This window comes from Zalophus californianus, chromosome 4 (genome assembly GCF_009762305.2).
Source record: "Zalophus californianus isolate mZalCal1 chromosome 4, mZalCal1.pri.v2, whole genome shotgun sequence".
In the NCBI taxonomy this organism is placed as follows: domain Eukaryota; kingdom Metazoa; phylum Chordata; class Mammalia; order Carnivora; family Otariidae; genus Zalophus; species Zalophus californianus.
Window position 1 is genome coordinate 185,300,871 of NC_045598.1, and position 72,089 is coordinate 185,372,959.

Here is a 72,089-nt window from a genome sequence, read left to right on the forward strand (position 1 = left end):
GCTAATGAAAGAAATCTTTAAAGAATTCAACATTACAGATGGTACACAGAGGAAAAAATGTATATTTGGGTATACCTCCCTTTCTCTCTTTTTCTCTCAATGCAAAATTGTACAATAAACACATCTTCATTTATAGAACTGTCTCAAGTTGTTATGGCAACTGGAATTTGGGGTCAAACAGAGAATGAATTGTTACCATTGTTCCCTGAGCCTGGAGAAATACAGTTTTAACATCTGATACGAGCTTTGAACATCACTGAAAGAGGGAAAGTGTACTTTAGTGCCCTGGATTCCATGTCTACATACTTTCTTCTCTGACAAACTTTACTGCACTTTAAAACTTCAGACTCTTCTCAATCAAGCTTGCGCCGCAGAAAGATCCAACAGCAAGTGACTTATACTTAATTTGCTTGCATTGAAGTCACGTCTGCTATTTCAAGGGAATGTCCATTTACTTACCACTTATGTAGGGAATCTTTAATGATCTTGGAGATATTTCAAATAGTTCCTACATCTATAAAATGGGTCTGATAAAACATGACCCCATAGAAAGACTAGAATAATAAAAGTACACAATGCAAGAGCAAGTTTTCAGAGAATGACGAACAACTATAAAGATGCATTCCATGTATGATTTTTAATCTCTTATGTATTCATTCTGAAAATACAGATGATGTAATTAATATGTGCCAAGGCTACACTGGAATACAAAAATAATTAAGATTCAGTGTTTGTTCTCAAGAGCTCAGGGTCCAGCTTTAAAAAAGAAGTTAGTCCATTTATCAAAGTATGTACAGAGTACATACTTTTGGCCATTCACAGAGAAGTTTGGTCATTCACAGAGAAGAGTGTCTCACCCTCTGCTAAAGAAGTTATTTGTTTCCTCTTTTGAATCTGCTCATGTTGTCTTGGTCTCAGCTCTGGTTCTAGTGGGGTGGTGGCTGTGGCACACATCTCCACGCTGGGTTAGCTCATTTCTCACAAAGAGCTTCCCTTTCCAAGCCTACTACGTGTCCAACTTTCTGCCGTGGAGTGTCTCTGATACCATAGCTTGGGAAGTAGGGTGAATCCTGCTCGGAAATAGGTGCACACACAGCCAGAGTTCAGGGGAGTTGACACACCCTGGGAAACCCCCAAACAAAAGGAGTCAGGACCAGATAGATAAATTGTTGGACAAAGCAACTCCTTCCTGTTCTCTGAGATCTACTCTCAGATGTAAACTATGCCTATAGATATATTTACTCAGGCTCTGCTTACAGGAAGAATCAGAGTTACTGCAATCCATCCTAGTAGTCAACTCAGAAAGCCTATCTCCAAGGGAGATCCTGCAACTAGGTCAATCACCAGTGAGATGACAGTCAAGATTGTATTGTTTAACTAAGTGGAGTGGTGATAACCTCACTTGCACATTTTCGCATCACAATTACAAAGACGCTCATTTGTGGCAGAACTAGGATGGGCTCCAGGTGGAAGGGAGAAGAATTGGTTATGTGGTAGCTCCATTATTTGAACTATATACGTCAATGATAACCATTAGGTTTTGAGATTGTCCAGCTTGGGTGTGCTGTTTTGGAAGCCTTGCAAAGAGGAAATGACAGGTTGAAGTCAAACAAGTGTCATCTTTGTACACTCTGTGAAACTGCATGGTCTATTAAGTACCACTTAAAGATCATTTTTGTATAAAGAGATTCTTATCTCCTGCAGTCACAGGAAAAAATGTGGTTAAAATAAAACCTAACTTCCAATTAATAATGGTGGAATGAATTTTGAAAACCTTACCTAAACATCAGCCTAGGAATTACCTCTTGCAGAAGTGGGATCTGTCCTGCAAGATGGAGTACATACAGCAAGCCAATTGCTGGCGTAGAGCACTATTTCCCTCACAGGTGGAATGGATGGATGGGGTCCCAAAGGGCCAGAATAGCATGAGTCTGCCCCCTCTGCACTTTTCAGTGACCAGTTGAAGTCTACTATTCTTTGCCATAACCTTAGGCTCTGTTGGTTTAGAAATCTTTGTTCTGGTGGGTGAATTTCCATGACAGGACACAAGGGTTCCACTACATTTGGGGCTACACACAAATATCAGGTCATTTGGGGTTCCTTGGGCCTGTGAAACAACTGATAAAAGATTACACTGAGGTGGGTAATTGAAAACAATTGCAGGAGTGAGCTACACCGTGATGCCTCAGACGGATCTGTCTGCAGTCAAGAGGGGTTCTTTGTTGACAAATGGTGAATGAGCAATTGCTGCAATTATGACCAGCAAGAGCAAGGCAACCAAGATGTTAGATCCATCAGGAATGGCTCAGCCATCAGGCACGTAACCTAGAGAAGCTGAAAGGTGAAGGAAATATAAAGTGGGTTATAGCAGCAAGATAATGAATTTTAGTTATAGCCTTCATCAGTGGAAACGGTAGCTTGTTTCATTAACCTGCCTGTATTAAGTCATTTTTACAGATTTGCTGCTGTCACCACCTGGACGACTCAGTGAAATAGTAGACTAAAAGTAGGGCACACATGAGCAGAGCAAAGGGTGGACTCTATGAGATACCTCCTGTGCATCACCCCACAGCCTCACGGTTGTTCCACCTGGGGCCACAACAAATGGTTCTGTACAGACTTTGAACCACACTGCATGGGCCCTGTTCAGCTTCCGGCCCATGCTTCAAATCTCTTGCTCAGTTCCTGGGTCTCCTCTGCCATCACAGCATTGGACATCAGTGCCGTAGGCTCGGCATTTGAGCACCCGTAGCCAAAACATATGGAGACGTGAACGGCTCCAGAAGCAATCCTTGTAGTTGGTCTCAGGAGACAATAAATGCCTCTCCCTGTCATTTCCTGGACAGACCATTTGGGGAAAAATTCCATATGTTATTCGGAAGTTGTTGCTCAAACCAAGTTTCTCAGATAATAGCAGTAACCATCTCATTAACACATTCTTAAATTGTTGTTGTTGTTTTTTTTTACATTAGTCAGTGGACTACTGCTCTCTGGGATTACTTCCCAAATAAACTACCTGCCCAAAAGTCTTTGTCATAGGCTCTGCCTCATGGGACATGAAGATCAAAAGTGTCACAAAATAGTGATAATCAGTCCTGGGAAATGGAGAAAAGAATGTCCAAGTTCTTGAGCAAAATGAGGGTTGGACAAGGCAGTTGGGACATTATAAGCAGACATAAGAATAAAGGAGCTTATCTATTCACTGTTCAAACAAATTAAGTCATCAGTAATGGAGAAATTCAAATCACACACTGTGCAGAGCCAAGTCCTCACATATGTTTAAAGGTGAATCACTAGAGTTCATTTTCAATGCATGCATTAGATCAGTTTTTCATTATCCCAGAAGGCATTGTTCACAAGATATGGCTCAGCAGAATTTAGGTTGGTGTCACCAAATTGAATTTGTATAAGGGCCAGGTCGCTAATAACAAATAGTTGTTATGTCTAGGTGGAGATTCTAAAACACTGAAGGTCACATGTCATTCTGAAGTGGGCAGGGGTTGTGCAGCTGAAGCTGATGGTTGCCCCGGGAGAAAGGAGGCAGATATTTCAGATCTGTAAAGTTCTTTTCTGATATCATTTTTAAATTGCTCTAATTTGAGGTAGAAATTCAAGTTTATTTACAGGTGGGTCTTTGATTATCTCTCTTTTTAACGAAGTAATTATGACAAAAAGAAAAAAAGACAACGAACAGCATTCCTGTGTGCAATCTCTGGCCCTACATTTATGTCTTCTTGCTTAGCATTGTTGTCTTTACATTTTACATATCCCCCTATCACCCGCAGCTGAGTTCCCTGAGCTTCAACCTTTTGGGCTGTGCAATCTGCAGCAAACATGGACGTAGGAGACCTGAAGCCAAGTCCCAATGATCCCTGTCTTTTTGGGAGTCTAAGACATTGAATGTCTCTGAGGCTCAGTTTACTCTTTTACATCATACTCCAACAATAACTTTTTTTTAGTTTTGTTGAACATTAGACAAAATAATAAGCCTTCAAGTCATTCACTTAACATAAAGGTAGAAATAAATCAGCGGCATTACTTTAATAATTCCATGGGTCTAGATAGAGGCTAAAATGGCAAGATACCTTTCAGTCCTGAGTTCAGATCCTAATATAAGGTAAATCTATGTGGAAAATACAAATATTAAAATAATATAAAATTAAAGTAATATTTCCTAAGCCTCATTTCATAGCGTGGATTCAATAACTTACATAAATTCCCTGGCACAGCTCTTTGTACAGTAATGGTAGTTATTATTATTCATATAATTTCAAATCAGTATCCCATGATTGATGAATTTGCCCACCAATTTTATTTAGTTATTTCATAAACCTTTATTGAGGCCCATCATGTGAATATGTATTCATCATGAATTTAGACAAGTGATCACAGTTAAGCTTCCTTCTGTCCTCTGCATGTCACACCTCTCCAGTCCCTAGTTCTGAGGCGAAATACTGCTTACAATGCTGTCTTAGGAGGGAGTGTTCGTATAAGTGCAAAATCATGATAAAAATTTTCATATTTTGTAAATTTGCATCAGCTACCACAAGTACATCAGGAGAGATGAACTGAGAAGCTCTGCACTGTCCATTTTCTGCCTTTGAGTTATGGCCATATCCAAGAGGTTCAGGAAGGTAATATTTCACCTTAGGGTTTGGAATCAGGGGTTGTTGGTGAGATGTTGCAGTAGCAAGGGCAGATAATTCAGTAGTGCTTGCAGTCTTATTAAATTGCTATCAGTTTAGAAGAATAAGCTTAATTAGCAGAGTAAATTAACTGCAGAACCTTAACCTGTTGGCCTGGAGCATTTTGTTAGCTTCAAAATTAGTTAGAGTCCTCTTTACATGTACAGAGCTATAAATTGAGAGACACTAGCTAGGCTTTCATGAAATCCCACCTACTTTAAGTTTTTGTTTGTTTTTTATGCAACTCCCTTTAAACATGGGGGCACTTCTAATAAATATATTCATGGACTAATTTAATTTGGTTCAAAATAAGTATAAGGTTCTACATTACCAGGCTCTAAAATTAAGACAATGTTGAGTTACTTAATTGTTTAGTTGATGATAAAAGGCAATGAATAACATCTTCTTGGGAATTGTTCCAAATTTCAACTTCACTCATTTAGTAGAATAATGTGTTGGCATTTTTAAATATAAGAAAATAAAATAACATTTACTGTTCTTAAATCTGTGAATATGCCTTTGATGATCAAAATAAACATGATATGATTGCTGTCTCTCAAAGATCCGAGCAGACATTTTCCCTCCTCCTACCTGAAACAATCTATTTGTGTCTTCAGTCATGCTTTTTTTGGTCTGGAGTTCCCATCTCTGGTATTCATTTCATCATTGCACAGTAACAGCCAGCAAATCTTTTAGCCTCCACCAAGTTCTAGGCATCAGGCTCAGTGCTAGAAAATCAAAAGTGAATAAGGTTTTCTTGTCATAGAATAGCCTCATTGATGAAACAAATATATATTAAAGAATTTTGTATTAATGTCTTCACTTCAAACATACATATGTAAATGAGAATTTAGAGTGACAAAACATTGCTTGGAGACAGGGTGAAACTTTCACGAGAACTTTGGTGTTGCATATTGGAAAAAATCCTTGAATTCATTATGTGAATGGAAGAGTTACGAGAGCTCAGACAAAAGGAATCACGTAAACCCACTGAGAACTTAAATACTCCCATCGTTTGAAGACACTGGAGCTTTAGAAATTTCCATATGCTTTCCGGGAACCAACAGTAGCTGAAACAGTGGAAACTATGTGCTTTGCTGATGAGCTCGATTCTGAATGCAATGGGAGCCACTGAAAATATTAAACATTGGAATTACATGATTAGATTTGCGGTTTGGCAATAGTGGTCTCCCATCAGTATGGGACATGGACTTCAGAACGGTGAAAACTGAGGCAAGGAGAAGAGCTATAGGGTATCCCAAAGATCCAGAGAAACAATGAGCATTCTGAGATAGAACCATTGTAACCGGGGTGGATACGAGACAGGGAGGAATTATATTAGATAGAAAAAAGTTAATAGGACCTACTGACTTGTTATTAATTGGGGTTAAATAGGAGAAGTGTAATGCAACATCCCTATTTCTGGTAGAGTTAATCAAAATAAATAAGGAAGTAGCATAAGTTGGGGGACTGTAAAATGATTTGGGTTTGGAACATACTTAAACAGAAGAGTCTGTGCGGCAACCAACCTGGTTGGGCAGAAGTCTAGGAAACGGTATAGAAATATCTAAGAACAGTTTAGGATGCAGTTCTAGCAATGCGGCATGCCCTGGTGAGGCATCCCCTCATATGGGCAATGGAAGAGGTGGGCATGATGAGCTCTCTGTGGAAGGAGGGTACTTCCTGGGAAGCCAGGAAAGGTAGGTGAAAGTAGAGGATGTAGTGAGAATAGTGAAAGTAGCCACAGTGGGAAATATAGGAGAAGAATTAGAACCCCTGTACTACCTCCCAGATCTTTTCTATGAGAAGCAATCTCTCTCTTTGGCATCTAACAATAATTACATGCCAATAAAACTGACACTATTTTAAATTTTAACCTTGAATTACAGTTGCTTATTGCATGTCTTATCAACTTTATCAGTTTGTAATGCACAAGGCAGGGATGATGAGGACAAGACCCATGACTATTTTCCCTTCTGTTTTTTCAGTGTTTCAAACATTTTTTTCTAACAATTGTCACTGTTCACTGAATATATTGCAAAGTCACAATTAAGCAGATTATTAGCATATGACACAAAAGGAAATAAATCCCCAAAAAGCAGAAGATGGGCAAAGTGGAACATGGAGATGGCAAATGAATTTTAAGATTAATGCTGTAGTGGATGAGGCAATATTGTAGCACCGAAATCTGTTAAGAGAGTAGAATTTAGGTGTTCTCACCAAAATAAAACAAGACAAACCATAAGTATGTTAGGTGATGGATATGTTAATTCAATTGACTCATGGGGAAAATCCTTTCACAGTGAGCAGGTGTATCAAGTCATCATATACATCTTAAATATCTTACTATTTTACATATGTATATGTATATATACGTATATGTAAAGCTGGAAAACAACGAACACCCTCCAAAAAAAAAAAGAACAAAGAAGAGTATCGCTGGGACAGGGATCTCAAAGCTGTGAGTAGATTTCCACAAGCAGGGCAGAATGGAGGGCATTTTGGGGACTGGCCCCTGAGACGGTGTGAGTACAGGGGTACTGAGGGGAGTAGAGGGCCACTAAGTCATGGCACCACCCCTGGGAAGTTGCATATCTAAGAACAAGGAAACAAGTGCGAGTAGAAAAGGAAGCCTGTGCTATTGAGGATTCTACTATAAGGCATAGTCTCTATGTACCAGAGCATCAGGAGGGAAAGATGGAAAAATACTTGACAGTCTCCTAGGAGTAATTGTGTGCATGTGCATGTGTGTTTATGTGAGATAGTATGATGTCAAACTGGATTATACAAAGGGCTTTTGCATCCACTATAATTTTTGATCTGTACATCGGAAGTCTTTTGGTCCTCATTTGAGGGACAAATGCAGTGATGTCCAGAGAGGAAATCACTTGTCCAAAATCACACATCTAATACATTTATGACGCAGGATGTAAATTCTAGATACTGAGACCCTAATCCAGCCCTCCAAAGAGTGTCTTCTTCCACAAGGGTTTAGTCACCAGCACACTGGCTCTGAAGCATCTCCCTACAAGTAACCTGCTCCAAGCCTCTTTGCATGACTGTCGTCTAATAATTAGCAGGGAAGAGTGTCACAGAAAAGACATCTGGTGAATGCAGGGAGTTCGCGGATGAGAACCGCCTGCCAGATGACTGCAGCCGCTCCAGCTCTTGAGCCTCTCTGTAGTTGCGCTGTACTTGCAAGGAGAAAGCTGTTGTAATTGAGGCTGCATGCTTAATAAAGGCATAACTTAGCTCAGAGCAGCACTGAGGGCTGTGTAGAATCTCTTTTGAAAAGACCTCCTGTATGTCACACCTGTCTGCTCCATAGCTTGCCTTGTTGGGAAGGCAATTTTGCAGAAACCTATTACTTTCTTTATTGTCAGTCTAGGTGCTGTCAAAACCTAGCAATATATCCACATCCTAAATGTTTCCCCATTGTCCTAAAGACCATCGAAGTTTAAAGCAAGAGGGCACTTTCCATTCAGCACCTCTAATTCTCTAATTTACTGATGGAGAAACTGAGATCAAGACCTATTTTCTGAACTATGCAAATCACACATGTTGTTAATGAAGAAGCCATAGTGGTATTCATAAAATATTTGTGTTTAAAACAACTTCGAGGGTGATCTAGAGAAATTCCCTTCTGATTATAACATTTCCTCTTAAAATTAAAAGGCTCTGAAAGATGACCATAAATACGATCTTAATTCAGTTTAAGACATTTTATTGAATATATACCTTGCGTAAAACACTTTTTCTCATGACTGGAGATTCATAAGTGAAATGCTGTAACCTCTGAGGAAAGCCCTACCAAAACCTAGCGCTGACACAAAGAGGCAGAGTTAGACAAACATGATTTCTACAAAACGCCATAGGCCTACAGAATCTGACAAATCAAAACACATTAATATTGAAACTTATACTTGGCTAATACACATTTTTTGATAAAAATAGATAATACCTAAGACAATGAAAATTTCTATCCCACTATGATGCAACATCTGGGCATCAAAACATAAATGTACTTAAAGAGAGTGAGATATATATCCCCAGTACTATGTTTCAATCTATTTTTTTATTTGAACCACTTACACAAAAATCATCTGATGAGCATTTTTGTGAGTCAACAATTGGTATAAGAAAATGATGCATTTTAATATAAAAATTTTCAATGGATGAACACCCAGTGCTCTATTTGAGTACAGAAAAAGGAACAATAAGCTCTTTTTATCCATATTTTATTCTGCTTACTGGGCTATCTGTCTCTAGGGACCCCAAAACATGTAATTAGAGGGAAATGTTGGTTGAATGATTTCCTGTGTAAGGAAAAGTACAAAGATCTGCACCTCTTAAGAAAACAAAACAAAACAAGGCACTGTCTGTTGAAAAGTATAATGATGAATTTAGTATTCAGCATAAGAAAGGTAGTTTTGAAACTTTTAGTCAGGTTCAGAAGGAGATTTTTGTCAATAGGAATAGAAATTCTGATTTGGGTATAGGAGAGTTTTATCAGTTTATTTTTCTATTAATTTCTTCAGAGTCCTTTCTCAAGTACAATAAAGGAAAAATATTTGCAATGGTCTAGGAATTTTTAACTTTCCAAACCTCTTTGTAATGCATTTCATGGTTAAATAGCTTTTGTCATATGGTAACTAAAACTGAATTTTCTAAAAAGACACATGTAAGCTTTTATTTTCTACTTTCTTCTTTTGGAAATGTAAGTACACATTAATGTATTATGAGTTGAGTATGAAAAATCTCATAAATACTAATATTACCTTCTTCCCATCCATTTTTTGATATTCCTCATCTGACTAGCTTTCTAAGATATGGATTTGGGGAGATGTTTTTGTGTTGTTGTTGATGGCATAGAGGTAATGCTTTATGTTGTTCTCTGTTTTTCTTCCTTTTTATCTCACTCTGTGTAGCTTAATTAAATTTTCCTTAGGGGAATTTTTGTTTTTTATATGCAGACTCCAAATGTTTCTTTTTTCTCTCATACTCACATTTATTTCATTTCTGAAACAAAACAACCTGGCCTTTTGTTCAGGATTTTCTAGAATATTTAAAGAAACAGAAACATGTCCTATTTTTCTCAACCTGAGAGCTATTTGAGACTAACCCTAAACCAAATAAAAATTTTTATCAATTTCTATTTATTCTCTAATATTCCTAAATAAACAAGATTTTTTTCCTCCTTAAGATCAAGATTCCTGGATAAATTTAAGCCTTTTTACTAATTTGGTATCATCATTGAGAATTTTGTTTGAACATTAAAACAGTACTTTTTGTTCTTTCTTGGCTATTTTTTTTTCCATCACAAGCATGTTATTTCAACTACACAAAGGGTCAATTAGAATTCAGATTTGAAATTGTTAATTACAGTCAGATAGCATTTTAGTTGTATGTGGTGAGAGGAATAAGCTCTCTAGATCTAGGGAAAAAATAGCTTGTAGACTAGTTGAATATTTATATTAATTTGCAAGCAGGCACCTTTCTCTCTCAGACCCTGCAAACTATTACATTCAGTCATAGACTGACTGTTCTTTCAGCAAACTATGTGAATATACGCAGAAGGTAAATGCTCTGATAGATGGTATGGGATTCAAGGATGTATGGCATGCAGGTTGTAATCTAAACTGTATCTCTGCCTATATGCATGGTTTGTTTGATGGCTTGCAGGAAATCGATAGTTAAAAGTAGATTAAATTCAGTGGAATCCAGCAGGTTTCAGATATATATACATAGAGATAGATATGGATGTATAACTTATATGTATTGTCTATAATTTATTCATATATTATACATAAATCAGATGCTGACATACGTTATTTCATTTAATCCTTTTAGTCCTCCAGAAGAGTTAAGTATTCCTCCTCTCTTATAAAACTCAGGAAACTAATCAAACAATTGAAGAGATATCTCAAGGGTCACACAATTAGTAAATCGTGCAATGGATCTAAATTCCAAATTCCAGATCCCCACGTTCCAAAGGCAGAGTTTTGTCTGTGCTACATTTCTGATTAAGACCACAAAATCAGTGTGCACAGACTCCATGGGTGTCCACAACATGGAATATAAGCGCTTCTGAGAACTGTGCTGAACATTCCTGAGGTTGAACCTCTTTGATGGCCTGAAGGAGTTAACAAAGCTTCCAGAGCTGACTCACTTGGAAAGGTGAAGAAGTGTGAACATCAGGAATGCCAGCTTTTATATATGGCCACTACTTGGGCACACATGTTCAGTGGGAATGATTCACAAAGCAAGAAACAGAAAGGGAAAAATAGAAGTTCACTGAGGCATTTATTTCTTTTGAGTTCTTACTTTGTTTTACTGCCACATGACATGTAATTCTTCTTCTGTATTTATTATGGACTTTCCGATATGGCCAAATTTATCTCATTTGTTTCCTTTATCATCATAACAATTTCCTGCTCTTTGTTTGCAAGTCTCTCTTTTCTTCACTCTCCTTTTTCTCTTCTTAAAAACTTCTTGATGTATTTTCATCAATCCAAAAGATTGGAGAGAAAAAACATGTGATTCTTTTTTTTTTTTTTTTTAAGATTTTATTTATTCATTTGAGACACAGAGATACAGAGGGAGAGAGAGAGAAAAAGCATGAGCAGGGAGAGAGGCAGAGGGAGTGGGAGAAGCAGGCTCCCCGCTGAGCCAGGAGCCTGATGTGGGGCTCAATCCCAGGCCCCGGGATCATGACCTGAGCCAAAGGCAGACGCTTAACCATCTGAGCCACCCAGGCGCCCAAAACATGTGATTCTTAAATGAGAAAGGAATCGGCCACCAACCACAGCTGTAGATTTTGCCTTTGCTGTGTTGAAAACCAACCAAGGCATTGGTTTGTATCAAAATGATTGACTTAAGAGTTGGTTTGGCAGGATGCTACTCTTACAAATGATCTAAAAACATAAATACAGTGTCCCTCATGGAAATCATATATTTTGTTTGTTTTAAGAGATGATAATACTGTGTAGTTCTATAGATATGATGACACTGGACCTAAATATGAATATTTGTGACACAAATATAATTAATAGGAAATTCATTAATAATAGAGTGATTGTCATTCAGGATGCTATTTCTAGTACAGACATGCTTTTACCAACCTCCTTCCAAGCAACATACAATATATATTGTTTTCTATAAGGAAAGGAAAGTAACTGCCGTATAGAGACACATCTGGGAATTCCCACCCAGTGCCTTTTTTATGACAAGCAACTGAGATTTAGAGGAAGAACATCATCCTAAGAGAAGAGAGATCCCAGATATATGAGCCTTAGCCAAGTTACATTTAGGTAACATGGTTAAATACCTTTATTGTAGGCTTTTTCTGTCCTGTGTCCTATAGATTTGTCACTAACAAGAAAGAGTGTAAACTAATAATAATATTATTAATAATAATAAGGTAAATATTTGCAAGAAATTTAAAAAATTAATATATAAAATGTATATGCCTAATGATAGAATATTAACATTACAATAAAAATGAGCAAAAGACAAAGACAACTAAAAAAAGAGAAAAAAATAAAAATAATTCCAGAGTAGAATTTAAAACAATGACATATTTTCAGCTACAAAACTAGCAAAACTTTTTAAATATTGTTTTTTAAGTAAATTATTGCACATTCACTTATTCTATAATTATTTGTGGTATGCCATGGGCCAGATACATCCTCAGATTAGAATATTATAGGTCAATAAAAATGATATTTTAAAGGATTCTTAGTAATATGCCCATATACTCACAGAAGAATAGTTAATAAAATAATAATATTTAACATTTATTCAAATTGTCTATGTGTAATTACTTGTATAAACCAACAGCGTATTTTTTAATCTTCAAAACTATGGCTCAGATATATTAAGTAGCTGCTTAAAGTTAACACAGGCAGAAAGTGAAGAAGCAAGAATGTTAAGATCTGCCTGACTTCCAAGTCCACATTCCTTTCTTTTGGAAAGATTTATTTATTTTGGAGAGAGAGTGAGAGAGAGCACAAGCAGGAGGGGCAGAGGGGGAGGGAGGGGGGAATCTCAAGCAGACTCCCCGCTGAATGCAGAGCCTGACCCGGGGCTTGATCTCATGACCCTGAGGTCATGACCTGAGCTGAAACCAAGAGTTGGATGCTTAACTGACTGAGCCACCCAGGCTCCCCAAAGTCCAAATTCTTTTTTTTTAATTTAATTTAATTTTTTAAAAATTTTTTATTGTTATGTTAATCACCATATATTACCTCATTAGTTTTTGATGTAGTGTTCCATGATTCATTGTTTGCGCATAACACCCAGTGCTCCATGCAGAACATGCCCTCTTTAATACCCATCACCAGGCTAACCCATCCTCCCACCCTCCTCCCCTCTAGAGCCCTCAGTTTGTTTCTCAGAGTCCATCGTCTCTTATGGTTCATCTCCCCCTCTGATTTGCCCCCCTTCATTCCTCCCCTCCTGCTATCTTCTTCTTCTTCTTTTTTTTTTAACATATAATGTATTATTTGCTTCAGAGGTACAGATACGTGATTCATCAGTCTTGTACAATTCACAGCGCTCACCGTAGCACATACCCTCCCCAATGTCTATCACCCAGCCACCCCATCCCTCCTACCCCCCACCACTCCAGCAACCCTCAGTTTGTTTCCTGATAAGAATTCCTCATATCAGTGAGGTCATATGATACATGTCTTTCCCTGATTGACTTATTTCGCTCAGCATAACACCCTCTAGTTCCATCCACATCGTTGCAAATGGCAAGATCTCATTCCTTTTGATGGCTGCATAATATTCCATTGTGTATATATACCACCTCTTCTTTATCCATTCATCTGTCGATGGACATCTTGGCTCTTTCCACAGTTTGGCTACTGTGGACATTGCTGCTATAAACATCGGGGTGCATGTACCCCCCAGAGTCCACATTCTTAAATGACGATGGACTTCTTTCTGTATTAAGTGTATAAATAGTCAAGATGTGACTCTATATTCTTAGGTTGAGAGATCACACACATATACATATATATGTACACATACACACACTTCCACATGCTTAAGGGTTTGCATTATTGGTAATGTTTACCCTCCACATTCTGCTTTTCCATAATAAATCTGCATTGATTTTATAAAAGAGTGAGAAATTGAATGATTTTGTGTGAGCCAGAGAGAAAAATGCTGCAAGTTAGACAAGAGACCTCCAATTTCCCTGCCTCTTTCATGGAGATCAGACTGGATCTGATACGACAGAAGAGAAAGCATAGGCAGCTATGATCCCCTCAGGACTTGCAGAGGGTGCTATAGCACCTGGCCTAGTTGGGATACCGGAATGACAAGCAGATTCTGCAGTAGACAACAGGAGAGCAAGGATAGGGGTTTGTAACTTCAGCGTCTGGCAGGTGGCAATGCCACAGTACATGTTAGCAATGCAATGAGTGACCTTCCCTTTCTGCCCATTACCCCCATCCCGCTTTATGAACTGCCTTATTAACTGGGGGTGTTTGGGGCTGTGGTGAAATTCTTGACATTCTGCAGTGGGATATGGAGAGGATAGATAAGGAGACAGGGTTGGAAACTAACATTCGTTAACCGAGTCCTATTTGCAGGAACTGTGCTGGTACACTTCAGGGGCATCATTTCATTGAAGGCATTACCTATCACATTTTACAGATTAAAAAAGATAGGTTCTGAAGGATTATATATGGCCCAAGATGCCTGCCACAATTTGTACTGGGATTGTGCATTCTCAGATCATTTTCCTTAGAATTCATGTGGACCTCCCCTGGATTTTTCTGCCTTTGTGCCTCCCTTCCTTATGCCAAAGAAATAATAATCCCTAACTTCAGTAGTAGCTCTGATGTGTCCTGGTAGAAACAGGATAAATAGAGGCTAAACCCAAAATTGATGGTTTTGTACTTCCTACATAATGCCTGCATATAATAAAAATCACAAACTCTATTCCTCCCAAAGCTACTTTTCTTTGTATTTAAAATGATTTTCCACAATGCTAAAGATCTAGACTCTTGCCACTCAACGTGTCCTCTGAGAGCCAATACTGTAGCCATCAGCTGCAAATTTGCAAGAAATGCCAATGAGTCCGCATTTTATCCAGATTCCCTGTGATTTTTAGTCACATAAAAGTTTAAAGTAGATTTTCTTTTTCTTTTTAATTGATGTATTTCAATTTACACAGAGAGTTGGCCCTCATGTGTGACATTGTAACGTGGGCTTAGAATAATACTGGTAAGTGTAGCTAACATTTATTGGCTACTCACCACCTATGCCAGATTCCAAGATAACAACTTTACATGCTTTGTATCATATAATCTATGAAAAAGTCCTATTATCTCCATGTTAGAAATGAGCAGGATATGTCTTTAGAAAGATGCACCAACTATAAGTGGCAGAGCTGAATTTGACCTCTAACTATCTCATTCCAGAGAGCAAACTTCTAACTAGTATATTTAATTGCATGTCCTAAAGGTTTTTACAATGTGGGTGTAGAGAAAGACAAGTATGCCTAAAGCTATATTTGAAGGTTATCAAAAGAGCTAACTTAGAATCATGCATGACTGTGGTAGAAATCCAAAATGAGATATAAGATGTTCCTGGAGGTCGAGGGTGAATTTCATGGAGGAGGAAATTTTTGACTTGGATGGTGCAGGCGAGGGCACCTCAGACCCATGTGTCCCAAGCAAAGGAATGCAGGTAGATTTCTGTAAAGTGTACTTTTTAAACTCCTAAATTGTATGCTCTAGAAGGTACAAGTAAAGTCTGTTGTGGATGCACCTAAAAGAAGCAATAAGAAATGAACAAGAAAATGAAAGAAATATCTGGGTTTCCAGGAGCCTAGAATTTCTGTCTGGAGCACAGCCTAACTTGCTCCAAAACTAAACAAACACGGAAGGTTGCTACTCAACACTGTTTAGGGAAGCATTCTGAAGTCTGGGACATTTTATATCCTTTGGGTAAATGAGTGTGAAAAGCGGATTATGCTGGGCCTTAAGTGGAAATGCAGGCTTGCGGGGCGTGCATTTGTTTAACAAAGACTGGATGGGTCATGGCTTTCCCAGCTGATGACAATTTTAGCTCATTAATCCATTCATGAAGCTGGATTCCTCACCCTGTGCTTGATTGCTGATCACAGACATTACATGATAGGCACTGCTGAATACGGAGGTGGACACGCTCCATGCCCACTGAGATCAAAACACACTTTTAGAATAAAAGCCTAGTACATCTCAGAGGTCCCATCCCATATTGAAAAAGTGCCAGTGCGCTTGGCTTTAATCCCGTGCTGTCAGCTGCAGTCCCAAAGCACGACTGCTCATAGAAGCCTCTTGATCAAAAAGCCTCCAGTGGCTCAGCACTGAGTACAGAATAAAACCAGTGTCCAAAAATCTCAGGGACTCAGACATCCATCAGCAAGTCCTGTTCACTCTGCCTCTAAAATATCCTAGATTCTAACCACCTCAGGAGCCACCCAAATGGTCCAAGGCCACTGTACCACACCACCTTTCTTTCTGACACGCACATGCACACACACCTCTCTCTGGTTTTATTATGGGATATTTAAACAGATACCAAAGTAGATGAAATTTTTAAAAATCCAGATCTACTCATTGCCCACCTTCAACAATTATCAGTTAATGGCCAATGCTATTTTGTCCATACCCACACCCACTTTTCTCCTTCAAGCTTTATTTTGAATCAAATCTCAGATGTTGTATTATTCCATCCATAAAAATTTCATTATGTCTCTCTAAAAGACAAGGAATTTTCTTGTAAAACATAATTACCATGTCATTTTGACACCTCAGAAACAACAACAATCATTTTTAATATTGTCACATATTCAGTGTTTGCATTTTTCATAAATATTTGTATAGATAAATACCAATCTATAGATAGATAGACCTATAGATATATATGCAATATGATAGTTTATTTAAATGAGTATCCAAATTGGAGTTGCTTGAAATGTCGAAGTGCCTTTTAATCTGTAGGGTTGCCCTCTATTCCCCTCTTCTTGTTTCAGAGATGGTATCATTATTATGTTTTGATTTGGAGACCCTGACTCCTGTCACAGCCTCCAAAATGGGCTTCCTGCTTCTATGTCTGTCCCACTACACCCTATTCTCTACCCAGAAACCTGAATTTCATAGTATTAATCTGATCGGCCCTCTCCAGACCTCACAAAAGTTTCCCATTACAATAAGAGTAATCTTGAAATCCCCTACTGTGGCAAGAAGAGTCGTATAGAAACAAATGGTACCTAGGGTTCCTTCATGACATAAAATTTATTCTTCTTTTCCAGGATGGTTGTGGGACATTGAGAAAGTTTGGGTCAAAGCATGTAATGGTCAAAGTAATACTCAAGGAACTTGCCATTTCCTCTGCACAGAAGACTTTCCCCTTCATTGTCACATGATTGGCTCCTTCTTAAAATTCAGGTCTGTCTTATCCTTGGCTTTTCCTAGAAAACAAAGCCTGAGACATGGGCTTGCATGTAAGTAGATTAGCCTGGGATATATTATCAAGGAATAAGGTGAGCTGATGGTAAAAGTGAAATGGGGAGAGAAGAGACATCAAGATGGCAGAGGAGTAGGAGACCTTAGTTTTTTGTCTGGTCCCAGGAATTCAGCTACCTAGCCATCAAATCATTCTGAACACCTGCAAACTCAACTGGACACCTAAGAAAAGAATAGCTGCAACTCTACGTATAGACCACTTTCTGCTATGTAGGAGGTACAGAGAAGTGAATCCAAGGCGATATATGGGGACATAAACCGTGGAGGGGGGCCTCCTAAAGCCAGCTATTGGAAAGTGATATAGCAGTGGAACTCAAAATCGGAACTTTTAGAGGTCTGCTCTGGTGATGGACGTGCCTGCCTAAAGGCACTCAGGTGGTGAAGCGGGACAGAATCCTAGGTGGGATAGTGTGGTCTCAGAATCCCTGGGGTCACAGGAAGTTTGGGGGTACCTGAATGGGGCAGAGTTCCCAGGCATCAGAGCTGGGAAGCCGGCTGCAATCAGTGAGCCCGGGAGTGGTTGCCCTAAACCATGAACCATGGCATGGTTGTGCAACTGCTCTCTAAGCAGGGACCCAGCAAGCAGCAGAACCTCATGAGAACCCCATTCCTTCCCCAGGAAGAGCGGCATGGGTGTGCACCACAGGAATTTGCAGGGTTTGGAGACTTGAAACAGGGTTGTGTGCCTGAGATAGAAATGCTCGGTCACAAGCTGGGTGAGCATGGAGTGCAGACAGAAAGCAGGGAGACAGAAGTGATTGACTGCTTTTCCCTGAGGGCTCACTGAAGAGTGGGACCCCAAGCTTTCAGGTGCAGGGCTGGAGATTGAGAGGCTGCCATTTTCATTCTCATCCTCTAAAGCAGCATGGAAAGCCTCAGGGAACGAAAGCCACATAAGCAATCTGGAGCTGTTTACTTAGCTTGGCCCCCTGGCAAAGGCAGTGCAATTCCACCAGGAGCAAAGACACCTGAGAATCAGCTCAGCTGGCCTCTCCCCCAGGAGATCAGCAAGACTGTCCACTAAGAGCAAGTTTACCAATCACACAGAACTACAAAACTCCAGCACTAGGGGAACATAGTATATAGAATTCATGTGTTTTTATTCTTTTTCCCCCCCAATTCTTTAATCTTTCAATTTTAATGTTTTTTTCCCCTTTCCTTTTTCAAGCAATTTCTTATTTTATCAACTTTTTAAAAATTTTTTATTTTTTTATTTTTTTAAAGATTTTATTTATTTTTTTTACAGGGAGAGACACATTGAGAGAGGGAACACAAACAGGGGGAGTGGGAGAGGGAGAAGCAGGCTTCCCACTGAGCAGAGAGCCTGATGTGGGGCTCAATCCCAGGACTCTGGGATCATGACCTGAGCCGAAGGCAGATGCTTAACAACTGAGCCACCCAGTCGCCCCTTAAAATCTTTTTTCATTTTCATTTTTATAGTTACATTCTATCCTTTCAATGTATTTAATTTTATTTTTGTATATCTGCAAGTTTTTCTTTCTTTACAATTTTGGAATATAGTTTCTTATAACAAACAGACCAAAATACACTCAAGATCTAGTGTATTGATATGCTCTGTTCACCTGTCTGTTTATATTCCTTCTTTTTTTTTTCTTTTGTCTTTTCATTTTCAGTTTTACAGTTAAAGTTTATCCTTTCATTGTATTTAATTTTATTTTTGTACACATATAAGTTTTTCTTTCTTTAAAATTTTGGGATCTAGTTTTCTAACAAACAGACCAAAATACACACCAGATCCAGTGTATTGCTCTGTTCTGTTCACCTGTTTATATTTCTTCTTTTTTTTTTAATTTCTTTTTCTTTCTTTCTTTTCTTTTAGTTTTGGGTCTCTTCTGATTTGTTTACTGTATATTTCTCTGGGGCCTTTGTTGCCATTTTAGTATTTTGTTTTCTCAATCATCTATTTTCTGGACAGAATGACAAGATGGATAAACTCACCTCAAAAAAGAGAACAAGAGGCAGTATTGACTGCCAGGGACTTAATCAGCGTGGATATAAGTAAGATGTCAGAACTAGAGTTCAGAATAACAATTATAAACATACTAGCTGGGCTTGAAGAAAGCATAGACGACAATAGAGAATCCTTTTCTGGAGAAATAAAAGAACTAAAATCTAATCAAGTTAAAATCGAAAAGGCTATTAATGAGATGCAATAAAAAATGGAGGCTCTAACTGCTAAGATAAATGAGGCAGAGGACAGATTTAGTGATATAGAAGACAAAATGATGGAGAATAAAGAAGCTGAGAAAAAGAGAGATAAACAACTACTGGATCCGAGGGGAGAATTCGAGAGATAAGTGATACCATAAAGCAAAAACAATATTAGAATAATTGGGATCCCAGAAGAAGAGGAAAGAGAGAGAGAGGGCAGAAGCTATATGGGAGCAAATTATAGCAGAGAACTTCCCTAATCTGGGGAAGGAAAAGGGAATTCAAGTCCAGGAGGCACAGAGAACCGCCCCCCTCAAAATCAATAAAAACAGGTTAACACCTCAACATATAATAGTGAAGCTCGCAAATCTCAGAGACAAAGTGAAAATCCTGAAAGCAGCTCAGGACAAGAGGTCCCTGACCTACAAGGGTAGAAATTAGACTGGCAGTAGACCTATCCAGAGAGACCTGGCTGACCAGAAAGGACTGGTATGATATATTCAGGGTGCTAAATGAGAAAAATATGCAGCCAAGCATACTTTATCCAGCTAGGATGTCATTAAAAATAGAAGGAGAGGTTAAAAAGCTTCCAGGACAAACAGAAACTAAAATAATTTGTGATCACTAAACCAGCCCTGCAAGAAATATTAAAGGGGATCCTTTAAGCAAAGAGAGCCCAAAAATAACATAGACCAGAAAGGAACAGAGACAATATACAGAAACAGTGACTTTACAGGTAATACAATGGCACTAAATTCATATCTTTTGATAGTTACTCTGAATAAAAATGGGCTAAATGCCCCTCAATGAAAAGACACAGGGTATCAGATTGGATAAAAAATCAGGACCCATTGATATGCTGTCTGCAAATGACTCATTCTAGACCCAAAAACACCTCCAGATTGAAAGTGGGGGGGGGGCAGAGAACCATTTATCATGTTAATGGACATCAGAAGAAAGCTGAGGTAGCAATCTTTATATCAGACAAAAGATTTTAAACCAAAGACTATAATAAGAGATGAGGAAGAACACGATACCATAATTAAAGGGTCTATCCAAAAAGAAGATCTAACAATTGCAAATATTTATGCCCCTAACATGGGAGCAGCCAATTATATAAACCAATTGATAACAAAATTAAAGAAACTCATTGATAATAATACAATAATAGTAGGAGACTTTACCACTCCACTCACTGCAATGGACAGATCATCTAAGCAGAAGATCAACAAGGAACGAAGGGCTTTGAATGACACACTGGACCAGATAGACTTCACAGATATAATCAGAACATTCCATCCTAAAGCAACAGAATACATACACATTCTTCTCGAGTGCACATGGAACATTCTCCAGAATGGATCATAAATGGGTCACAGATCAGGTCTGTTTACGCTATCTAGAGCAATCTATACATTCAATGCAATCCCTATCAAAATACCATCAACTTTTTTCACAGAGCTGGAACAAATAATCCTAAAATTTGTATGGAACCAGAAAAGACCCTGAATAGCCAAAGACATGGTGAAAAAGAAAACCACAGCTGGTGACATCACAAATCTGGACTTCAAGTTATATTACATTGGTGAGGATGTGGAGAAAGGGGAACCCTCTTACACTGTTGGTGGGAATTCAAGCTGGTGCAGCCACTCTAGAAAACAGTATGGAGATTCCTCAAGAAGTTGAAAATAGAGTTACCCTACAGCCTAGCAATTGCATTACTGGGTATTTACCCCAAAGATACAAATGTAGTGATCTGAAGGGGCACCTGTACCCCAGTGTTTGTAGCAGCAATGTCCACAATAGCCAAACTATGGAAAGAGCCCAGATGTCCATCAACAGATGAAAGGATAAAGAAGATGAAGATGTAGTAGTATACACACACACACACACACACACACACACACACACACACACACACACATAATGGAATACTACTCAGCTATCAAAAAAAAAAAAGAAATCTTGCCATTTGCAACAATGTGGATGGAACTAGAGGGTATTATGCTAAATGAAATAAGTCAATCAGAGGACAATTATCATATGCTCTAACTCATATGTGGAATTTAAGAAACAAAATAGAGGATCATAGGGAAAGAGAGGAAAAAGTAAAAGAAGATGAAATCAGAGAGGGAGACAAACCATAAGAGACTCTTAATCATAGGAAACAAACTGAGGGTTGCTGTAGGGGAGGGGTGTGTGGATGGGGTAACTGGGGGATGGGCATTAAGGAGGGCACATGATGTAATGATCACTGGGTATTATATAAGACTGATGAATCACCGACCTCTACTTCTGAAACTAATAATACATTATATATTAATTAATTGAATTTAAATTAAAAAAATCCCTGTATCAAGAAGGGTCCTGTCAGGAAATATATAGCAAAGCAATGAACAAGGTGTAGAGAAACTACAAGAGATAGTGCTGTACCCCAAGGTTCAGGAGACTTAACATTTTTAAGGGGCAAGGTTGGGAGCTGTCAAGAACTTGTCAAGATCAGGCTTACTGAGAGGAGCCTACATTTCCACGGAGTGGGAGGGGGCTGGGCGAATAAATACCCAGAGTTCCTCCCCTCTCTCCCTTTCATCCCTGCTCTGTTGCCGACTTGATGAACTCAGTGGGAGGTGCAGGGTCAGGCAGCTGAGCAGAGTGGCCAGCCTCCTGGGTCACAGCAGGTGCAGGAGAGTAAGTGTGCTTCTGGAGGGCAAGAGAGAACAACCCTCATAATCCTTAATCAGGAGTTAAGAAATGGTAACATCTTGTCATTTTTGCTTCTCATTTAAAAACGAATAAATAGAACTCTACAGATAGATTTAGAAGGGGCACCTGTACCCCAGTGTTTGTAGCAGCAATGTCCACAATAGCCAAACTATGGAAAGAGCCCAGATGTCCATCAACAGATGAAAGGATAAAGAAGATGAAGATGTAGTAGTATACACACACACACACACACACACACATAATGGAATACTACTCAGCTATCAAAAAAAAAGAAATCTTGCCATTTGCAACAATGTGGATGGAACTAGAGGGTATTATGCTAAATGAAATAAGTCAATCAGAGGACAATTATCATATGCTCTAACTCATATGTGGAATTTAAGAAACAAAATAGAGGATCATAGGGAAAGAGAGGAAAAAGTTGGAAAGGGGAAAGAGTTTTCCAACTCTTTTTCCAAAAGTTGGAAAAGAGGAAAATCAAAAATTTGGTTTATGCCCTTTGTGTCCATGTTTTGTTTTTGTTTTGCTTTTATTACATATATAAATAAACACCAGATAGCATTATTTTGGCATTTAAAAAAAAGAATGAAATGGCAAAGAAGAAAAAACATAATTAAGCTGATTTCTGCTCTGGACAATTGGGGCACTTTCTGTGTTTTTTTTTTTTTTTCCTCTCTGTCTTTTGAAAAGTCACGTAGAATGAATCTTATAATTGCCCAACCAAAAGGTGGAAGGATCAAGTCCTCATCTTCTGGATACCATCTGTCATTGGTCAAGGGTTCCCCATTTTATGTTATTCTTCTTGTCCTTGCTGGCTCAGACATCTGTAAGGATCTAATGGTTCCCCACAGGCACGCTATAGTGTGACTTCAGGGGAGCCCTGAGTAGAACATGGCCAGACAAGGACAAGGTGTAGCTGAGGCAAGGAGCCATCCACTTAGAGCTCTTCAGAGCTGATGGCTGAAGCTCTAGCTAGAGCAAGAAGTAGACAGAGATGATGTGAGGTGAAGCTCAAAAGAGGTCCACACAAGAGCCCCAGGTGACCTTCTCAGACCGTCCTTCCTCAACAATCCAACCTAAAGTAGAGTCAACCATTTCAGCACTCTCTCTAAACATCTCCTGTATGTTTTTTTTTTAAAGATTTTATTTATGTTTTGACAGAAAGAGACAGTGAGAGAGGGAACACAAGCAGGGGGAGTGGGAGAGGGAGAAGCAGACTTCCCACTGAGCAGGGAGCCCGATGTGGGGCTCGATCCCAGGACCCTGGGATCATGACCTGAGCCGAAGGCAGACATTTAACGACTGAGCCACCCAGGCGCCCTCCTGTATGTTTTTATATCACTTAGTCCTCTCTGGAATTCTCTTATTTTCTTGTTCATTTACTTATTTACCATCTACCTCCCTCCAGAACATACTTCCATCTTGTCCTCTTCACAAACCCTGGCATCTGGAAAACATCTGCTATACAATGGGCCCTCAACAAATAGTTGATGAGCCCAGATAGAAAATGAAGCTGGAAAGTAGTTGGGAGCAGCTTGTAAAAGTCACACTAAGCTGCTTGAGATTTGATGTTTGTCATAGATAGCATTCTGTAAACATTTTTGTTCTCATTCTGTAGCTGTAGAAAGTGGAGCTCAGAGTATGCGGTTATAGGCACAGTTACACAGTCATACAATAAGTGTTTATTCCATCACTGAATCACAGGTACCATGCCTACAAGTCCAAAAACTCCCTCCAGCCCCCATGAACTATTGCTCATGCTGCCTCTCAGGATTACTCACTCAACTGTGAGAAGACTGGCTTCAGTGATGCTCAGCTGATTAAATCACAACTGTGCCTCTGAGCATCAGTATTTTTCTCCTCAAAACTAAGGGCTTGAGTGATGGCCCTGCTATGTGTCATGCTACCCTGGGATTTTGAGAACTTTTGATTTGTGACATTTTGGTCTGGCTTCCCATGTCACCACAGGATGGTATTTGAGCCCTGTCTCCTCTTTACTCCAATTGTATGTGTTACAGACCTCTGTAGGTGTTGTTGAAGGAATACATAAGTGAAATACAAAGTAGTTGATTAGTAAAAAAAAAAAAAATGCTATAACAGATTTATGCACATAATTTGTTCTCATAAAATTAATAATACATAAAATACATGAGAGCATCACTATATCTCAGTGTTTTCCATATTATAAGCAATTCACTATCCTGGTGTCTTCTTCGTTTTCTTTTGGGGTTTTTCTTTCCTTTTTTTTTTTTAATGAGCGTGATATACACGTAGGAAAGGGCACAAGTATTATGGTCAACTCAGTGCATCTACATACATATGTTCATACATATATTATGAGGTTTGAATACTGCTTATGTAACACCTAAATCAAGATACAGAATGCTTGCTGCATCCCCCGAAGGCTCCTTTGTTCATCTTCCCATTAATATCTCACTACACTAAGATAATTATTATCTTGACTTTGATCATCTCAGTTTTGCTTTTCCATGCACTTCATGTACATGAAATCATAAAATATGTACTCCTTGATATCTGGCTTCTTTTTGCTCAATATTAAGTCTGTGAGATTTATCTATATTGATACATATAGCAGTTTATTCTTTTTTTTAATTTCTGGATACTTTAACCTATGAATAACTTACTATTTATTCATTGGTGATGAATTTTTGTTCCCTATTTTTGGCTAAAATAGATAAAGCTGCTATAGATATTCTTATTTGTGTCTCTGGTGAACATGGGCATTCACTGCTGGTGGGAATATAAGTAAGAGGGCAATTGCTGAGACAGAGGGTAGCTGCATGCTTAGATTTAGTAGTTATTACTAATTTCCCAAAGTGTGTGTAACAAATTACACTCCCTTCAGCACTGTTTGAGAGTTCCAGGAGTTCCAAGTCTTTGAGGGCAAGAGGATTTCCATTATATTTATTTGTATCATCCATCGTATATTCCATATGCTTTACTTAGCAAGTGTTCACTAAATATTTGTTGAAGAGCTCATCCAGTTCCTTTCCCATTGTGAGGAAAATATTTGACCAAATGGGAGACTAGTTTTTGCCCATCAAAAGGCATAGCAGGAGCACCACCAAGATGGTAGCTTTGGGAATTGCAGTGGCTAAAGGGTGACAATTTTTTCACTTTGTTTTAAGAATGCTTCCATCCTACTAAACTACCATTATTTCCATGATGAATCATTTCATGAATAATTAGACTGATCAAAACCAGAATTAGATAAATGACTTGCTCTGCAACTGGACTCCTTAATAAATGCATAGTGCCTTGGAGGCAGGCACTGTTTGAAGACGAGACAATGCCTCGTGATTCATAGACCATATTCCACATCTGAGGAGACAATAGCATCAGAGAACACAGGACCATAAGTCTCTCTGCAGAGATCAGAAATACAGTCCAAACTTTCCTTTGATCACAGGCTGAGCTAGAATGAAGAAAGACTTAAATAAAAAATAATAAAAGTTAATGAGGTTTCAACACTGCCCCTGTAATAGGGTGAACTTTGTGAAGATTTTAAAAACTCTAAGCCTCCACTTCCCTCATATGTAAATTAAGGATGATAATATTTACTTTGTTTTGTTTTTGAGAAGTGGCAGTGATAACAGCAATACAACACACGAACAATAAATGTCATCTATTCGATGCCTTAAAAATGTGTGAACATAATGCCAAGCACTTTGCATCTTTATCGCAGTTTATCTTTTTGAAAGGATACAGTGCAGGAGCACCTGGGTGACTCAGTAGTTTAAGCCTCCAACTCTTGTTTTCCACTCAGGTCATTATCTCAGGGTCATGGGATCAAGCCCCACACTGGGCTCCAGGCTTAAGGGGAAGTTTACTTGAGATTCTCTTCCTCTCCCTCTGCCCCTCTCCCTGATCACACGTTCTCTCTCTAAAAATAAATACATAAAATCTTTTTTTTTCTTTAAAGAAAGGATATAACGCAGCATGGTATGGTTGGGATAAATACTTGATTCCAAAAAGAGGAAGACCGTGTGGTCATGTCCCTCCCACTATATGGTCTTGGACACCTATCTTAATTGTTCTTATCTATTCTTTTGAATCTATCATATGGTATAGTTAGACTAAAATACTAACTGCTATAAAATTGTGTTACCTATGTGCCTAATATTTAGAACATATTAAATAAAACCAACGCACAAACAAACAAAAATAAGTAACTATTAAGTGCCGATTAGCTTAGTAAAAAGCCCCTGCCTTCAAGGGAAAAATAATTATAGAAAAGTAAGATAAGTGTTCCTAGAGAAAGTGGCCCTAAAATTGGGTCTTGAAGAAGGTTAGGCATATTTTTAGGCAGAGATGACCCTTTGTGCAAATGTTTGGAGATAAGGAGAATCACACTTTATTCTGGGAAATAAGAGAACCTCTTTTGTTAAGGAAGCAAAAGATATGGGGAATAGAATGGAAATGTCAAGAATTGAGGCTAGAATATAAGCTGGATATTATGTTGGAATATGTGAGGCCAAATGTATACTGAGGCCCAAATAGGACCACAAAGAAAAAAGAAGAAAAGAAAGAAAGAAAGAAAGGAGAAAGAAAGAAAGAAAGAAAGAAAGAGAGAGAGAGAGAGAGAGAGAGAGAGAGAGAGAAAGAAAGAAAGAAAGAAAGAAAGAAAGAAAGAAAGAAAGAAAGAAAGAAAGAAAGAAAAGAAAAGAAAGAAAGAAGAAAGAAAGAAGAAAGAAACAAAGAAACAAAGAAACAAAGAAAGAAACAAAGAAAGAAACAAAGAAAGAAAGAAAAAGAAATTAGGACTAGAATCCACCTCTCCTGGGAGGCTTATTTTCTATGGAACGCCTATCAACAACTTGCCTGGTTGCAGAAGATAAAATATGGATTGGTCTTGATCGTTATTCATCAAAGGGTTTGGGGGTGGGCTCCACCTGATTTGTGTGGGGACCGGGTTGGTGCAATGTTTAGACAGTATGGCTTTAATTCTCTGCGCACAGTTAGCATGGGAGATTGCTCTCTCTGACATTATTATGAGCCATGAAGTTCTCAGATTTTACTGCTCCAAGTGAATCAAGCCATTTTCCAAAATGAATTATGGATCATAAACCCTTGGGGTAGCTATATTGTTGCATTTTTGTGAAATCCATATTCTGGGTGGACATTTATTGAGCACATAACTATTATGAAGTGTTAGCTGCAGAGCAAACGCAGCTCGTGGTTGACTCAGCAGGAGAGAAGATTAACAGATTAACACACTCATGTCTGAGTTCTGGATTCCAGTCTTCTCTGAAATCTGTCTAAATAGGGCTTGGAACTTTAATCACTACTCCTGTAATATCTGGGCTGAAAAACTCAGCAGATGCTGAATAGGATGCTTTTGAAGATAGAAGTTATGAGCTAAAGAGAATGACTTCAGTCTAACCAACCTCTCCCCCCACGGACCATCTTCTACAAACTGGATGTTTGTGGACTCTCAGAAACGTATGTTGAACTCTAATCCCAATGTGGAAGAGTTTGGAGACAAGGCCTTCTTTGGGGGAGGTCATGAGGTCATGAGTCATGAATGCCCTTATAGAAGAGACCTCAGAGTTTGTCCCTTCTACCATGTGAGCACATAGGAAGAAGATGACCATCTATGACCAGGAAGCAGGCTCTCACCAGACACTGAATCACTGAATCTGCCAGCACCTTGATCTTGGATTTGCCAGCCTCCAAAACTGTGAGACCTGAATGTTTGTTGTTGAAGCTTCTCAGTTTATGGTATTTTTGTTATAGTGGCTTGAACAGACACCATCTTCTTTCCTTACCTCCTGCAAAGTGATAAGAGAGAGGGAAAGAGAGAGAAGAGAGACAGATTTGAAGATGCCACTCTGTGGATTTTGAAATGGGGGAAGGGACCAGGAGCCAAGAAATGTGAGGAACACCTAAAATCTAGGAAAAGCGAGAAAATGAATTCTCCCCTGGAGACTCCAGAAGAAGCTCAGCCCTCCCAGCCCAATATATACTTCTGACATCCAGAGTTGTAAGGCAAATTAATTTGTGTTAAGTCACCAAATTTGTGGTAATTTGTTATAGCAGCAAAGTTCTCACATATATCAATAAAGGATGTGCATATTTTCAGTATGTGAAAAAGAAAAGAAAAAAATGCAGTCAGCAGTCTCTGGGGTCCTTTATGGGGGTTCTGAATGTGCTGTAGTTGGCAGCACCAGCTTCTGGCTTTTTGCATCATGTTCTAAAATGCGTAATACATGATCACCTTACAAAGAATCAATCAGTTGGCAAATACAAGAAGTAAAAAAATCAAAATTACATTACCCCCCCCCATTCCCTATATTCCTCAGGAGTAAATACAGAATTACATTCTGTATTCTGTGTTCACCATTCATCTCATTTATCCTAACATGCCCCATTCTGGCACTTTTTGGGAAATATAATTTAAAAACAAACAAACAAAACCCAACCCAGAAAAAACCTCCACAAAAGTAGAAGAGAAAGAAAACCGTTTTATTGTTGAAAAGCATTAAACCAGAAAGTGATGCACAACACAGACAATCCAGCAGGAGGTTGTAAAGGTGGAAAGAAATCTCATCTTTTTCTATAGCCAGACAGATACAACCCGTCCTGTACATGTTCTCAAGAAACATCATAACTAGTCCTCAAGTAAGAGGACTTGATAGTACCATCTGTCACATATGGTTTATCCTAACTTCACTTGGTGTTTGGGGTGATAATCTGTGTTAGCTAATTGGTTTTATCCAAAGGAAAAATACACTTCTCCTATCTTTATGACAAGAGGTGATTTTCCAACTTGGAGCTAGGCTCCGGGGAAGTTGGAAGTTAGGCTCCTGTCCTCATAGGAGCAGGAAATGAGGCTTATTATCTTTCTTTGATGATTACATTTCAAAGAGGTAGTCCCCAAGTCCTTGAGGAAGACATGCCTGGGTTGTAAAGCCAGCAAGAGGCTTACTTAGTTTTTGAAAAGATTTACATACATTTCAAAGAGACAGAGAAAGAACCTGTGATTACACATTTTCTACAGTAAATCCTCTAGGAAAAGGTGTGTGTGTTGGCAGGGGTTCAGGGGGGTTGTGGAAATCTCTTCCTATATTTTCAACAGGGAGAATTAAGCCTTTTTTTTTTTTAATTTGTATTGGCCTTTCCCAGCTTTTCTCTTGATTCAGCTCTCAGTTGTCAGAGGGCAGGTCTTTGCTTCAGTTTCCTTATCTATAAATCAAATATATTAATTAAAGACTGAATATGTATAAATCACTTAGAGTAAGTGCCTGGCACCTAATATGAACAATATAAGTGGTGTTAATAATTCCTTCTCAGGGGCGCCTGAGTGGCTTAGTTGGTTAAGCATCTGCCTTCTGATCAGGTCATGAATCCAAAGTCATGGGATCAAGCCCTGTGTCTGGCTCCCTGCTTAGCAGGGAGTCTGCATCTCTCTCTCCCTCCGTCCATCCCCACCACTCATGCTATCTTTCTCTCTCTCAAGTAAATAAAATCTTAAAAAAAAAATTCCTTCTCATACTGCTTTGGATTTAGCTCTTCGTTATCTTTATTTTCCATTCTAACTGATTTAGTGATCGCTATTTTACATTTAGCCCACTCGGCATATTTTGAGTTTTTCTGGTGACAAAAACAAACAGCCAGGCTCTTTGAAGCCTTCTTCTGGACTGGGCCTTGACCTTGGGCCTTGTCCTCAGGCTGGCTTAGCCTAGTTTTAGCAGGAATCTGCTAAGTCAGTTTAGTGAGAATCCCTCACCCCCAGTATCTGATCAATATCTGATCAAATTCCTCATCTCACACCATTTCACAGGTGGTCTGATTACCCTGGCCTGCCTTCAGCAAGGATTCTCTTAGGTCAAGTCAGTTCAGAAGGAATCCCGCTACCTGTGATGTCTCCTCTTGCAATTTTCCATGCACCCCCTCCTCCAGCCTGCTCTTTGGCTATAAATCCTCATTTGTTCTTGGTGTATTCAGAATTGAGCCCACTTCTATACTGCATTATCTTTTCCTCTGTTGCAACTCTTCCTCCACAAAATCTGTTTTTACTCCTTTAACTACTGTCCAGTCCTGGTTTTCTTTGACACTAGCCACATTCAGCTGTCCAGGTAGAGGTCCAGGGGAGGCAAAGTTGAACTGGACCAGGATCAAAAATCATCCTACATGACTCCAATTAAGGGAAAGGCGCAGGGTGCAGAAAGTTTGTTAGGAAGGGTGATTATAATGGATCGTGGAATCCAAGATCTGAATACAGGGTAAAGTGAGGTCACTATGAGACCAAGGGCAGTGGACATGTGGTAGGATCAATAGAACAAAGGTTTTTTCTAGGTCAAATAATTGTTTTCCTCAGACTAGAAGCATGGAAGAACTAGAACAGGAGAGCCTTGGGATAAGGGAAGTGAGGCACTTACTAGTAATACAAGGTCTAGGGAGCAACCACGGGCATGAGTAGCTCAATGTGCAGAACGAGACCATTGCAAGAGTTTGAAAACTTGGAAATCAAAGTGTTGGAATAATTATCAACGTGCATACTGAAATCACTGAATTACTAGTAAGAGTGATCTTGGAGAAGGGACATCAGGGCAGGGGCTAACATCTCCAAGGAATTGAAAATGTGCCTCTGGTATTGATAGAGGTGTAATATTTGCAATGCAGAAATAAATGACTGGGACAAAGAGGGGTAATGAGTGAAATGATTTATAATTTGAGTCTTTTGGAGGGGAGAGAAGATGTTCCATAATGGCGGTAGTAGGGAAGAAATGTCCTATTCCTCCATCATCCTCGGGGCTGCAGAAGTGACCTGTGGGGTGATCCAGGTCTTCAGGATGAACAGAAAGGAAGTGGCATGGTGTTTGCTGGTTATGTTTGGTGTAGTCCCAAGGATGCATGGGCAAGGTGTGGGACATTGGGCAGGGGTAAGAGATGGGTTTAACTGCGGGGGGGCAGTGTATGTCTACATGTAGATGAAATGATTGATTGAATGAATGAAGCAACGAGAAAGCACAAACCTGTTCCAGCTCCTCTAAGAAAGAGTTCTGACTTTTTACAGATGTGATTTGCTGGTATGACAGGTAATAGAGCTGGAGGCCATTTATTCTATCTTCTTTCCAGCCCAGCATCTTGACTTGGAATTTAACTATTTCACCAGGGGCAAGAAAAAAGCTTTCTCCTAGTTAATTACCAGGCATTGACACCGAAGCAGAATCCTCCTTTCACTGCTGAGTGCAATCATAGCTCCCAGTATCATCATAATGATAGCCCCCTCCCTGGCCTTCTGCCTTTAAGCCTGGATTTAGAATCTCAATTGTTATGGATAAAATTTAACGCTGCACAAAATATCACAGAAGAAAAATGACACCATAAAACGCACCTTTTGGTGGTGAGTCATTTTAGTACTGGGCAGTATTTCCTTGGAGACAGGTCATTAACAGCCTGCTGTACCCAGGCTGTTGTTCTGCTGATATTGCCCTGTAGGCAGATGTGGGCATGTTGTGCAAAGGAGATCTTTGAGATGTGCCCAGAGGGAGTTGTCTTGAAGCTACACTCTTAACAAACATTATTGTGTGAGCACCAGGCCCTGTGCTGAGCACTGGGGCAGATTCCAAAGTTCAATGAGAAGCAGTTCCTTCTCTTACAGTCTAGCTGTGCAGACAGACTGCTCTAAGCATTGTAATGGTGGCAACAGTAATAATAATATAAATAACAAGTCATTATTCATTGAGTGCCTGTTATATGCTAGGCACTGTGCCAGGGGTTTCACATTCCATATGGCAACATAGCATCCTAGCTCGGCAAGATTGGTTTGTCATAGATTTCGTGGCCCTCCAGAACTCAGACACTTATTTTTGGAAGGGGTCACAAATGGCTCCTCACATCCCTTTACTGAAGATGGAAAGTAATCTATCCTTGGAGAGCAAGTGTGGCTTGTAAGACGTAGAAGAAAGGATCTGAGAATTCTGGAGAGGGTGAGTAGAGAAGAAAGAAGACTTGCTGCAATATAACATTGCAGAAGAGTGAAGATAAATCACCTGTGAGTTCACAGAGCCCATTTGAGGTGCTAGAAGGACACCCCCTGGCTGCATTTAGAAGGGTGTACTAGAAGAGGGGGAAGCTAGAGGAATGGTTTAAAAGAGGATGATATGCTAACAGCAATTAACTTCTTGAATTGGCACCACGTAAGGAAAACAACTTTGCTTTCTTCATGGGCTGGGCCAGAGGCACTGCTCTAAAACCTCTTTAAGGGTATGCAGATTATCATGGCTATTACTTTAAGATTATTAATTGTTTGGTATTCTCCAGCAGTCTTGTTAAAAATATCTGGTATTTGTGGAGCATGCACCATATGCCAGATACTATACAAAGCATGTCCTTGGATGGTCATATTTACTTCTCACAATTACCTCCTGCAGTAGATACTACTATTCTATCTTTTTAAAGATGAAGGGACAGAAGCTGAGAGAAGGAGGTTTAGTAGCTTGCTTCAAGTCACTTTTCCTTCTACCCTGAACTGGAAGGACCCTTATAAAGGGTGTCACAATGACCCTGCATCACTGTGACTTCTGTTTCTGTCCTCACATCTCTGAATCTGACATTCTTGCCTCCCCCGGAGAAATCTCAGTAATTATAATGGTCCCACCTGGGTAATCCAGGATAATCTCCCTTCCTCAAGATCCTTAACTTAGTCCTATCTGCAAAATTCTTTTGCCAGGGAAGATAACATATTCACAGTTTCCAGGGGTTAGGTAAGATGTGTGCATCTTTAGGGGACCATTATTCTGCCAATCACAGTGTTAAAATTGTAAATAGCACTTGAAGATTTTGTTTGTTTGTTTGTTTGTTTGTTTGTTTTTTGTTAGCCAGATCAGTATGATTCACTCATTCACTCAACAATATGAAGTCAGTGCCTACTGTGTGTCAGGCATTGTTCTTGCTGTTTGGGTCTTCCTTCTGAAGGAGTGGCCATCAGAATCTCTGCCTATATCCTTCCCTCCAGTTAGATTTTCTCCCTGGAGATCTTCAGGAGTTATTTAAAGACAGTGGGACCCAGGAGTTTATGAGAGCTGACATCTTGATGGTTTCTCTAAGAAAGAAGAGCCATAAAGTTCTGCTCATGATTTCTTTGTTCTGTCTTGATTCCTACCCTTCTGAAGGGTAATTCAGTACTACTTTTGATTCTAGTTGCTACATAACTTCTTCCCTAGCAAAAGCTTTGCTTTTTTTTTTTTACTTAGCCAGAGTTGGTTGGTATCAATTGTGTCCAAAATAGCATGGCACATCTTCAGACTCTGACTTGTTTATCAATTACAGGAGTCCACTACCCTTTTTATGAGAAGTATTTTAGATTTCAACATCAAATTCTCTTTCATCACCATTTTATTCTCTTGTAGTGACTTAACATTCATAACTTGTGGTGTTTTAATATAAATTATTCAAATTAACTAAAATAATCATATTCTTAATAACGATAGTTATGTTTTCTTAAGAGTAGACTTGAATATGTCAGATTCTTTTTTAATAGCTGTTGCTTAAATGTTTAATGATTATAATGCATACTTAAAATAATTAAAGGGTAATTTTCTTGAATGTCGTAACTTAAGAAAATAGCATAAGGAAATGAAAGTAAGCATCCGTTATCTATTGGTGCATTAAAACTACCATGAAACTTAGCAGCTTGAAACCACACACAAATGGCCTCTCACAGTGTCTGTGGGTCAAGAATTTAGGCATGGACATCTGCTTCAGGATCTTTAAGGGCTGCAATAAAAGTGTTGGTCAGGGATGGTGTCTCATCTGAATACTTGACTGGGAAGGGTCCACTTCTTGCATATTTGGCTGTTCATAGGATTCTGGTTTTTTTTTTTTTTTTCTTTCCAAGTTGTTGGATTGAGGCCACAGTTTCTTGCTGACCATTGAATGCAGGCCCTCTCAGTTCCTTTCATGTGGGCACAGGTCACCACATGGCACCTTGCTTCATCTCTTGGAACCTTATCACAAAAGTTATGACCTCTCAGTGTTTGATTGATTAGAAGCAGATTACTGATGGAAAGGGGATTATAAAGCCATAGGCACTGGAGGCAGAGATCATTAGGAGCTGTCTATACATAACTAGCTTTGGCAGAGAACTGATTAGTACCTTCTGCTTTTCAGTGCTAAGAGTTTCCTTAATACTCTTCCCTGGTTGTGTGCACTCTCCCTTTCAAGCCATGGACTGGATGTGAGTTACTCTTATGTCTCTGAAAATTACCCAACCTCAGGAGAATAATGTACTGCGTGGACTGACCCTCTTTAGCTATACAAACAAAGGGATTTGACTTGACTTTGTTTCCTAACACAGTTACATCCTCAGATTTCTAAACTATCTCACACCTCAGAGATGAAGAAAAGAGACAGTTTATAGAGGAGATAAGAGGAGAGGAGCCAAATTATAATAGTTGCAAAGGAGCCAGCCGGCAGCAGGCTGTATAGTTGGTCTTCACCAATCAGTGGACTGTGTTTAGAAACACTAGTTGGCATAATCTTTTTAGATCTCAGGTTGGTTAACATGTCATTTTTTTGAGTCCAAGGTTACTAAAGTTAATCACAATACAGTCAATACGGTCTTAAGGGTGGAATGTTTTATAACAATAGAAGTTTGTGTTTAGAGATCTGTGATCATGGGATCTGAGGAAATGCTGACTGAATAGCAGGATGTACACTAGCATTTGCATTCTGGTCTTTGCCCACAGTATTCCCTACCTGAATTACTACAATGGCCTCACTGGTCTCACTGTTGGCTTGCCTACCATCTTTTCTCAACATAGCATCCAGGAGGATCCTGTTACAAACCCAAATACCTCTTTTCCTTCAGAGTAGAAACCTAAGTGTCACAAAGCCTATATTATCTGGCCTCCATTGTCTTTCACTTCATATCCTCTTATGTACTTTTACTGACTTTCTATCATCCACACTGATCTATTTGGTCCCACTTGAATTCCCTAGATGATGTGTCTTGGGCATTTGCATTGGCTGCTCCTAATGCCTGGGTTACCGTTCCTCAAAATATATTAACTTCACCATCACCTTCAAATCTTTGTCCAGGTATTTCTCTCTTAGTGGTGCCTGCCCAGACTACCCTACTTAAAATTGCAGCCTGAGTTTTTCCTTTTGTGTGTATGTTTCCATGTCACTTACCACATTGTAACATATTATGTAATTTACATATACAAAATGTTAGAAGTGCCTACATAGTAGCCATTTAATAAAAACCTATTGAATTATATTTGTAAAATATTTTAGGAAAAAAAAAGAGTAGAAGGAACCCTACCAAAGTATAATTACTGGACACCACTTAGTGAATAATTTATTTTTTAAATGTTGTTTTTAAACTCATTTATGTTTTCTCAAACCTTCACATTAGCAGTGTTACTTTCACAAAACGATATAACATATTACAAAACAGCAAATCAAATAAATTAGTTTAAGTTTCCATTTTATGTATATTAGAAACTGAGGTTGGAAATGTCCATCTTAAAAGACGAAGAAAGAATGAGTTTTACGTTCATTAACACTTCCAATTTTAGTTTATCAGCATGAGTTATAGATAATATAATCTAGAGAAAACAACAACACTTAGATGGGGCCATTGTAGAATCAAGTCTCTCATATTTAAATACATACTTGAGGTTAAGACAGACTAAAGTGAAGAGAAAAACAAAAACCTTCCATCTAAAATCTATAAGATCGAAAATTATCTAAAATCAATTATTTTTTATTATATAAATCAAATTTAAAAAATAAAAAAATTCAGATACTCGACTTATGAAAGTGATGCTAAAGAACCATTTTTAAAATTTTAAGACAATTCTCCTATACAGGTATATTCAACATTCATTAAGCACCTGTCATTGGCAAGTTATTGTCCTAAAAGCTGATTGCTTAGGGTTATCTCATATGACCCTCAAAACAACCATCTAATATAGATATTTTAACTGATTTTTCCAGATAAGGAAATACAATATTATTTCTCATTTTTTTCCTATCTAAACCCTTCAGCACACCATCTACAGTGGCAGCATTAGCTGTAGGTGGTGGGGAGCTGAACTTACCTGAATTAGAAATATATAGATATATTTTCTAAAGCATTTGAATCAGAACAAAACTTATCCATTTGTTCGTTATTTCATTCATCAATCTATTGCAGAAAAGGTGCAAATTGAGCAAATATATTCCAGGTCCTGCCTCAAGTATGAAGGATACAGAGATGAATAAGCATTGCTTGAGTGGCCAGGAAGATCTAGTCTAATGATGAAATATATTGAGTAAAGAACTAAAAACCACTGTATTAAGTACTACTTGGAAAGTATGGGGTAGGCAAGGCCATCCTTATCTCTGAGGATTGGAGGAAGATGGGGGGAAAAAAATCACAGAGGAATTAAAATTTGAATTGACCCTAAAAAATGGGCAAGAGCAGAAGACAAGAAAGTGATTCTAAACTGAATGCCTGTTTAGGTGTTGTCCAGCATCAAGGCAGTTGCAGGTGTTTTCCGAGCTACTGCCAATACCACACTCTGAACCTCCTGGATCCAGAGAAGTTGCAAAGTATTAGAATGGAATTTAGATGAAAACACATAATGGAGTTTTTAAATTTTATGCAGAGCAGGCCTAAAATAAACGATTATTAATATTAATAAGATTTCTTTTGTTATTAATTTTGCTGTTTAAGATCAAGGCTTTTCCATTAAACATAATTAAGACTTGAGAAGAATTTATTAAGTAAAATCCCTTGACTTTACATAATTCAATTGATGAACATAATAAACCATATCATTAGTACTACTGTCTTATCTTTATCCTGCATTTGTTTGGGAGAGGCATGTTAATAATGCACCACTATACTTTATCACAGAATTACTCATCTTGTCTGGGTGCACGCTTTCTTCATCCTCTCATTTCTTGTCCAAGTTCAGTTGTCAGAGTTTACTATGGTTGCAACCTCCTGTGCACTTCTGTATAATCTACTACCTCTTTCTAAATCCCAACACTACCCTCTTCCAGCCTATCCTCACTCTCATGGCTAAATCAAGTCATCTAAAAGCTCAATTCAAAAGCATCTCCCTGACCTTCCTCTCACCCACAATCAGGCTCTTCCTGACCATGCTCCTAAGAGGACCTGTGCCTCAGTCCCCTTGGATGGGGAGACTCTCTAGCTACCCCAGCATCTGTATGGATAGGCCCTTGACCTGGGAGAAACTTTGTCCCTTGGCTACAATGGTTGATGTATGATCCATGCATATACCCCAAATCAGCTAATCAGAGATATTCCCTGGGCTTTTCAAATTGGAGTTGATGGAAGTATTAGTTTTATCTCCTGTTATCTTGCTGTAAAGCAGTTGGAGAGAATTAACATAACCCTTTCACTGAAGACAGTGAAAGAAATTCCTTCAAGATTCTGGATCCAGTTTCTTTTTCTGAAGACACCCTCATTCCTCCTCTTTTATGTACACGAACACATCCCTTTCTCTCTATGTCTCTCTCTGTCTCTGTCTTTCTTTTCCTCTAACACTAATCTTTTCTTTTTTTTTAAGATTTTATTTATTTATTAGAGAGAATGAGATGGAGAGAGAGAGGCATGAGAGGGGGGGAGGGTCAGAGGGAAAACAGACTCCCTGCTGACAGCAGGGAGCCCGTCGCGGGACTCGATCCTGGGACTCCAGGATCATGACCTGAGCTGAAGGCAGTTGATCTTTTCTGAGTTTCTGTCTCTTGTAACTTAAAAAGTATTTTTATGTATGTGTATGTGTCTGTGTCTGTGTTTTTTAAGTAGGTTCCACACAAAACATGGGGCTTAAACTCATGACCCTGAGATCAAGAGTCACATGCTCTACTGACTGAGCCAACCAAGCACCCCTGTAATTTAAAAAGTATTGACAAGTATAATACACCACAGTAATCATTTATTTTTCCTGACACTGGACAGCGGACTGATGGAAGACAATGTTTTATTTAGCTTTTATTTACCCCAACACTTGACAAAGCATCTCACATCTTAAGTACTCTATAAATATTTGTCAAGTAAGGGAATTGAAATCTGTATGGAAGTGTTCAATCACTTTATTGTATATCTGAAGCTAATATTATACCATATGTTAACTATACTGGAATTAAAATAAAAACTTAATAAAGAAAGAATAAAAGAAAGATTCTGAGAAGTTAAAAAAAAATCTCCAAATAACATTCAGCTTCAAAACAAAAAAAAACAAAAAAAACAAAAAAAAAGAGAGAGAGCGAGAATAGAGATCAAACTCATTTCATAAGGAGATAGTTGGCACAATGCTACATTATGCCCATTGTAGAGTCCACATTACTGATAGGTTTTAAACTCAATAAGAGATTTCATTTTTTAAAAACTTTTCCTAAAATCAACAACATACCTGTTAAATGTAATGAAATAGTTCAAAAAAAAAAGCAAATATTTTCCTCTTTAACTCTACCACTCTATCTTTACACACCCACACACCCACACACACAGTTTATGTTTCCTCTGTCCATAATACCTCCCCTGCTTGATCCCTTCAGCAAACATATCTTCAAGCTCTGCTCAAATAACAAAAACCTTTGTCAAGTGTTGGATGATACAACTCCTTTAAACAACATCAGACATTCTTTTATCTAACCCCCAGTACATTTTGTACTTTAATTTCTTCCTACAGAAGTTATTTATTTTCATTTCTGTACCCTCCCTTCTTAGAGTTTAAGCTCTCACAGGGCTGAACATTTAGTGCAGTTTTGATCTTCTGCCTTTCATGCATATCACAAGTGATCAATGAGTATTTGGGGAGAAATCACTTTACAGAGTGTGTTGGCACAAGTCATTTTGTTTGAATGCACAGGAAAACTGAGGGAGTTCATATTGTTGTATCAGGGTTATATATAACAAATACAGGTTTAATAGAGTTATTGTGCATGAGGGCAGGAATTTTGTTTCTCTGGTTCCCTAATATATCCTTGATGCCTAGCATAGTGACTGGCACATAAGTGGTCTTTATATAAAAAACAAAATCAATGAGCCTTAGTTACTTTTAGTGGCACAGCCCCCATCTAAAGTTAGATTTACTCTCTAGGTGCTTGGTCTTGACACACTGTCACACCATTTCTTTCATTGGCCAGACTGGGAGGTACTTGAGGGGAGAAGTGGTGACATTAACAACTGTGCATTCAGTTGATTCAGGTGACTATTTGCCATGAGTCCAGAATTGTGTTAGATGCTTTCATGGTTTGAGTTGTAACTGAAGGGAAGGAAAAATTCTTCTCTACCCTAAAGGTCTTCCAGTTGGACTAAGAATTAAGTTTATAAGAGACACATTAACAGGAGGAAAATAAAATAAAGTTATATTAAGTGTGCAGGGAGGCCCAATAATGAAATTGAGACCTAAAGAAATGATCAAGGCAGGCAGTTTTTACACCTTTCAGACAAAGAGACAATAAATCTATGAGGAATTGATAAGACAAAGAAAACTGAACTTCAATTAGGAAAGAATTCTAAACAGAATTTGGGTTGGGGGACTAAATATGTAAAAAGTAACAAGGTTGTTTGTACAGCCTCTGGGTTCCAAATTTTCCATCTCTGGTGATAAGGATATCTGTTTGCCTCCTGATACAGGGAAGGGACCTTCAACATGGGAGATTTATTTCCTGCTTTCATGGGGACAGAGGAGGGTCTGAGTGTCCTTATGCACGCTGGCCCTTAAGTAACTCTTATTTAAAATAACAAATATTTTGGGGTGCCTGGGTGGTACAGTTAGTTAAGCATCCAACTCTTGGTTTTGGCCCTGGTTATGATCTCAGGGTCATGAGATCAAGCCCCATGTGGGACTCCACACTCAGTGCAGAATCTGCTTGATTTTCTCTTTCTCCCTCTGCTTCTCCCACTCATGCTCTCTCTCTTTCTTTAAAATAAATAAATACATCTTTAAAAAATAAAATAAAATAATCAGTATGCCAAAGTGGCACATTTTGGGGCAACCTACCCTTGGCCCCTATATAATTATTATAATAATTCCCTGAAATGTGTATTATGTTCTCATTTACACAGAAGATCAAGGCTAAGAAATCCAAGCAACTTAGTTTAATTGAATAGAAATGAAATAAATTTGTTGTATATTATTACATAAGAAGTATCAAACTCGCGATGCCTGGATGGCTCAATTGGTTGAGCATCTGACTCATGGTTTCAGCTCAGTTCACGATCTCAGGGTCATGAGATCAAGTCCTGCATTAGGCTCTGTGCTCAGTGGGGAGTCTGCTTGAGATTCTATCTCCCTCTGCCCTTCCCCCTGCTTGTGCTCTCTCTCTCTAAGATAAATAAATCTTTTAAAAAAGTCTCAAACTCACTTTGCACAGAAACATCTTAGAACAAATAAACTTAACAGAAAGTTTAAACAAGATCTGTGCTCAATGGGGCAAAGCTTTTGTGAAAATCTGGCAAAATGATGACTTCCTTAATGGGCCTTGCCAATTCCCATCAACACTTGACAGAGAAGACTTTAAGGAGCTACTTAAGTACCAATTACTTCAAAATGGAAAACAAACACGGGGGGGTGGGCAAGGCAAGTATCCTGTTTAACTTACCACAACAGAGAGAGGCACTTAATAGTCACAGCAGAGACTAGAATGATGGACAGGTCACACAGATCCATGAACTGGGCAATGTGGAGCAGGAAATCAGTATTGGCCACTTTAGTAGTTTCTTTGCTTCTGCCTAGAGATATAAGGCTTCCCTCCAAAGGGTGATGTAGTGGATATCTTCAGCCTCCTGTACTCAAGGACAGGAGACAGACATTTAAAAAAAATGGGCCCTTGATATATGACCATGCATCCTGCTCTGTTCTCATAATTTAGAAGCAGTGCTGATTCCATGGGAGTGTGGCATATGCAGTCACACAGGGGCCCATGCTCATGGGGACCTGTGGTTGGTTTAATATTTGGCTGTGGCTCTACTGAAATTGTTATTAATTTTATCTTTGAACTGGGTTGTTCTGTAAAGGAAGTCTTGTGGAATGTGGATGGGGGAAATGATTTTCCCTCTACCCTTCTATGTTCTTGGCTGAGACCTCCCCCCACCCCTCATAATAAAAAACAGATTAACAGGACAAAAACAAAAAGAAGTTTAAGAACATGTATAACTCTGTATACACAGGAGAGTCAAGGAAATGGAGTAAGTCTCCAAAATGGCCATAGCCATCACCTTAAATACCATTTCCAGCTAAAGAGGAAAGATGTCCACAGAGGAGAGAAGCCAGTTATGGAGAATTATCAGGCAAAGCACAGTAAATAAGGACATAGTTGTTATGCAGATTTAAGTTATTTGTCTTCTTCACTGATAGGAGTTTCTAGAGATTCAATCATCCTCTTCTTGGTACAGAGAGGGAGACTGCCAAATGGAGATTTCTCTTATCCATGTAAATTTCTCTTACAAAAAGGTAACTTCTACTCAGTTTTCAACTCTTCTTCTGTGTCTACTATCTCTTACAAATAACCAGCTCAAGATAATCCTTATGCCAAAGAGGCATATTTTGAGGTGGTACATTTTGCTTCTCTTCAATGATGATGGTGCATACACACCAACACCAACACAAGCTGTTCCTTGCTACTCCTTGCAAGTTAGTGACCACAGTGCCCTTGCACACAGAATCCTGGTGGCCCCAGGATGTGGTGGAGGTCAGGGAGACTCAAAGCAAGTATAAGGCAAGTATGTTACATCCGTGACTGAGCAGGGTGCTGACAACCCAAGAAGCCATGTGTTCCATCCAAACCCAAACACAAAGAAAGAAGACAATGATGTTCTAAGAGCATTGAATGACCAAAGATATCTGTCATAGGTTTTCTTCTTCACGTTACCTCCTGTATTAGCCAACCACTTAAGCTGAAATTGATTTGGGAAACAAAGGCAGAGGAAAACGTAGATAAAATTAAATGTCCTTATAACCTACAGCCCATTGACCAATACTTGAGGCAGGCAGAGTATAAGGTTCCTCTAGGAAACTCCCAACTGTCTTAATGTTATTGCTTTGCTAGAGGGAAAAACTGCCTTAGCTTGACAATAGCAAGGCCTCCAATATCCTATGAGTCTTCTTTAGCATATGAAAATCTTTTTGCAATGTCTCTTATCTTTACTTCCCCCAACTCCAAAGTATGTAATCTGTTGCTTTCCATAATCCTGGGGCAATGGTTCTTTCTGCCCACGGGTCCTGTCACCATGCTTTAATAAAACCACCTTTTTTGTACCGAAGATGTCTCAAGAATTCTTTTTTGGCCATTGGCTCTGGACCCCAGCTATGTTACTCCAAAAACTACATCAAAATGATTATTGAGAAGGAATGAAACAGCAACTCTAGTGCCTTTTCTTCGCAGTCTTCCCTAAGTCATCAGTAAACACGGGTACCGAGGGTCCCTACAATGTGTGCAAAACAAATCCAACAAAAACAGTCGAGTTTATTTTGTGCAGTATTTATGTTGTTCTTGCGGGAATGAGGCACATGGACATGTACAAGCTATGAGATATAAATATGTATTTTAATGATTCCACATATGACTTAAATACTTTTATGTTTGCATTCAAAACTGTACTTTCACAAGATACACAAAAAATTCATGCTAAATGATTTAAAATTTTAGTTTCTCTTTCTTTACAATGACATTAAGTAGCAAGTAAAAAACACCATAACAAGTCAAGAAAATGACATGGGAAGAATAAAAAAGCTTTATAATAATTCTGCTTCTAAAATCCGTCCTACACAGGCTATCAGGTTAGATAAAAAAACAAGACCCATCGATATGCTGTCTGCAAGAGACTCATTTTAGACCCAAAGTCACCCCCAGATTGAAAGTGAGGGGGTGGAAAACCATTTACCATGCTAATGGACACCAAAAGAAAGCTGGGGTGGCAATCCTTATATCAGACAAATTAGATTTTCAGACCACAGTGCTTTGAAACTAGAACTCAATCACAAGAACACTACAAACCAAGGAATGAAATAAGAGATGAGGAAGGACATTATATCATACTTAAAGGGTCTATCCAACAAGAAGATCTAACAATTGTAAATATCTATGCCCCTAACATGGGAGCAGCCAATTATATAAGGCAATTAATAACAAAAGCAAAGAAACACATTGATAACAATACAATAATAGTGGGGGACTTTAACACCCCCCTCACTGAAATGGACAGATCATCTAAGCAAAAGATCAACAAGGAAATAAAGACTTTAAATGACACACTGGACCAAATGGACTTCACAGACATATTCAGAACATTCCATCCCAAAGCAACGGAATACACATTCTTCTCTAGTGCCCATGGAACATTCTCCAGAATTGATCATATCCTAGGTCACAAATCAGGTCTCAACCGGTACCAAAAGATTGGGATCATTCCCTGCATATTTTCAGACCACAATGCTTTGAAACTAGAACTCAATCACAAGAGGAAAGTTGGAACGAACTCAAGTACATGGAGGCTAAAGAGCATCCTACTAAAGAATGAATGGGTCAACCAGGAAATTAAAGAAGAATTAAAAAAAAAACAAGGAAACAAATGAAAATGAAAGCACAACTGTTCAAAATTTTTGGGATGCAGCAAAGGCAGTCCTAGGAGGAAAGTATACAGCAATACAAGCCTTTCTCCAGAAACAAGAAAGGTCTCAAATACACAACCTAACCCTACACCGAAAGGAGCTGGAGAAAAAGCAGCAAATAAAGCCCAAACCCAGCAGGAGAAGAGAAATAATAAAGATCAGAGCAGATATCAATGAAATAGAAACCAGAAGAACAGTAGAACAGATCAACGAAACTAGAAGCTGGTTTTTTGAAAGAATTAATAAGATTGATAAACCCCTGGGCAGACTTACCAAAAAGAAAAGAGAAATAACCCAAATAAACAAAATCATGAATGAAAGAGGAGAGATCACAACCAACACCAAAGAAATACAAACAATTCTAAGAACATATTATGAGCAACTCTATGCCAGCAAATGAGATAATCTGGAAGAAATGGACGCATTCCTAGAGATGTATCAATTACCAAAAGTAAACCAGGAAGAAATAGAAAACCTGAACAAACCTATAACCACTAAGGAAATTGAAGCAGTCATCGAAAATCTCCCAACAAACAAAAACCCAGGGCCAGATGGCTTCCCAGGGGAATTCTACCAAACATTTAAAGAACAATTAATACCTATTCTTCTGAAACTGTTCCAAAAAAATAGAAAGGGAAGGAAAACTTCCAAACTCATTTTATGAGGCCAGCATTACCTTGATCCCAAAACCAGACAAAGACCCTATCAAAAGGGGGAATTACAGACCAATATCCTTGAAGAACGTGGACGTAAAAATTCTCGCCAAAATACTAGCCAATAGGATCCAACAGTACATTAAAAGGATTATTCACCATGACCAAGTGGGATTTATCCCTGGGCTGCAAGGTTGGCTCAACATCCGTATTTCAATCAATGTGATACATTACATTAATAAAAGAAAGAACAAGAACCATAGGATCTTCTCAATAGATGCAGAAAATGCATTTGACAAAGTACATCATCCTTTCTTAATCAAAACTCTCTAGAGTATAGGGATAGAGGGTACATACCTCAATATCATAAAAGCCATCTATGAAAAACCCACAGCAAATATCATTCTCAATGAGGAAAAACTTAGAGTTTTCCCCCTAAGGTCAGGAACACGGCAGGGATGTCCACTATCACCACTGTTCTTCAACACAGTATTAGAAGTCCTAGACACAGCAAGGAGACAACAAAAAGAAATCAAAGGCATCCAAATCAGCAAAGAAGAAGTCAAACTCTCACTCTTTGCAGATGATATGATACTTTACGTGGAAAACCCAAAACTGCTAGAACTCATCCAGGAATTCAGTAAAGTGGCAGGATTTAAAGTTAATGCACAGAAATCAGTGGCATTCCTATACACCAACAACAAGACAGAAGAAAGACAAATCAAGGAGTCAATCCCATTTACAATGGCACCCAAAACCATAAGATACCTAGGAATAAATCCAACCAAAGAGGCAAAGAATCTGTACTCAGAAAACTATAAAATACTCATGAAAGAAATTGAGGAAGACACAAAGAAATGGAAAAAACTTTCCATGCTCATGGACTGAAAGAACAAATATTGTGAAGATGTCAATGCTACCTAGAGCAATCTACACATTCAATGCAATCCCTTTCAAAATACCATCTACTTTTGGGGCGCCTGGGTGGCTCAGTTGGTTAAGCGACTGCCTTTGGTTCAGTTCATGGTCCTGGAGTCCTGGGATCGAGTCCCACATCGGGCTCCCTGCTCAGCAGGGAGTCTGCTTCTCCCTCTGACCCTCTTCCCTCTCGTGCTCTCTATCTCTCATTCTCTCTCTCTCAAATAAATAAATAAAATCTTAAAAAAAAAACAAAATACCATCTACTTTTTCAATGAAATGGAGCAAATAATCCTAAAATTTGTATGGAACCAGAAGAGACCCCGAATAGCCAGAATGATGAAAAGGAAAAGCAAAATGGCGGCATCACAATTCCGGACTTCCAGCTCTATTACAAAGCTGTCATCATCAAGACAGTATGGTACTGGCACAAAAACAGACACATCAATCAGTGGAACAGAATAGAGAGCCCAGAAATGGACCCTCAACTCTTTGGTCAACTAATCTTCGACAAAGCAGGAAATAATGTCCAATGGAAAAAAGACAGTCTCTTCAACAAATGGTGTTGGGAAAATTGGACAGTCACATGCAGAATGAAACTGGACCATTTCCTTACACCACACACAAAAATAGACTCCAAATGGTTGAAAGACCTAAACGTGAGACAGGAGTCCATCAAAATCCTAAAGGAGAACACAGGCAGCAACCTCTTCAACCTCAGCCACAGCAACTTCTTCCTAGAAACATCGCCAAAGGCAAGGGAAGCAAGGACAAAAATGAACTATTGGGACTTCATCAAGATAAAATCTTTTGCACAGCAAAAGAAACAGTCCACAAAACCAAAAGACAACTGACAGAATGGGAGAAGATATTTACAAATGACATACCAGATAAAGGGCTAGTATCCAAAATCTATAAAGAACTTCTTAAACTCAACACCCAAAGAACAAATAATCCAATCAAGAAATGGGCAGAAGACATGAACAGACATTTTTCTAAAGAAGACATCCAAATGGCCAACAGAGACATGAAAAAGCGCTCAGCATCTCTCAACATCAGGGAAATCGAAATCAAAACCTCAATGAGATATCACCTCACACCAGTCAGCATGGCTAAAATTAACAAGTCAGGAAACGACAGATGTTGGCGGGGATGCAGAAAAAGGGGAACCCTCCTACACTGTTGGTGGGAATTTATGCCGGTGTAGCCACTCTGGAAAGCAGTATGGAGATTCCTCAAAAAGTTGAAAATAGAGCTACCATCCCACCCAACAATTGCAGTACTGGGTGTTTACCCCAAGGATACAAATGTAGGGATCTGAAGGGGTATGTGCACCCTGATGTTTATAGCAGCAATATCCACATAGCCAAACTGTGGAGAGAGTCAAGATGTCCATCGATAGATGAATGGATAAAGAAGATGTCATACACACACACAGACACACACCCACACACACTGGAATATTATGCAGCCATCAAAAGGAATGAACTCTTGCCATTTGCAACGACGTGGATTGACCTCACTAATATGAGGAATTCTTAATCTCAGGAAACAAATGGAGGATTGCTGGAGTGGTGGGGGGTGGGAGGGATGGGGTGGCTGGGTGATAGACATTGGGGAGGATATGTGCTATGGTGAGCGCTGTGAATTGTGTGACTATTCAATCACAGACCTGTACCTCCGAAACAAATAATACATTATATATTTAAAAAAAAAAAAAGAAAAAGAAGAAGATAGCAGGAGGGGAAGAATGAAGGGGGGAAATCAGAGGGGGAGACGAACCATGAAAGACTATGGACTCTGAAAAACAAACTGAGGGTTCTGGGTGGGGGGGGAATGGGTTAGCCTGGTGATGGGTATTAAAGAGGGCACGTTCTGCGTGGAGCACTGGGTATTATGCACAAACAATGAATCATGGAACACTACATCAAAAACTAATGATGTAATGTATGGTGATTAACATAATAATAATAAAGAAATAAAGTAAATAAATGAATGAATGAATGAATGAATACATAAATAAATAAAATCTGCCCGAAACATTCTGTTCCATCCATATTCTTTCCTGTTCTCCCTAGTCCAGGCCCCAATGTTCTCTGGCCTGGAAAGAAGAGACCCACATGTGTCTTCTCCATCCCACCATCTTCTCCTGTACATATTCCCTCTGGCTTCCTTTGTTAAGTGATCTCACCTTTGCTCAAACATGTCCATTCATTTTCCAGGATCAAGTGGATCCATTCCAAACCGGTGCCCTTGGCATAAGAGATTCCTCACATTCTGAAGCTGCCTATATATTCGGCCATAAATTCTACCACTTTTATAAAGTATTAAACAATCTGAGGCATTTAAAAGTATGGAATAGAGGGACATATAATTTGAAGTTGAAGCTAGCCAGTAAAAGAGTGGTGTAGGAGCCATATTGCTAGAACTCATCTTTAGCGATCCTATTAAAGTATTTTAATAAGAAATGATTACAGAACTCCAGGTGTCTATTGAACGTAGTAAGTCATAAGGGTGTATGTACAAAAGCTTGGCATTTTGTTTCTTCTTTGTCGTTTTTTTCCTTTCAATTTGAACACTTTAAATAATGCAAAATAGTTCACAACATTTTTTCCACCATATCAATCAAATGATTCACATGGAATTTCCAATTAGTTTAAATCCCTAATTGATTTTTTTTCTTTAAAAAGTGAGACAACGTCACATCTTCTCTTATCTGTGGTTTTCTATACCGGTGGTATAACACCCTTTAACAATATGTTAGAATCATTTTGGGAGCTTTAAAGGAGAAGCAGTCCCTACCTGCAGACTAATTTAATCAAATGCTTTAGGTGTAAGATTTGTACATTCCCACATATGTTTTTTTATTATTTTTTTTAAAGTCTCCCAGATGATTCAAATTTGCAATCATGGTTTTAAAAAATTACTGGCTGTTCTTTGGTTTGTTTTCTCTTTTGAAAAATGGCTATGCCATCTGTATTCGCTATCTGGTGACATTAGCCGCCTGATATATCAGTGATGGGAAAAGCATCTGAGCTTCTAATATGATACTTGTTATTTATTATTATTATTTTGTCCTGACTTTCCCTAAACTGGCATATTTAAGAATCATTACAAATTCTAAGACACACCAGAAGAAATCTTTTTGGCATTTTTGTATTAGATTGTCCTCATTTCCAATGAAAACTGTGAATACGAATTGAGTATCAGATTCTCTGCAGAAGACAATACAGCTGTTGAGGTTTTGCTGGTGGAATTAACAAACACCATCACCTCTTATTTCTTCAGCTTAATTTTTAGTTGCCAAATGAAACCACAAACACCATTTCTGCATGGGATTTTAGGGGCCTTGGAGTTCTATTAGATTTACTGTTTTGGAATTAAGCCAAGGTATAAAAGTGAGGGAGTGGCTGTTATTTTATAGCAATGGCTGACCGATGCCTCTAAAAAAAAAAAATCCACATTCGACTAAGACCCATCCTTTTATCCTATCTCTGCTTCACTCTGTTTGGGATATATAAAATATATCCCAGGAAGAAATAAGCCTTGTTAAAATAGCCTGTAATGAGAAGTCTGTTTACCTGGTTTGTTTCATCATGCATCAGAGCTTGTCTGAAACGTCAGATAATATACACACAGACTAGGTAACAATCTATACTAGCACTGGAAGTAGTGCTTTTTACCTCTGGATTTTATAAGAATAATAAAACACACAATAAAGAATGAGTGAACATTTGCTACAGAATACAAAGTATGTACATTTTCATTATATGTTAACATCATCACAAATGTGTGCAATAAACAAGAAACAACGGGAATGTGTTTATAATGTAAACTTCCAAATTGTGCTAAAGTAACGTCTAAAAGAAAAGGAATTAAGAAAACAATATGCCTTATTCTTCCTCCCTCACATTCTGCTGTTTCTCTTCTGCCTCTAATGCTGGTCTACCTGGGAAAGACATTTACTTTTCCTGGGAACACATCTTCCATCTTTTCTTCTGCGTTTGTTCAAGCTTGAGTAGCTAAGGAGGTTGCAAGACTTATTTCTTCCTGGGATATATGATTCTTAATAAGCTATGCAAATTTCCATGTGCTTACTGTATTTATTGATGAAGAGTCACCCCCCCCCCACGCCTTTTAGTCACCAGCTCAGTAAGAGAGACTCTGGACTAGCCAGTTTACTTCTCCTTAGCAGCTTTTCCATTAGTCCCCTCATCAGTAAAATAAAGGGTGGGATAGTATAATGATCTCTATGGCACCCTCTAATTCCAAGGCACTATGATTTTATTGTTACACATTCTAGATTTACAAGGACCATAGCATACAAAAAATGAAAATAAAAGTAAAAACAGATTAAACAAAGAATTCTTTGAAAGACATGTATGTACCAAGAAGCTAGGAACTAAGATGATAAAAAGTCTGATTTTAACCAGAAGGTTATCTCTAAAACATAATATTTTGTTTAAGTTATCATTTTATATTCAGCCAAAGGAAAAGAATCCAGTAGTGTGTAGTATTGTAAACTTTCCAAACTCATATTCTGTTTTTTCATGTGTCTCTCAATGTACTAAATGCATTAATTGATAAGATACATGAGTTAAGCCTTATAACGTATTAAGAAACCTGTGACACAAAATTTTATCATGAGGATAAAGAGACACTTGATCTCTGTGATTTGGAATCCTGCAAATGATCCAGACTGGCTGTTGGGAGCCTGGTTGTAGTCTCACTATTGAAACTGGACACCCCCTCTCTGAGACTCATCTGTAGACCCAAGAATCCCCCAGCCCCCCTTCATCCTTCCCCTTAACTGCCCCCAGGCAGCCCTGGTCACCATTACCTCACCAAAAGGACTGTGTGGGTCTCCTGACTTCTTTGTCTCCCCTGTTGCCTTTCCCCTTTGTTTCAGGTATTCTTTCTAAAATAAATATTTGGAAGGAGGTGCTTGAGTCAGGCACTTTAGACAAGTTGATCATGCTGACACAACCTAAAAAAAAATAATAACAATAATTGGTAGGATTGCTCTCTACTTAAAATATTTAAAAGGCTTTCCAATTTGGTTAATTGTATAAAAGTTAAAGTGCTTGTTATGCTTTTAAACTATACCATTGATGCAGTTTTGGAATATAGGTGAGGTTCAGTGGGGTGGAGTCCGGAGCCAACAACCAAGAAATAATTCTTGAGGCATCTTTGGTGCAAAATGGTGGTTTATTAAAGCATGGGGACAGGACCCGTGGGCAGAAGGAGCCGCTGCCCTGTGGTCTTGGGGAGTGGCTGGTTATATACTCAGGAGTTGGGGATGTGAGGACAAAGGGGGTGTCCAGAAGGACTGTCATATACTAAAGACTTGCAGGATACTGGAGGTCTGGTTATTGTCAAGCCAAGGTTGTTTTTCCCTCTAATGAGGCACTAACATGAAGACAGTTGGGAGTTTCCTGGATGAATGTTATAGTCCTCCTCTCACATGTCCTTGTCAATGGGCTTCAAGTTCAAAAGAAATTCAATTTTATTTACATTTCCTTCCGCCTCAGGCTCCCTTAATTTTATGGAGGTGAGGGTGATGTTAGGGCTTCAGGAAACTGAGTTATGGGTCTCTGGAAGCTTCTTCCTTGTAAATCACTAGGACACTTGTAAACTGAGGGAGACTCCTGTCTTGCAGGACTGTGATCTCTATCAGTTAACCATCTGTTTTTCCTTTAGGGCAGCCAGGAGTGCCTGAGGAATGTCACATATATCCCAAAGCGGGGGGTGGGTGGGTGTAGGGTGACAGCTTTGGCTTTGTCCTCAGCTTGCCTTCTGTTCCCTCATCACCATGGCTTGTTTCCCACCCACCTCCAATATCATTCGCCTCACTGATGCCCCAGTTAGCTGCTAGCCTTATTGGTGTTGACATACCTGGCCCTTGTGGACCTGACAGTGCCAGGAGCACCATTCCCTGGCCTTGCATGGGGCTGAATCACTCTCATCCTCAGTTTTCACTCCAAAGGATACCTCTGTAGTGGGGCTTCCTGGGCATTTGACCTTTCACCAACACTCTAGCATGCTATCCTGCTTTATGCTCTTTATGGCACTTTTCACAAACTGAAATAACAATGTGAATGTATTTACTTGCTTTTAGTCTCCCTGTGTCCCTAGAATGTAGCTGTATGGGGACAAAGGCCTTGCATTCTACTTCCCACTGTTTCCCAGGACAAGCATGATGGACGACAGACACACTTCATACTTTTGCCCACAACAGACCTATTTCATAAATATAGGGTCAAAATATTAACTTATTTTAAAAACAAAGAATAAACACAATGATCCTATTTTGATGTAAAAAGCTTTAATTAGGGGTTATACATAATATCTCATGGGTCTATCTTTATTTTATTATTATTATTTTTTAAAGATTTTATTTACTTGAGAGAGAGAGAGAGCTTGTGTGTGCATGCACGTGTGGGGGGAGGGGCAGAGGGAGAGGGAGAGACAGACGCCCAGCTGAGCGCAGAGCTTTGATGGGGGCTCAATCCCAGGACCCCAAGAGATCATGACCTGAGCTGAAGTCAGACATTTAACCCAGTGAGCCACCCAGGGCCCCCAGTTCTATCTTTAAAAGCTCTAAAATTTGCTTTTATTTTTCCTTTCTCTGTGTATTTTATGTAGACAAGCGGTTGCAAAAGCTGTGTTTCAGGTATTCTTGCTTTTAAGAATTTGCTTTCATTAAGTACTCCAGAATCTTGAATGAGGCAAGCCTTTATTTCAAATTTGAATGATCAGTAATATGTTCAAACCATAACATTGAGTATTGGAGAAAGCTAGTAAGTGTTTTTCAAGCCAGAAGAGTCTTTAATACTATGAAATGTTCAATAATGTGATTGCAATCTCAACTATCTGAATATATGTCTTTATTAAAAATTTACTTTTATTTTACTTTGTGGTGCATATCTTTTGTTTTGCATCTCTTTAAAGTTGAGTCAGAATTTACAATTTCATTGCATGAGTGACATATTCTCCAGAGCAGGGCCAGACCTAGGATGGGGCAAGAGAGGTGCTTGGGTGACTCCCTTTCTCAGGGTTGTATGATCATGACACCTGAGAGTGAGGACCTCCTTCAGTTGTGTGAAGGAGGTGACCTCTAGCCACCTCTCTTGCATACCCTAGCCAAAGCCCCTATCTAGACTTACAAAATAGTAATGCTGAGGCCCTGCCTTTCCAAAGTGAGCTCATTCACTTGATTTTTGAATAACTACAGATAAATCATCTGTGTAACTCTGTTCCATTGGAGAGTGATTTAGCTAAATGAGATTGTTTTTGTCAGCTGCATCCTCAAAAGAAAAGAATTCAAGTCTTGTTTTAAATATTTTTTTAGGAGCATTTAGCCCATAATTGCTAACTTTTTGTATCAGAGAGTTAATGTTACTTATTGAAGATCTCTTCTACTATGTCTATGCTGTATGTGGTATTAGCTCAACTTGGCGCCCTTATTTATTCATACAGTTTACACCTGATTAAAACACATTTTATTTTGCTGTTTTCATGAGATGTTTTAATAAATAGTATTCATAATATTAACCTGAATAAGCATAACATTTAAAAACAAGCAAAATTGAGAGACATACCCAGGAAGTTATGGCTTCTTGCCTATTCCAATTTGTGAAGTTTCATATAATCTCAGTCTCTAAATAACTCATCAAAAAACATGGATTCAAATTCATGAATTCTTCTTACCAGTTTTTTTTTTTTAATTTGAAGAAAAAACAAGAATCCCTTAAGTTACTGAGGCTTACCTTTTTTTATACCACTGGACTAGAAAATCTGTACAGTGTCTTCGATTCTATAAAGTTAGGGACCCTAAAGTGCTAGAAGTTGGCCATATGTATGTGAAGCTGGGTCCTGAGTGTTCCAGAAGTCACAGTTAGGAAGAAAGTTATATGCTGGGGAAATTTCACTATCCTCAAAACCCTGTTCTGGTTTGTTAAGTTTATGAGGAGACAAGCTAGGAGACAATGCCTCTTTTTTTTTTTTTCTTCCAAGTGTTACTATTGAAGATGTGATAGCTAAATTCAGATTCTTCTCCCCTAAAATGATAGAGCTACTTAGATCAAACACTGGGATTGAACACACTGCTCTTCTAAGCCTTGATCTGATTTTCCTTCTTTTCCTCTATGGTGCTCTATCCCTACCATATCCCCTGCCCTGGTTGTTCAGAGCTCTAAACATGCAGTGGCCAGCCCGACTCATACCTCTAAACTGTGCTTCCAGCAATAATCATCTCTAATAGACCTAACAGCGCACTAACATTGAAACTATCCATTTCTCATTAATAGATTTAGCAAAAGTTGCTAAATAATGATGATAGTAATAATTATATAAAGGGTCTAAATACAAAATAAATTTTGAATCAGGTTAGAATGCAGAGGAAAATTCAATTTTCCAATTTGCACTGCCAAGAAGAGAAACTGCTGCCTGGTGGAATTCAATACAGGTCTGTATGTTTAACTGAGCAAATGAGACCTGTATGCCATAACTAAAAATAATATAAATGCAGGATGTAAGCCTGGACTCAGGGCACTTCATTTACCACCAGTGTCTCTGTGCATTTGTTCTTCTTGTCTTTGTAGCTTAAGTAAATCATTGCTCAACCACAATAACACAGAAATATTAAAAATGCTTTTGCTTAATTTTGAATGATCATAAAAACATAATCTTGCACTTCGTTACTTTAAAATCCCTTTATTAACTCTCCATTGCTTGTATGATAAAGAAGTTCCTCCATTTTATGAAATAGTAGGCTCAATCTCCATCTTTTCCCTCATCTCTTCCATGTCCCTGGCATATTCTGTGCTCCCTGCACATAGTAGGGTTTTCTATGTAGGTGGTTTGAGGGGTACAAAGAAAATGGAGTAATATTCATCTTGAATCATCCCCCAAGGACTTCTGATTGCTGGAGGTAGTAGATGGGCAACATTTGAAAAAAATACTAACTCAGAGCATAAAATATAAACATCTTCTAGTCCTCTCCAGCTCCTTCTATTTCCCTCCTTTTTAATGCTCCGATTTTTAGTACTTATTGTAAACAGAGAGGAAACCAGAGGCAAATGTCTGTTTAGAATTTGCATGGATCTAATCCAGAGGTGTTTCATCTACCAGATTCTGTCTTGGGGTGTTCAGCATTCATGTATGTGTTACCTCAGTACTTTTAACCTTTGCATTCCCACTGCAAAGTAAGCCGTCTTACTACCATTTTACAAATGAGAAAATGACCTCAGAGAGAAAAAGTAAAATTTCCCAAGTTACACACTATAGATATGGGGCAGTTAGAGTTCGCATGCAAAGCAAATGACATAAATCTCTCTCCTTACATTTGCACTGCTGCTTGGAGAGGTTTCTGCTGCCATGGCTGTTCATGCGGCTTCATGGATTATGTGAATAAAGCCATATGTTTCACTTCTTGAGAACAATGTGAAGCACTTCAGAGCCACTACTTCTTACAAGTAACAAATAAAATCTATATATTTTTAAATCCTACAAAAGTCATACAAAATAAGGCAGGTGTCAGTTGTAGTAACTTCTTGTCCCAAATCTTATAACAAATAGCTTTGTGACCTAAATAAATTGTGATACTAATATCTCTGGGTATTTGTTTCCGTATCGGGAAAAGTGCTAATATATTTGAGAAAGGTTGTTTTTTGCTTTTTGTTTTTGTGCGTTTGTTTTTGCTGTTGTTGTTGTTGTTGTTGTTGCTGTTTTAAATTAGTATTCATTTGTTGTACTACATCCCACACATACTTTATGTTCTGGCCTGATGAATTAATCTTTTTTATGACTTTCATGCCTTGCCTAGAATTTTTTGTTGATATTTCAGAATACAAAGTTATCAATCTGTCTTTTAGATTTTGAATCATTTGAGAAATATTCTTTTGAGATTGATGTAATTCAAAATCCATATCTGTTATATTACTAACAAGTCTGGATCAGAGAATAGGTTTATATCTGCGACAAAAATAGGCTTCCAGAGAATAGGTTTATATCTGCGACAAAAATAGACAAATCTATATCTTTCTACCCGTACATGGTAAATGTCACGTCTTTAGTGTATTCATCCATTCAGTCATTCTTCAGAACTTATTTCTTGAGTGTCTACCATCTTTCTGCAACTGTTTAGATGCTGTGTGTCCAGCAAAGAACAAAGGAGGTAAAGTCCCATGCTATCATAAGCCATTTATTATTGAGGATACTGACCTAGCCAGCCAGTGAGCATTCAGCCTGATTCCTAGAAAGATGTTCAAGCTCTGACCTGTCATGCTTAATATATGGAAGCCAGTTCAGAGAATGCAAGAAGAGCATGCCCTGTGTGAAGTTCTGTTGTTCTGAAGGAAATTCAGAAGAGGTTAGACCACTCATCCTCAGCAGAGAAACACAGCTCGATGAGTGTCTGTCTTTCCCTCTCACCACTACAGAAAACTTCAGGAGCATTTTATAATATAATCCCAAAAGGGCAAAATGTTAGAAGAAGATGTTATAGCTGCCTTTGAAATAAGTTTCAGAGGAAGGAACCGCTTCATCTATTACAGTTCCCCTAATGTTTGTTCTTGAAACCCCACTGAACTTATCAAATAAGCCCATGGTCAACTAGAAAATTCCTCTGAAGGAGGAGACTAGTAAGTAGGGGGAAAATTCAGCTTTTATTCCCTAGAAGGTTCTGAAGTGGACAGAACAAAGCATGCATAAAATTAACTGCAGGGCTTATTCATTCCATAAGTGGAAGTTATGAGAATAAAAGGAATAGTGTAGAGAATATGGTCAATGGTATTGTAATAGTGCTATTTAGTGACAGATGGTAGCTAAGCTGGTAGTGAGCACAGCATAACCTACAGAGCTGTTGTATCACTATGTTGTACACATGAAACTAATGCAACGTTGTGTGTCAACTATACTCAAATAAAAAAACAAACGCAAAACAAAACAAAAAGCTTCAGGGCCACTATGCCTGAGGCCAAGCATTTACTCCCTGTCCTCTTTTCTACCCATCAAGGAATGTGAAGCAAATAGTTTTATCCAGTCATCCTCTAATAACTGAATGTTACAGATTGAATTAAGATATTTTAATGACATTATTTTAAGAAACACTTAACCAATAAATTAGAAAACTTGCATGAAATGAAAAGTTTTTTTTAATTTTTTTATTGTTATGTTAATCACCATATATTACATCATTTGTTTTTGATGTAGTGTTCCATGATTCATTGTTTGTTCATAACACCCAGTGCTCCATGCAGAATGTGCCCTCTTTAATACCCATCACCAGGCTAACCCATCCCCCTACCTCCTCCCCTCTAGAACCCTCAGTTTGTTTTTCAGAGTCCATCATCTCTCATGGTTCGTCTCCCCCTCTGACTTACTCCCCTTCATTCTTCCTCTCCTGCTATCTTCTTTTTCTTTTTTCTTAAAATATGTTGCGTTATTTGTTTCAGAAGTACAGATCTGTGATTCAACAGTCTTGCACAATTCACAGCGCTCACCTCAGCACATACCCTCCCCAATGTCTATCACCCAGCCACCCCATCCCTCCCACCCCCAACCACTCCAGTAACACTCAGTTTGTTTCCTGAGATTAAGAATTCCTCATATCAGGGAGATCATATGATACATGTGACATATTTCACTAAGCATAACACCCTCCAGTTCCATCCATGCCATTGCAAATGGCAAGATCTCATTCCTTTTGATGGCTGCATAATATTCCATTGTGTATATATACCACCTCTTCTTTATCCATTCAACTGTCGATGGACATCTTGGCTCTTTCCACAGTTTGGCTATTGTGGACATTGCTGCTATAAACATTGGGGTGCACGTACCCCTTCGGGTCCCTACATTTGTATCTTTGGGGTAAATGCCCAGTAGTGAAATTGCTGGATCGAACGGTAGCTCTAATTTCAACTGTTTGAGGAACCTCCATACTGTTTTCCAGAGTGGTTGCACCAGCTTGCATTCCCACCAACAGTGTAGGAGGGTTCCCCTTGCTCCACATCCCCGCCAACATCTGTCGTTCCCTGAGTTGTTAATTTTAGCCATTCTGACTGGTGTGAGGTGGTATCTCATTGAGGTTTTGATTTGGATTTCCCTGATGCCGAGCGATGTTGAGCACTTTCTCATGTGCATGTTGGCCATTTGGAGGACTTCTTTGGAAAAATGTCTGTTCATGTCTTCTGCCCATTTCTTGATTGGGTTATTTGTTCTTTGGGTGTTGAGTTTGATAAGTTCTTTATAGATTTTGAATATTAGCCCTTTATCTGATATGTCATTTGCAAATATTTTCTCCCATTCTGTCGGTTGTCTTTTGGTTTTGTGGACTGTTTCTTTTGCTGTGCAAAAGCTTTTTATCTTGATGAAATCCCAATAGTTCATTCTTACCCTGGCTTCCCTTGCCTTTGGCGATGTTTCTAGGAAGAAGCTGCTGTGGCTGAGGTCGAAGAGGTTGCTGCCTGTGTTCTCCTTTAGGATTTGGATGGACTCCTGTCTCACGTTTAGGTCTTTCAACCATTTGGAGTCTATTTTTGTGTGTGGTGTAAGGAAATGGTCCAGTATCATTCTTCTGCATGTGGCTGTCCAATTTTCCCAACACCATTTGTTGAAGAGACTGTCTTTTTTCCATTGGATATTCTTTCCTGCTTTGTCAAAGATTAGTTGACCATAGAGTTGAGGGTCCGTTTCTGGGCTCTCGATTCTGTTCCATTGATCTATGTGTCTGTTTTTGTGCCAGTACCATACTGTCTTGATGATGACAGCTTTGTAATAGAGCTGGAAGTCCGGAATTGTGATGCCGCCAGCTTTGCTTTTCTTTTTCAAGATTCCTCTGGCTATTCGGGGTCTCTTCTGGTTCCTTACAAATTTTAGGATTATTTGTTCCATTTCTTTGAAAAAAGTGGATGGTATTTTGATGGGGATTGCATTGAATGTGTACCTTGCTCTAGGCAGCACTGACATCTTCACAATGTTCGTTCTTCCAATCCATGAGCATGGAACGTTTTTCCATTTCTTTGTGTCTTCTTCAATTTCTTTCCTGAGTATTTTATAGTTTTCTGAGTACAGATCCTTTTCCTCTTTGGTTAAATTTATTCCTAGGTATCTTATGGTTTTGGGTGCAATTGTGAATGGGATCGACTCCTTGATTTGTCTCTCTTCTGTCTTGTTGTTGGTGTATAGGAATGCCACTGATTTCTGTGCATTGATTTTATAGCCTGCTACTTGACTGAATTTCGGTATGAGTTCTAGCAGTTTTGGGGTGGAGTCTTTTGGGTTTTCCACATACAGTATCATATCATCTGCAAAGAGTGAGAGATTGACTTCCTCTTTGCCGATTTGGATGCCTTTGATTTCTTTTTGTTGTCTGATGGCTGTGGCTAGGACTTCTAATACTATGTTGAATTGTAGTGGTGAGAGTGGACATCCCTGCCGCATTCCTGACCTTAGGGGAGAAGCTCTCAGCTTTTCCCCATTGAGAATGATATTCACTGTAGGTTTTTCATAGATGGCTTTTATGATATTGAGGTATGTACCCTCTATCCCTATACTCTGAAGAGTTTTGATCAAGAAAGGATGCTGTACTTTGTCAAATGCTTTTTCTGCATCTATTGAGAGGATCATAGGATTCTTGTTCTTTCTTTTGTTAATGTATTGTATCACGTTGATTGATTTGCGGATGTTGAACCAGCCTTGCAGCCCAGGGATAAATCCCACTTGGTCGTGGTGAATAATCCTTTGAATGTACTGTTGGATCCTATTGGCTAGTATTTTGGTGAGAATTTTTGCATCCATGTTCATCAAGGATATTGGTCTGTAATTCTCCTTTTTGATGGGGTCTTTGTCTGGTTTTGGGATCAAGGGAATGGTGGCCTCATCAAATGAGTTTGGAAGTTTTCCTTCCATTTCTATTTTTTGGAACAGTTTCAGGAGAATAGGTATTAATTCTTCTTTAAATGTCTGATAGAATTCCCCTGGGAAGCCATCGGGCCCTGGGCTTTTGTTTGTTGGGAGATTTTTGATGACTGCTTCAATTTCCTTAGTGGTTATAGGTCTGTTCAGGTTTTCTATTTCTATTTCTTCCTGGTTCAATTTTGGTAGTTGATACATCTCTAGGAATGCACCCATTTCTTCCAGGTTATCTAAGTTGCTCATAATATGTTCTTATAATTGTTTGTATTTCTTTGGAGTTGGTTGTGATCTCTCCTCTTTCATTCACGATTTTGTTGATTTGGGTCATTTCTCTTTTCTTTTGATAAGTCTGGCCAGGGGTTTATCAATCTTGTTAATTCCTTCAAAGAACCAGCTCCTAGTTTCGTTGATCTGTTCTAATTTTTTTTTTTTGTTTCTAGTTCATTGATTTCTGCTCTGATCTTTACTATTTCTCTTTTCCTGCTGGGTTTAGGCTTTATTTGCTGTTTTTTCTCTAGCTCCTTTAGATGTAGGGTTAGGTTGTGTATTTGAGACCTTTCTTGTTTCTTGAGAAAGGCTTGTATTGCTATATACTTTCCTCTCAGGACTGCCTTTGCTGTATCCCAAAGATTTTGGACAGTTGTGTTCTCATCTTCATTGGTTCCCATGAATTTTTTTAATTCTTCTTTAATTTCCTGGTTGACCCATTCATTCTTTAGTAGGATGCTCTTTAGCCTCCATGTATTGGAGTTCTTTCCAATTTTCCTGTTGTGATTGAGTTCTAGTTTCAAAGCATTGTGGTCTGAAAATATGCAGGGAATGATCCCAATCTTTTGGTACCGGTTGAGACCTGATTTGTGACCTAGGATGTGATCAATTCTGGAGAATGTTCCATGGGCACTAGAGAAGAATGTGTATTCCGTTGCTTTGGGATGGAATGTTCTGAATATGTCTGTGAAGTCCATTTGGTCCAGTGTGTCATTTAAAGTCTTTATTTCCTTGTTGATCTTTTGCTTAGATGATCTGTCCATTTCAGTGAGGGGGGTGTTAAAGTCCCCCGCTATTATTGTATTGTTGTCAATGTGTTTCTTTGCTTTTGTTATTAATTGCCTTATATAATTGGCTGCTCCTATGTTCGGAGCATAGATATTTACAACTGTTAGATCTTCCTGTTGGATAGAACCTTTAAGTAGGATATAGTGTCCTTCCTCATCTCTTATTACAGTCTTTGTTTTAAAATCTAGTTTGTCTGATAGAAGGATTGCCACCCCAGCTTTCTTTTGGTGTCCATTAGCATGGTAAATGGTTTTCCACCCCCTCACTTTCAATCTGGGGTTGTCTTTGGGTCTAAAATGAGTCTCTTGCGGACAGCATATTGATGGGTCTTGTTTTTTAATCCAATCTGATAGCCTGTGTCTTTTGATTGGGGCATTTAGCCCATTTATATTCAGGGTAACTATTGAAAGGTATGAATTTAGTGCCATTGTATTGCCTGTAGGGTGACTGTTACTATATGTTGTCTGTGTTCCTTTCTGATCTTTGCTGCTTTTGGCTCTCTCTTTGCTTAGAGGACCCCTTTCAACATTTCTTGGAGGGCTGGTTTCGTGTTTGCAAATTCCTTTAGTTTTTGTTTGTTCTGGAAGCTTTTTATCTCTCCTTCTATTTTCAATGACAGCCTAGCTGGATATAGTATTCTTGGCTGCATATTTTTCTCATTTAGTGCTCTGAAGATATCTTGCCAGTCCTTTCTGGCCTGCCAGGTCTCTGTGGATAGGTCTGTTGCCAATCTAATATTTTTACCATTGTAGGTTACATATCTCTTCTCCTGAGCTGCTTTCAGGATTTTCTCTCTGTCTCTGAGAGTCGTAAGTTTTACTATTAGATGTCGGGGTGTTGACCTATTATTATTGATTTTGAGAGGGGTTCTCTGTGCCTGCTGGATTTTGGTGCCTGTTTCCTTCCTCACATTAGGGAAGTTCTGTGCTATTATTTGCTCCAATATACCTTCTGCCCCTCTCTCTCTTTCTTCTTCTTCTGGGATCCCAATTATTCTAATGTTGTTTCGTCTTATCATATCACTTATCTCTCGAATTCTGCCCTCATGATCCTGTAGTTGTTTATCTCTCTTTTTCTCAGCCTCTTTATTTTCCATCATTTGGTCTTCTATATCACTGATTCTCTCTTCTGCCTCATTTATCCTAGCAGTTAGTGCCCCCATTTTTGATTACACCTCATCAATAGCCTTTTTGATTTCGACTTGGTTAGATTTTAGTTCTTTTATTTCTCCAGAAAGGGTTTCTCTAATAACTTCCACGCTTTTTTCAAGCCCAGCTAGTATCTTTAAAGTCATGATTCTGAACTCTATGTCCGACATCGTTCTAATGTCCATATTGAGTAGGTCCCTGGCTGACCGTGCTACCTCTTGTTCTTTTTGCTGAGGTGATTTTTTTTGTCTTGTCATTTTGTCCAGAGGAGAACAGATGACTGAGAGAACAAAATGCTAACAGGTTTAAAACGTCCCCAGCAAATATACTATATACAAATACTATATACAAATCAGAAAAGACCTGAAACCAGGGGAAAAGAAAGGGAAAGAAAGAGAAAAAAAAAGAGAAAAAAGATAAAAACAAAAACAGAACAATACAAAAAAAGCAGAATATGATCAAATATGATCAGGCTAGTGCATAGATCAGTGCCACACACTGGATTTTGGGCGTATTTTGGTCTGTTAGAAAAAAGTGCCTCCTAAAATTTTAAAGGAAGAAAGACATATGTGTACAAAATAAGGGTTGATACAATGAAGGTATGGAAGATGACTGTAAAGATGAAAATTATAAAAGATTTTATAAAAGGACTTGATAAGATAAGAAGTTGTTTGAAAAAAGAAAGAAGAAGATTTAAGAAAAAAAAAAGAAAAAAGGGAGAGAATGTGATCAGGCAGGAGACTAGAACAGAACCATACACTAGTGATTTAGGGTATATTTTTATCTGTTAGAAGAAACTGTATCTCAAAATTTTAAAGAGAGAACAACTTATATATATATACCAAAAATAAGGGTAACTACTATGAATGGATAAAATATGACTCTAAAAATGAAAAATAAAAAATGTTTTTTTTTTTTTAAAAAGAGATTGATAAGATGTTGGTTGAAAAAGGGAAAAAGAAAAATAAAAAAACAGTTAACAAAAGTTAACTTTGATGAACTAATGAATCATGGTATAAAAAAGCCATGAATTGTATGTGCAGTATTCCCCTAGCGCTGGAGTTCTCCCGTTCTCCTTGATCGGTAAACTTGGTCTTGGCTTGCTGGCTGTTTGTGCTGATCTTCTGGGGGAGGGGCCTGTGGCCGTGGTTCCCAAATGTCTTTGCCGGAGGCTGAATTGCCCCACCCTTGTCGGTCAGGGCTAAGCAAGCTGCTCGGGTTTGATCTCAGGAGCTTTTGTTCCCTGCAAGCTCTCGGTACAACTTTGGAGGACCAGGGCAAAAATGGTGGCCTCCCAATCTCCACCCGGAGGAGCTGAGAACTCGGGGCCCCGCTCCTCAGTGCACCCCCAGAGAAAAGCATTCACTCCTGTCTCCCCGGTTTCCGGCCGCACTCTGTGCTCACTCGGCCTGTGACCCAGCGTTTCTATCTCTGGCACCCGACCCCGTGTGGAGTCTCCAAACCCAGCAGATACCTGCAGTGCGTTCCCGCGCCGCTCCTCCCTGAGAAGGAAGGGGAGTCTCCCCGGCTCTGCCGCTTGTTGGGTCCCTGCTGCAGGAGCAGTGGCCCGACTGGGCCGCGGATCACAGTTTATGGCCACCCCGAGCTGAGAGCCCGCGCCTCGGCTCCGTCTCTGTAGCCGGCTTCCCCGCTCCGATACCTGGGGGCTCTGGCGCACTCAGGCACCCCCGGTCTTTCTGTGACGCCAAGGGTCCTGAGACCATACTGTCCCGGGAGGATTCCACCCCCTGCTTAGCCACTGCACCGATGTCCCTCAACGGAGCCAACTTCTAAAAGGTCCGATTTTGTGCTCCGTGGCTCTATCACTTGCCAGAAGCGGCAACGGAGGCCCCCTCCCCCGCCGTCTATCCTCCCGAATATCGCCTCGGATTCACTTCGCACGTCCTACCTTCCAGAAAGTGGTCACTTCTCTGTTCAGAGAGTTGTTGCTCCTCTCCTCTTCGATCTCCTGTTGAGTTTGTAGGTGTTCAGAATGGTTTGATCCCTATTTAGCTGAATTCCTGAGACCAGAGGAAATCTAGGTCTCCTACACCTCCGCCATCTCTCTCCGCCTCCCTGAAATGAAAAGTTTTTAAAAGCACACATAAAGTTGTGGGGCATCTGGTGGTTCAGTAGGATAAGGGGCCGACTCTTGATTTTGGCTCAGGCCATGGTCTCAGGGTTGAGATCAAGCCTGAGTTGGGTTCTGGGATCAGCAGGGAGTCTGTTTCTCTCCCTCTCTGCCTGCCCCTCCCCCTGTTCTCTCTTTCAAATAAATAAATAAATCTCAAAAACAAACAAACACACAAACAACAACAACAACAAAGTTGTAACATTCTGACTCAAGAATTAATATAAAGCCTCGATACTATACCCACTGAAGTAACTGAATGAGTAGTTAAAAGTCTTCCCAGGTGGAAAACACCTGTCATGCATGACTTTATCAGAAAATCTACCAAAATTTCAAAAAAGAATTCTGAGTGCACATATACATTTCCAAAGAATAAAAAAAAGTGAGAACATTTCTCATCTCATTTTGAGATTTATGAGTTTTATACATTACCTTTATACCAAAACCCTAAGAACAAGACAAGAAATGAAAATCTGCAGGCCAAATTTACACATTAACTTAGGAACAATAGTCCAAAACAGAATGTTGGCAAGCCAATCTATGTATCCATCTACTGATATATTGATTTAATAAAAAATGTGGGTTTATCCTAGGATCCAAATTTGATTTAGCATTACAAAAATCTGTGAACAAAATTTACCATATATTTAGATTAATAAGAAAAAACATAATTTTATCTGAATCAATGCAGAAAAAACATTTAATAAAGTCCATTCATATTGAATACACTTAGCCTCTCAGAGGAAGACACTCTTAGCTGAAGTGGACCTCTGGTCAGGTCAGTCTACTCCTGCTCCTGCCTCACTGATGTTCATTTTCCCTGCGGAACAAGCTGATCAGGAAACCTTGGTACATTCAGGGCTTTTAAAGATACCAGAAAGACACCAGAGGTGGTGATTCACAGAATTAGAATTACTTTAACCAGCCATGACATAAAATCCTTGGAGAAGGTATGTGCTGACTTACCTTCAGGGGCACAAAGGAGAAGAATCTCCAAAGAGAAAGGACCGCTTCAGATGCCCACCAAGACTCTGAGAATCACACAAGATAAACTCCCTGTAGCAAGGTCCTAAGACTTGGGATTGTTTTCATGTCAGGACCCACAAGTGAATCATTGACAGTCTCCATGCTTCTAAGATTGTTAAGCAGATTGCCTCCCTCAGTATTGAGTCAGGAGTTGAGGTTGAAGTCACCTTTGCAGATGCTTAGATCAAATTTTTTAATAAATTGATTATCAGTTGTTAAAGAATACATATATTTAGTTGATTTGGAATGAAGGAATGATGATTAATTTTATGTGTCAACTTGGGGAAGTTATGGCCAGGCTATGCAGCTGTTTGATCAAATACCACCCTATATGTTGCTGTGAAGGTATATTTTTAGATGTATTTGACACTTAAATAAGCAGACTTTAAGTAAAGCAGATTACCCTACATAATGTGGCTGGGCATCATCCAATATGATATAGGTCTTAAGAGAGTAAGACTGAAATTCCCCCCACAGACAAAAAATTCTACCTGCATCTCTGTCTTTAGATTTGAACAGAAACATCAGCTCTTCCCTGGGTCTTCAATCTGTTATCTTGCTCTACAGATATCAGACTTGCCAGTCTTCACAATTGTATGAGAGCCAGTTTTTTTTTTTTTAAATCTCTCTCTTTCCTTCACACACACACATACAAACATACACTCTATGTATACACTATATACATATACTGTTTTAGTTGATATATATAGTTTCTCTGGAGAACCCTGACTAATACAGAAAGCAATTTTTAAAATCTAAGTCTTACAAAAAATACAGTAATCATTACATTTAAGTGTTAAATGTTGAAATCTTTTTATTAAGTTTTAGAAATAAGAAAAGGTTGTATGTTCTCACGACTGTCTTTTAATACAATATAGAAGGTTCAAGACACAATGGTAAAGGATGAATGAATGGTATCAGAATTGATTTGAAAGAAATTTAGGAAAGATCATATGACCTTTTTTAAATTTATATCTTTGATAAGAGTTTAACAAGATTGACATATAATAAAAATCAAGTATCTTTTCACATACCAGCAATAATTTAGCAAACAAAATTTTAAAAACTAAAATTTCATTAAAAAAACCCACCAAGTACCCAGGAATGAGACAGGTAACACCTCCACAGGGAAAATTCTAATACTTAAGTGATAGCCATTAACAAAACACAACAAAATAAAAAACAAACAAACAAGAAAAAACTCAAATGAAAGATGAATAAGGCAAGGTTTTAGATTATCTGGTGCAATTGTGTTGAAATAACTTTTCCCTTGATATAAAAATATCAATCCTCTTTTTATTGTCAGCAAAGTTTTCAAGAATCAGACAAGATAATTTGAATACCTATAAGAAGTTTGAATTCTTATGAATTTAAACCCTACCCACAAGACTATCTTTATCCCACATTCTCTTACCTATAGTTTTTGTAGCCTTCTTTACCTTCTAGTATTTTTTAGAATGCATCTTATTTTTTTGTTATTATTACTATCATGGGCACTAGCAATGTACTGTTGTGGCCTGTTCTTCCACACACTTTAGAACATAAGAGCCACAAGAATGGAAAGTTTTGTCTGTTTTGTTGCATGATGTGACCATATGCTTATAATAGTGACTGGCACATAGTAGGTGATTTGTAAACATATTTGGTTACTGTTTGCAATGTAAATATATAATTGAAAAAGAATAGCGTAAACTCTGTTGAATAAAAATTACAATATCCTCAAAGACTTATGAAATTATATTAAGTAAAGGCAGTGCAGTTTTGCATAAGTAGAAATAAACAAATTAATGGAAGATGAAAGGAAAGCTAGAAACAGATTCAGTTTATGCAGTTTGTACTTCTGATGTCACCATAGAGACAACCTTTACAATAAATGGGCTGGAACAATAGGACAAAATCACAGCAAGAAGTCTAAAAAAATGGAGATAAGTAATATGCCTATAGAGAATTTAAATAATGGTCATAAAGATACTCACTGGACTTGAGATGAAGTACTTCATAACTGAAATTAAATATATACTAGGTGGAATAAATAGTAGACTAAAGGAAGCAGAAAATGGATCAGTGACCTAGAAGAAAGAGTAAAGGAAAGCAATTAAGCTGAACAGGAGAGAAGAAAAAAATAATAATACATGAAAATAGTGACATTATCAAGCATAATAACATGTACATTACAGGAATCCCAGAAGAGGAAGAAAGAGAAAAGGGAGCAGAAAATTTATTTGAGAAAATTATGGCTGAAAAAATTCCTGAATCTTGGGAAAGAAAAAGAAATCCAGATCCAGGAGGTGCAGAACTCTCCAGCAAAATCAACCCACGGAGGTTTACACAACGAATCACAGTAATTAAAATGGCAACATGTAGTGATAGAGAGTTTTCAGTGGCTTTCAAAGACACCAGAACAGATGGATCCAACAGATATATTCAGAACATTCCATCCTAAAACAGCAGAACACACATTCTTTTCAAGGTAACATGGGACATTCTCCAGAATAGATCAATATTAGGCCACAAAACAAGTTTCAACAAATTCAAAATGGTCAAAGTTATGTCATGCATCTTTTCTGACCATAACACTATGAAACTAGAAACCAACCACAAGACAAAATCTTGAAAGAACATAAATACATGGAGGTTAAATAATGTGCTACTAAACAATGAACGGGTTAACCAAGAAATCAAAGAAGAAATCAAAAAGTATATGGAGACAAATGAAAATGAAAACACAATGGCTCAAAATCTTTGGGATGAAGAACATATTATGAGCAACTCTATGCCAGCAACTTAGATAACCTGGAAGAAATGGGTGCATTCCTAGAGATGTATCAACTACCAAAATTGAACCAGGAAGAAATAGAAATAGAAAACCTGAACAGACCTATAACCACTAAGGAAATTGAAGCAGTCATCAAAAATCTCCCAACAAACAAAAGCCCAGGGCCCGATGGCTTCCCAGGGGAATTCTATCAGACATTTAAAGAAGAATTAATACCTATTCTCCTGAAACTGTTCCAAAAAATAGAAATGGAAGGAAAACCTCCAAACTCATTTGATGAGGCCACCATTCCCTTGATCCCAAAACCAGACAAAGACCCCATCAAAAAGGAGAATTACAGACCAATATCCTTGATGAACATGGATGCAAAAATTCTCACCAAAATACTAGCCAATAGGATCCAACAGTACATTCAAAGGATTATTCACCACGACCAAGTGGGATTTATCCCTGGGCTGCAAGGCTGGTTCAACATCCGCAAATCAATCAACGTGATACAATACATTAACAAAAGAAAGAACAAGAATCCTATGATCCTCTCAATAGATGCAGAAAAAGCATTTGACAAAGTACAGCATCCTTTCTTGATCAAAACTCTTCAGAGTATAGGGATAGAGGGTACATACCTCAATATCATAAAAGCCATCTATGAAAAACCTACAGTGAATATCATTCTCAATGGGGAAAAGCTGAGAGCTTTTCCCCTAAGGTCAGGAGCGCGGCAGGGATGTCCACTCTCACCACTGCTATTCAACATAGTATTAGAAGTCCTAGCTACAGCCATCAGACAACAAAAAGAAATCAAAGGCATCCAAATCGGCAAAGAGGAAGTCAATCTCTCACTCTTTGCAGATGATATGATACTGTATGTGGAAAACCCAAAAGACTCCACCCCAAAACTGCTAGAACTCATACCGAAATTCAGTCAAGTAGCAGGCTATGAAATCAATGCACAGAAATCAGTGGCATTCCTATACACCAACAACAAGACAGAAGAGAGACAAATCAAGGAGTCGATCCCATTTACAATTGCACCCAAAACCATAAGATAAAGGATCTGTACTCAGAAAACTATAAAATACTCAGGAAAGAAATTGAAGAAGACACAAAGAAATGGAAAAACGTTCCATGCTCATGGATTGGAAGAACAAACATTGTGAAGATGTCAGTGCTGCCTAGAGCAATCTACACATTCAATGCAATCCCCATCAAAATACCATCCACTTTTTTCAAAGAAATGGAACAAATAATCCTAAAATTTGTAAGGAACCAGAAGAGACCCCGAATAGCCAGAGGAATCTTGAAAAAGAAAAGCAAAGCTGGCGGCATCACAATTCCTGACTTCCAGCTCTATTACAAAGCTGTCATCCTCAAGACAGTATGGTACTGGCACAAAAACAGACACATAGATCAATGGAACAGAATCGAGAGCCCAGAAACGGACCCTCAACTCTATGGTCAACTAATCTTTGACAAAGCAGGAAAGAATGTCCAATGGCAAAAAGACAGCCTCCTCAACAAATGGTGTTGGGAAAATTGGACAGCCACATGCAGAAGAATGAAACTGGACCATTTCCTTACACCACACACAAAAATAGACTCCAAATGGTTGAAAGACCTAAACGTGAGACAGGAGTCCATCCAAATCCTAAAGGAGAACACAGGCAGCAACCTCTTCGACCTCAGCCACAGCAACTTCTTCCTAGAAACATCGCCAAAGGCAAGGGAAGCCAGGGCAAAAATGAAGTATTGGGATTTCATCAAGATAAAAAGCTTTTGCACAGCAAAAGAAACAGTCCACAAAACCAAAAGACAACCGACAGAATGGGAGAAAATATTTGCAAATGACATATCAGATAAAGGGCTAGTATCCAAAATCTATAAAGAACTTATCAAACTCAACACCCAAAGAACAAATAATCCAATCAAGAAATGGGCAGAAGACATGAACAGACATTTTTCCAAAGAAGTCCTCCAAATGGCCAACAGACACATGAAAAAGTGCTCAACATCGCTCGGCATCAGGGAAATCCAAATCAAAACCTCAATGAGATACCACCTCACACCTGTCAGGATGGCTAAAATTAATAAGTCAGGAAATGACAGATGTTGGCGGGGATGTGGAGAAAGGGGAACCCTCCTACACTGTTGGTGGGAATGCAGGCTGGTGCAGCCACTCTGGAAAACAGTATGGAGGTTCCTCAAACAGTTGAAAATAGAACTACCATACGATCCAGCAATTGCACTACTGGGTATTTACCCCAAAGATACAAATGTAGGGATCCGAAGGGGTACATGCACCCCAATGTTTATAGCAGCAATGTCCACAATAGCCAAACTGTGGAAAGAGCCAAGATGTCTATCGACAGATGAATGGATAAAGAAGAGGTGGTATATATACACAATGGAATATTATGCAGCCATCAAAAGGAATGAGATCTTGCCATTTGCAACGATATGGATGGAACTGGAGGGTGTTGTGCTGAGTGAAATAAGTCAATCAGAGAAAGACATGTATCATATGATCTCACTGATATGAGGAATTCTTAATCTCAGGAAACAAACTGAGGTTTGCTGGAGTGGTGGGGGTTGGGAGAGATGGGGTGGCTGGGTGATAGACATTGGGGAGGGTATGTGCTATGGTGAACACTGTGAATTGTACAAGACTGATGAATCATGGATCTGTACTTCTGAAACAAATAATGCAATATATGTTAAGAAAAAAAAGAAGAAGAAGAAGATAGCAGGAGGGGAAGAATGAAGGGGAGTAAGTCAGAGGGGGAGATGAACCATTAGAGACGATGGACTCTGAAAAACAAACTGAGGGCGCCTGGGTGGCTCAGTTGGTTGAGCAACTGCCTTCGGCTTGGGTCATGATCCTGGAGTCCTGGGATCGAGTCCCACATCGGGCTCCCTGCTCAGCAGGGAGTCTGCTTCTCCCTCTGACCCTCCCCCCTCTCATGTGCTCTCTCTCTCTCATTCTCGCTCTCTCAAATAAATAAATAAAATCCTTAAAAAAAAAAAAAAGAAAAACAAACTGAGGTTTCTAGAGGGGAGGGGGTAGGGGGGATGGGTTAGCCTGGTGATGGGTATTAAAGAGGGCACATTCTGCGTGGAGCACTGGGTGTTATGCACAAACAATTAATCATGGAACACTACATCAAAAACTAATGATGTAATGTATGGTGATTAACATAACAATAAAAATTATTTAAGAAATGAAGAAGAAGAAGATAGCAGGAGGGGAAGAATGAAGGGGGGGCATCAGTGGGGGAGATGAAGCATGAGAGAGGATGGACTCCGAAAAACAAACTGAGTGTTCTAGAGGGGAGGGAGGTGGAAGGATGGGTTAGCCTGGTGATGGGTATTAAAGAGGGCACATTCTGCATTGAGCGCTGGGTGTTATATGCAAATAATGAATCATGGAACACTGCATCAAAAATTAATGATGTAATGTATGGTGATTAACATAATAAAAAAATAGTAAAAAAAAATATTTAGGATGCAGCAAGAGCAGCTCTAAGGGAAATTTTATCACAATACAGACCTACCTCAAGAAACAAGAAAAATCTCAACTGACACCATGGAAATACAAAGGATTATAAGAGAATATTATGAAAAATTCTTTGCCAACAAATTGGACAACCTGGAAGAAATGTATAAATTTCTAGAAACATATAACTTACCAAAACTGAAGTAAGAAGAAATAGAAAATTTGAACAGACAAATCACCAGCAATGAAATTGAATTAGTAATCAAAAAACTCCCAACAAACAGAAGTCCAGGACCAGAGGCCTTCATAGGTGAATTCTACCAAATGTTTAAAAAGAGCTGATACCTCTTCTTCCCAAACTTTTCCAAAAGACAAAAGAGGAAGGAAAACTTCCAAATTCATTCTATGAGGTCAGCATTATCTGATACTGAAACCAGATAAGGACACCCCAAAAAAAGAGAACTATAGGCCAGTATCTCTGATGAATACATACGCAAAAATCTTCAACAAAATATTAGCAAACCAAATCCAACAATACATTAAAAAAATCATTTACCAGGATCAAGAGGCATTTATTCCCAGGATTCAAGTGTGGTTCAATACTCATAATATCAATCAATGTGATAAACCACATCAATAAGAAAAATGATAAAAACCATATAATCATTTCAATAGATGCAGAAAAGCATCTGACAAAGTACAAGATCTATTCATGATAAAAGTCCTCAACAAAATAGATCTAGAGGGAACATACATCTACATAATAAAGGCTGTATATGAAAACCTACAGCTAACATCATACTAAATGAGAGCTTTGCCCCAAAAGTCAGGAATTAGACAAGGATGTGCACACTCACGACTTTTATCCCACATACTATTGGAAGTCCTAGCCACAGCAATCAGACAAGAAAAAAAAGAATAAAAGGCATTCAGATTTGTAAGGAAGAAGTAAAACTGTCACTATTTGCAGATGACATGATATAGTATATAGAAAATTCTAAAGACTTCGCCAAAAAACTACTAGAATTGATAAATGAAATTCATTCGTCACAGGATACAAAATTTATATACAGAAATCTATTGCATTTCTATACACTAATACTGATGTAGCCGGAAGAGAAATTAAGAAAACAATTTCATCTACAATTGTACCAAAAATAATAAAATGTCTACGAATAAATTAAACCAAGGAGCTGAAAACTTGTATTCTGAAAACTATAAAACATTGATGAAAGAAATTGAAGATGACACAGCA